The following is a 72,089-nucleotide window of genomic DNA, read 5'->3' on the forward strand; positions in this document are numbered from 1 at the left end:
ATAATACTGCTTGAAACCTTACAGGCCAGAAGGGTGTGGCATGATGTTTTTAAGGCAATGAAGCAGAAGGGCCTTGAACCAAAAATAATTTATCTGGCAAGGTTATCATTTAAACTTGAGGGATGGATTAAACAATTACAAGATAAGCAAAAGCTGAGAAATTTACCCCCCACAAACCATCTCTATGATGTATTTTGGAGGGACTGCTATAGATGGAAGTTTTCCTAAGTTTTAATAGCTGTCACCAGAGGTAATAAAACCACTGTAAAGAAAGTAGAATAGTTAATTACTAATAAAATCCAAAATTAAATCATTTATCCCCAAAGTCAATCAAGGGAAAGACAAAGCGTACAGAATATGAAACCTAATATATAAAGAATGGAGGAGGAAGAAAAAGGAGGAAAAAAAAAGAATCTTTAGATTGTGTTTGTAATAGCATATTAAGTGAGTTAAGTCAGATAGTAAGGAAGTTAACCTTAAACCTTTGGTAACCACAAATCTAAATCCTGCAATGGCAATAAGTACATACCTGTCAACAATCACCCTAAATGTAAATGGTCTGAATCCACCAATCAAAAGACATAGAGTCACTGAATGGATAAAAAAAGAAGACCCATCTATATGCTGCCTACAAGAGACTCACTTTAAACCCAAAGACATACACAGACTAAAAGTGAAGGGATGGAAAAAGATATTTCATACAACTAATAGGGAGAAAGAAGCAGGAGTTGCAGTACTTGTATCAGACAAAATAGACTTCAAAACGAAGAAAGTCACAAGAGACAAAGAAGGACATTACATAATGATACAGGGGTCGAGCCAACAATAAGATATAACCATTATAAATATCTATGCACCTAACACAGAGCATGTACATATGTGAAACAAATACTAACTGAATTAAAAGGGAAAATAGAATGCAAGGCATTCATTCTAGGAGACTTCAACACATGACTCACTTTGAAGGGCAGATCAACCAGACAGAAAATAAGTAAGGACACAGAGGCACTGAACAACACATTAGAACAGACAGACCTAACAGACATCTACAGAACTCTACATCCAAAATCAGCAGAATACACATTCTTCTCAAGGGCACATGGAACATTTTCAAAAATAGATCACATACTAGGCCACAAAAAGAACCTCGGAAAAATAAAAAAAGATTGAAATTGTACCAATCAGTTTCTCAGACCACAAAGGTATGAAATTAGAAATAAATTACGCAAAGAAAATGAAAAATCCCACAAACACATGAAAGCTTCACAACATGCTCCTAAATAATCAGTGGATCAATGACCAAATAAAAACAGAGATCAAGCAATATATGGAGACAAATGACAAAAATAATTCAACACCGCAAAATCTGTGGGATGCAGCAAATGCTAAGAGGAAAATATATAGCAATACAGGCCTACCTCAGGAAAGAAGAGCAATCCCATATAAGCAGTCTAAACTCACAATTAATGAAACTAGGAAAAGAAGTCAAATGATGCCCCAAGATATTAGAAGGAAGGACATAATAATGATTTGAGCATAAATAAATAAAATCAAGAAGAATAAAACAATAATCGATTAAAGCAGGAGCTGGTTATTCAAGCAAATAAACAAAATAGATAAACCACCAGCCAGATTTATCAAGAAAAAAAGAGAGTCTAATCACATAAACAGAACCAGTAATTAGAAAGGAAAAACCACCACAGACAACACAGAAATACAAAGAATTAGTAGAGAATACCATGAAAAATTATATGCTAACAAACTGGATAACATAGAAGAAATGGACAACTTTCTAGAAAAATACAAGCTTCCAAGGCTGACCCAGAAAGAAACAGAAAATCTGAACACACCAATTACCAGCAATAAAATTGAACTGGTAATCAATAAACTACCTAAGAACAAATGCCTAGACCAGATGGCTTCACTGCTGAATTTCATCAAACATTTTGTGACAACATAATACCCATCCTCCTTAAAGTTTTCCAAAGAGTAGAAGAAGAGGGAATACTTCCAAACTCATTCTATGAGGCAAGTATCATTCTAAATACCAAAAGCAGACAAAGACAATGCAAAAAAGGAAATTAGAGACCAATATACCTGATGAACATACATGCAAAAATACTCAACAAAATATTAGCAAACTGAATTCAAAAATACATCAAAAAGCTCATCCATCATGATCAAGTAGGATTTATTAGAGGGAGACAAGGATGGTACAACATTCAAAAATCCATCAACATAATCCAACATATCAACAAAAAGGACAAAAACCACATGTTCATCTCCATAGATTCTGAAAAAGCATTTGACAAAATTCAACATCTATTCATGATAAAAACTCTCAACAAAATGGGTATAGAGGGCAAGTACCTCAACTTAATAAAGGCATATGACAAACCCACAGCCAAATTATACTTAACAGCCAGAAGCTGAAAGCTTTTCCTTTAAGATCAGAAACAAGACAAGGATGGCAACTCTCCGTTCTTCTATTCAACAAAATACTTGTAGGTCCTAGCCATGGCAATCAGACAACACAAAGGAAAAAAAGGCATCCATATTGGCAAGGACGATTAACTGTCCCTGTTAGCACATGATATGATATTGTACATAAAAAACACTAAAGAATCCACTCCAAAACTTCTAAATCTAATATCTGAATTCAACAAAGTTACAGGTTACAAAATTAATATGCATAAATCTGTGGCATTCCTATATACTAACAATGAACTAGCATAAAGAGATATCGGGAAAACAATTTCATTCACAGTTGCATCAAAAAGAATAAAATACCTAGGAATAAACCTAACCAAAGAAGTGAAAGACCTATACTCTGAAAACTACAAGACAATCATGAGAGAAATTAAAGAAGATACCAGTAAATGGAAACACATCCCATGCACATGGATAGGATGAATTAATATTGTCAAAATGGTCATCCTGCCTAAAGCAATCTACAGATTCAATGCAACCCCTATCAAAATACTAACAGCATTCTTCAATGAACTAGAGAAAATCATTCAAAACTTCATATGGACCCACAAAAGACCCCAAATAGTCCAAACATTCCTGAAAAGGAAGAATAAAGCTGGGGGGATTATGCCCCCCAACTTCAAGCTCTAATAAAGCCACAACAATCAAGACAATTTGGTACTGGCACAAGAACAGACCCATAGACCAGTGGAGAAGACTAGAGAGCCTGATATAAACCCAACCATATATTGTCAATTAATATATGATAAAGGAGACATAGACATCCAGTAGAGAAATGACAGCCTCTTCAACAGCTGATGTTGGGAAAACTGGACAGCTACATAAAAGAGACTGAAACTGGATTATTGTTTAACCCCTTACACAAAAGTAAACTCGAAATGGATCAAAGACCTGAATGTAAGTCATGAAACTACAAAACTCTTAGAAGACAACATAGGCAAAAATCTCCTGAATATAAACATGAGCAACTTTCTGAACATATCTCCTCGAGAAAGGGAAACAAAAGCAAAAATGAACTCGTTACTACATCAAACTAAAAAGTTTCTGTACGGCAAAGGACACCCTCAACAGAACAAAAGGGCATCCTACAGTATGGGAGAATATAATTGTAAATGACATATCCTACAATGAGTTAGCATCCAATATATATAAAGTACTCACATGCCTCAACACCCAAAAAGCAAATAACCCAATTAAAAATTGGGTACAGGATATGAAGAGACAATTCTGCAAAGAAGAAATTCAGATTGCCAACAAGCACATGAAAAGATGCTCCACATCACTAATCATCAGGGAAGTGAAAATTAAAATGACAATCAGATATCACCTCACACCAGTAAGGATAGCCAGCATCGAAATGACTAAGAACAACAAATGCTCTCAGGGATGAGGAGAAAGGGAAATACTTCTACACTGCTGGTGGGAATGTAAGCTAGTTCAACCATTGTGGAAAGCAATATGGAGGTTCCTCAAAAAACTAAAAATAGGAATACTATTTAACCTGGGAATCCCACTCCTTAGAATTTACCCAAAGAATACATCTTCTTAGTTTGAAAAAGCCATATGCACCCCTATGTTTATCACAGCACCTTTTATAATAGCCAAGGTACGGAAGCAACCTAAGCGTCTATCAGTAGATGATTGGATGAAGAAGAGGTGGTACATATATACAATGGAATACTATTCAGCCATAAGAAGGAAACAAGTCCTACCATTTGCAACAAGATGGATGGAACTGGAGGATATTATGCTCACTGAAATAAGCCAGGCAGAGAAAGACAAATGCCAAATTATTTCCCTCCTTTGTGCAGTGTAACAACAAAGCAAAACTGAAGAAAAGAAATAGCAGCAGACTCAAGAGACTCCAAGAAGGGACTAGTGGTTACCAAAAGGGAGGGATGTGGGAGGGCTGGTGGGGAGGGAGGGAGAGGGGATTGAGGGGTATTATGTTTAGTAAACATGGTGTGGGGGATCATGGGGAAAACAGTGTAGTACAGAGAAGGCAAATATTGAATCTGTGGCATCTTACTACACTGATGGACAGTGACTGAATTGGGGTATGGGTGAGGACTTGATAATATGGGTAAATGTAGTAACCACATTGTTTTATCATGTGAAACCTTCATAAGAGTGTATATCAATAATATCTTAATAAAAATTTTTTTAAAAAAGATAATACTTCTCTATAGGTTAAAATATGGGGCAATGAGAAGAGTAGTTCGTAAATATATCCCAAGACTGTTAAAATCATTGATTTCAATGTGTTCTTTCCAGTGGATTGTCAATTTAATCATATGAATGATTAATTCAGGAGGGTAATGGTAATAAGAAAGGCCGTATCTAGTCTTTAATATTTCTGAGGTTTAAATGAATTATACTGTACCATTTTTAACTGTGAGGATTTTTTCATAACTGTCCTCCAACCTTACTAAAAATTGAAGGAATTCTCCTGTGTTCCAGATGTTGTACTGATAAAGATTGAATTGCTTCATGATTGGTGGTGCATTATATAAGGTCCACTGAAAATCCCCAAAGCAGAAGCTAAAACTACACTATGCACACTGACCATTTGCCATACTGTGTTCTTGTGCAACAAAACTTAATTTTCTTTCAGAAATTGGAGGCTGCAGTTTTCAATTTGAAAGAAGCAAAAATAACACCACCAACAAATGTCAGAGTAAGTTCACAGAAACAAACAAAAATGTCTAGCAATTCTTTTCTTCTGTGTTCTTTTTAAATATTGCTGTCCGGTTTCCAAAAAATGTTAACTGTGTTGATGTTCTTGGCATATTATACGAACAGTAGACATCTGATCTCCCAGTCATATAGAACTACATCTGCAATAAACTGTTTTATGGTTATGTAAGATTACAGGTCTGCAACATTAAATTATAGTTATGAGTATATTAGCAAAGATTGTGCACTCTATATATAGAACTAACTCTTAAGACTCTTCAGCTTGAATATTACTTCCACAAGCTGAGGCAGGGAAGGAGTGAGTTCCTGTATCATGACAGTAGTTTTAAATTCAGGGATTCATTATTGCCTTCTAGAAGGCACAATACTATGTAGTGGAAAAATTAATAAGTACCCAGTCATCACTGTTCAATATGGTAGAAAATGTACATATTAGAATATAGTAGAATATGGTACAATAAATCTCCAAAAGGTGATAGGAATGAGATGAGGGGTAAATTATATAATTGAGAAACCTGAACCTGGTTTACTTCCACAGAGAACTGCTTTCAGCTTCAAATTTACCACTTTAGAAAAGTTTTATTGGTAAAATTCCTTGGGGTTTATTTTAAAAAAAACAAGAATAGTTAGTAGTAAGCAAGTGGAAGACAACAGATATTCCTAAACTACTTAGAGGTTATTTTTGTGTTGTCACAAACACTAAATGTACTGTGCATTTAGTCAACTCATAAATATTTGTGTGAAGTTAGTCAATTTTAACATATAAATGAATGAATTCTATATAAAAATGATCTATGGCTATACTAGATAATTTGTTGATAATAAACTAAGATTAATGATAGAAAAACTAAACTACATTTTAAAAATTGAAGTACAGTTGATACACAACACTGTTGATTTCAGGTATACAATATAGTGATTCCATATATTATTAAAGGAATAGGTATTTTTCAGGACATTATGATGAGGTGAAGTTTATATACATCACATGTCATATTACAATACAGAAGATATTTTCACTATTTGGATTTTTAAAGCAATAAGGACATCATCTTTCTGCTGAGTTTTAAAGAAAGTGATAGGGAAATACAAGGACAGCAGTCTAGTCCAGGTGGCTCCCTTCTGCTGCTCTTCTCAGCAAAGACAACAGAAACTCCCTTAACTTCCTCCTCCCGTTCACTCCCCGCTCTGACAGGCACTTACTCCCTAAACTCCCTCCCCCTTGACTACTCATTTGCTGTGCACATAGGAATGTTATAGATATGGAAGCAGAAAGATACATATTGCTCCCTTTGCCTTTGTTCGGGACTCAGACTTTTGGGAGATTACTCCCCTCTGAGCCCACTGGTGTGAAATAAAGCCTCAACCCTCCAAGACCTCCTAGTGCCGCTTGGTTCTTCTGTCAGTGATCCAGTCCAGGCTTTCCAGTATTTTCTGTAACAAAAGGACCAAAGTGAAGGTGTCCATAAAACCTATTCTTCTTTCTTCCAATTTGACCAACCAAAGTAGTATTTCAAAGGGTCATAAGCACCAAGCATAGCCCAAACTAAGGAAGGCAACAGTATTCATTACTTCAAGAGTTGTTCCGAAAGAAAGCCATAATGGAATGAGTATAAGACTGTATTTTTCATTTTAAGTAAACCCAAAGAGATCTAATTTTCCCTTATGTGAATTCCAATGAGAGGATTATTTTTAAGATATCAAACTGCTAATAAATTGATGGGAATAAGCACTTTGATCACATTTTCTAAAACTTTAATGGTGCATGAAAAATAACTCCTTTATCTTTAATGACAACCACACTTAATAAATGACAAGAATGAAAGGTATGAGTAAGTTAAGAAGACTTTGAACTCTCAAAAAAAATTTTCAATGGACAATAATTATAGAAGTATCATTTTAAAAACTTCAACTTTCCAAAACAATTTTGAGAAAATAACATCTGTATCAGGAGGCAGGGTTCAACTCAAACATATATATATATATGCACACACAAATGTATACATATGTGTGTATATATATTCACATATACCTATGTACATGTATGTATAGTGTATATATACACCCACACACATATATATATATACATATACATATACATACACACACACATATATATATATATATTTTTAGGGAACTGACTCATGCAATTATAGAGATTGATTAAGCAGTCTCTGCATGGTGGTTTCTGTGTCCAATATTGGAACCCAAAGTAAACAAGTAGTCAGGAGGGGAAGCTCATGAAAAGTCTGGTATCCTACAACCATCCCACCTGACAGGGATGGACAGAAAACCCTGTCCGTTCTTGTTGCCTTTGAATTGGTGATGATGGTGTGCTGCAGAACCAGGGGCCTTTCATCACAGAACTGAACACATATACACCAGGCCAAGGCTTGAGAAAAACTGAAGGAAGATCTTGGGGAAAGAGAGAGCAATTGTAGAGCCAGTTGCTAAATCACACCAAAGAGGTGAATCAGCAGATTATCATGTGTGTGTACTGCAAAATGTCTGTCGTCTCCCTTCTGCCCTCCAATTCTCACCAGAGAAACTCCTTGTAGTCTACCCTACCCAGAAACATAGAAGAAGAGAAAATTCTGAGAAATGTAGTTCAGTTTAGCCAAGTTGGCATTATAAAGACATCACACCATCTGATGTTAAAATATCTCTCTGGGCCAAAAAAGAAACTCCAAAATGTCTGATAATAAATAGTTGAATAACATACTTTGCATCCCAAGACTACCTCGTCATCATTTTTATCTGGTAGTGTAATACTATAGTACCAACTAGAGCTGCGGAGAAACACAAATATTCAAGGACAGAACAATGGATAACCTTGCAATGTTTCTTTTTAAGGTGAAAGCTGTTTACTGGAATGAAAGAAATAATAATAGTTCAGTCATGTCCGTTTGGCAGGGTGTGCCAGTTATCAGTTTATTGCCTCTCAGCTCTCAGTTCAATCTTTAATATCTGCTGTGCTGTAATGAATAAAATTTATTTAGGCATTTCTCCTTTAAAGTGAATATTATGTTGAGCTTTCTCAGTGGAGGCTACTGTGTAGACATTGTAGAATGCAGGAATTCTCTTTCTGGTTATGATGGCTGTATTTCCAGTCAGTGGTATGGGTTGAAGGACATCTGGTGGTGCCCTGCTCCAGCCATTAACCCAGAAGCCAGTCTCTTGGTGGCTCTACAGTCCCAGCCCAATCTGGTAATCAGCCCTCAACGTCTGTCTCAAAACTGATGCTGCCTGCTGCAGGCATTCTGCTCAAACTGGCATCACTGTAACTCCCACTGCTTGTCTGTCCCCAAAGATGTTTGTCTTTTGTGGCCTTTCTCAAGCCACAGTTTTACTAATAATGGACACTGCACTCTACAGTCCTCCTTCTCAACCACATCAGCAACCGCACACATTGTGCCTAGTCTCTACTGATGCATATATCCAACAATCAGTTGAAGTTTGCTCATTCCCTGGAGGGTTGCTTACTGCTTGCCCAGCAAGTACAGACCAGCTGTAGTCCAAATTAGGAAACTTGTCTAACATCCAGTGGACTACAAATACACAATCTCAAATAAGGTCAGAACTCCAGCCTTCAGTAGGATATATTAATCCAAGATTGCCCTCCTTTGGATATACCCCTTAAGCCTTTATGGTATTCTGTAGCATTTTCTTACATTTTATCATTAGTTTTTCATCAAAGCTTAATCATTTGTTATAATAAATCACCTCTGTTTAAGTAACTGTGGTTTCTGTCTCCTGATTGGGCATTGGCTGATACATAGAAAACATTTTATTTGAGAAGGTGAGAACTAAATTGCTTCATAACTTTGAAGAAATGCTAAACACCTTGATAGAATATAAAGGAAGGAATTCACATATCTATAAATGTATAGTCTTTGGCCATTTTGGGAATCACAAATGAAAAAATTATATGCAGCCATGCTCCTAAAATATAATATAGAGAAAAGGAAAACACATTCAAGAATAAGAATAGAAAAACAGCACCAGAAATACAGTGGTATGCATACAATCAATTACAACTATATTCACATACAGAGTGGCTAGAGAGAGTAATGAGAAATAAATGATAATGTAGGCCTTTTCAGGATATAGGCTTTTCCTGTGCAGAATATTTAAAGGTGGAAGTAATATACTTCACAGAAAGGATTTAGGGGTGAATTCTTAGACATTAGCTGAGCTCTTACCAATTAAAACAGGATTTATTTCATTTTACACAACTTTCATATAAAAAATGTAACATACTTGATATTGACAAATATCTTACTAAATTAACATATTTGAATCTGTCACTGTCAAGAGACCAACCTATTTTCTTTTGCCTTAATGCTATGTCAAGAAGTAATGAACTCTAAGACAATGTAGATGGTAGTATTATAAAATTAGTGGATTGATAAAATGAGTCTAGTTTACATACAATTCTGAATACCTTTTCAATTACCTGCCTGAAATGAACAACATTCACAATACTTCAAGAAAGGCATTTACCTAGAAATCTCCCATTTATTCCAGGCTTTCTTCAATATTAGCAACAGGCCTTTTTGCATTTAGCAGAAAAAGCTACTCCTGAGATTAATCAATGTGTGTTTGTGTTAAAATTTAAATCCTTATAGGGGGGACCTGGTATAGGGGAGAGCCTTGTAAACATAATATTCTTCATGTAATTGTGGACTAATGATAACAAAAATAATGAAAGAAAGAAAGAAAGAAAGAAAGAAAGAAAGAAAGAAAGAAAGAAAGAAAGAAAGAAAGAAAGAAAGAAAGAAAGAAAGAAAGAAAGAAAGAAAGAAAGAAAGAAAGAAAGAAAGAAAGAAAGAAAGAAAGAAAGAAAGAAAGAAAGAAAGAAAGAAAGAAAGAAAGAAAGAAAGAAAGAAAGAAAGAAAGAAAAGAAAGAAAGAAAGAAAGAAAAAGAAGAAAGAAAGAAAGGAGGGAAGGAAGGAAGGAAGGAAGGAAGGAAGGAAGGAAGGAAGGAAGGAAGGAAGGAAGGAAGGAAGGAAGAAAGAAAGAAAGAAAGAAAGAAAGAAAGAAAGAAAGAAAGAAAGGGGGATGACTCCCTGATAGGTTAAAACTAACTGTAAATCAACAATTAATGCATGTTTTAAATATCCTTAATTTTGATCATTTAAAGGGTGTCAGATGATCAGCTATGGAAGTACATTTTTCTGATAATATTTCTTTCTCTTAAAAAAAAAATAAAGCAGTTCCTGTGTGGTGACCTCCAATAAGTTCTTCACAATGGTATAAAGGGCATATCAAAGTGTGGGCAAAGGGTCTGTTTGTGTTTATACAGAGGATCAAAGCCTAATTTGGCTACCCAGAAAATGAACTAAGATACAATATGAAGAAGAAGTTCCAACATCAACATACTCTGGAAGAGTCATTCCAGAAGATGATCATCAAAAAACGTCAACAAAGCTCCTGGCACTGTTGCAGTTGTAGCTGCATTCATCCCACTGGTTCCTGGAATTGCCATTGGAATGAAGGGGGAGATATCTAAGCTGGCCTGTGCATATAGTAAAATAACAAATTTGACTGGATCTATACTGTTGGAACTCAACCAAGAATTAGGAGAAGTGCAAGCGGCAGCGCACCAAAATCTTGAGACTACAGACTATCTACTGTTAAAAGAACATATGGGATATGAACAGTTCCCAGGAATGTGTTGTTTTAAATTGTCTGATTTTTCTCAAACTATTCAAATTCAGTTAGACAATATCCATTATATCATAGATAAGTTTTCACAAATGCTTAGGGTGCTTTCTTGGTTTCACTGGAGATGGCTGGTAATTGTAGGTCTGCTTTGGTTATGTAACTGTATTCCTATTATGTTAATGTGTGTGCGCAATTTAATTAGTAGTTTAAAACCTATACATGCTGAAGTTAGTCTACCAGAAGATATGTCAAATAAATAACCAATCTTCCCATGTTTTTTTCCGTCTGCTACTTCTATAGCTTTTCTTCTTCCTTCCTAATTACAACCCTTAAATAGAATTCGTGCCTCATATCGAATTTACCGAGTATCATAATTCTTCCAAGTGATAAAGATACCTCAAGACAAATGCTGGGCATAAAACCCACAGGGCATAAATCTGCAAAGAAGTAAAAAGCTAACCTTTTCAAACAATATTGCTTCTCTCTCACTTACCAACTTTACATTTCCCTGTATGGCCCCGGAAGATGACTGCTTAGCCAGAGACGGGTAAGATTCCTCAAGGGAGGAACAACCTAAGACAGGCACAGTCGCAGGGGGGCCAACAGGTGAGAAATTGGGGATCAACAGAGGTGAGGCTTAGAACCTCATCCCCCCTGTTTTGAGAGAAATCTTCTGCATCCGTGGATGTTTTGTTGCCCTTGTCTAGCTTGGATTAATACTTAGCCTATAGGGACACACCTGATAATCTGCATTTACTTTCTGATAGCACTAAACTATGTTTTCTACCTTTATCTTGCATCTACCTACCACTTCAGCATTTTATTTAAAATAATAATAATAATAATAATAATAATAATAATAATAAGGGAGAAATGTGGGATTCACATATAAATCAAGTATAAAAATCAAACAAATATTCATATCTGACCTGATTGTTTACAGTTCATAATGCGTGATCAAAACCGAAAGTTTCTGTGATGACTACCCTTGTACCGTTCACCATGTAAGAACTTATTCACTATGTAAGAATTTGTTCACCATGTAAGAGCTTGTTCGTTGTGCTTCAGAAGATCGGAGACTGATGAGAATTAGGCTTGGGGTGGATTAATGATTGTGCATTGAGTCCCCTGAACAGAATTTTATTGTTGTTAACTGTTAACAACCATTTGATCAATATATATGAGAGATGCCCTCTCAAAAAAAAATTTAAATCCTTATAGAATAAAAACAGTTTTAGAACATCACAAAAAGTAGTTACTGTTGAAAGGAAACATCCAGTTGTGTTTTCTGATGATCCCATAGTATGAGGTATATCATAGTTAATCACTACCTCAGAAACTTCTAATGTGTACTTCACATACAAGTGAAATCTCTCTCTCTATAAGGGGTATTGTTATTGGACTATCATAATTTGCTCCTTAACAACAGGGATGCTCCATGGGAGTAGATGGAACATAATCATGCACGTAGTTGAACCAAGTACACTATTTTTTCTATGAATGGATTTTCTTATTATCTCAGCATGCACAGCATGGAAATGCATACTATTTTTAGCTCCCCCCATGCATCTTAGCATATTAACATTGAATAATGAACTCAAATTTTTAGGCAAAAATATTTTATTTTTGGTGACCAACTTTTGAAAATACACCATTACATCATTAGAAACATTTCACTTTCCAGTGTTATTTGCATAGATGGTTCTTTTTCACAAATGAATGGTAAAGGAATGGAAATGTGCTTACTTGAGAATTGAGAATCCTGATATGTATTATCCTCATTTTAAAGATAATGATAGAAAGTTTAATAATAACCATATCATTAAAGAGTTAACACTAACATTACATCTCTATTATTTATTAAGACACACAGTCAAAAAGTTACTTATATATATTATATAGGTAGTTGTATATATTACATACCATTGTATCTAGTAATACTTAAATCTGTACCTATACCTATATATAGTTATATGCCTATATCAAATCATAATACATAGTTATATATAATGTCAAAATAAGTTAGAAGTCCACATTTTCTTACATTAATGAGAATGCTGTAGCTAAAATTATGTGCATATTGACCCTTAATTGTGTAAGGCGTAAATCTATCAATTGTCTAAGCTATGATTGCTGGAAGTCATTTTTGTGATTTTAGCACTTTTATTTCAAATTTAATTGCTCTGAAGTATATCCATAACAGAAATAATACAATGGTCAATGAAAATATAACCATAAATACAATGATCAAATCAGAAATAATAAGATATTAAGAGACATCAGAATAGAAGGGTGATCTTTCTTAATATTGGGTAATCTTGATCAAAGGACAAACAAATAATATCATTTGTAAAAGTAAGCTATTAAATGAAAGTGGTTATGTTTTCTCATACCAAGAAAGAACAGTGACTTTTCATTGCTTTACTGTCCACATAAAATTTTTTGTAGTTCAAGTAGGAAGATAAGTCATCTTTATTTGGGAACATATAGAATGCAGAGGCTAGAAAAGATTTTTCGTGATAACTGTCTAACTGAATAATTTCTAAGATATTTAGAGAGTTTTTAGAATTTTTCTTAATCTGCTAATCTAACCCAAACGTCAACCATAATCTATGTGTTAGAGAAAAGCTTAGTACGTTTTGTAATCACAGTCATACTGTGTGTTTGAGGGAAGAAAAGTATGGGTCACTTTTTATTTGACTCATGCCTACTACTCTGGTATCATCTGCTGCTACCCTCCTACCTGTTCACCAGGTTTTAACTTCACTCTCTTTCCTTATTTCCTTGAATACACCAAACCTGCATCAAGATGCCATTCTTAATGTTCTCACCACATACCCACACACCAAATATTAACTATGTGAGGTAACAGATGTGTTAATTACGATGATTGTTATAATCATTTTACAATGCATACATATATCAAACCATGTTTTAAACCTTAAATATATGCAATATTTATTTGTTATTTATACTTCAATTAAGTTGCTGAAAAAGAATATATAACAATTATAAAAATATGTACCTAATAACAGCACCAAAACACATGAAACAAAAGTGACAGAACTGAAGAGAGAAATAAATAATTCAGCAATAATAATTAGAGATCTAAATACTCTTTTAATAATGGGTACAACAGTTAGACAAAAGATCAGTGGGGAAAGAGAAGACCTAAAAAACATTATAAACCAACTAAAAGTATTAGATTTATATAGAACATTCTATCCAACTGCAGCAGAATATTCATCCTAGTCAAGTACACATGGAAAATTCTGAAGGATAGATCATGTTAGGCCAATAGAACAAACTTCAATACATTTGAAAATATTAAAATTATGCAAAGTATGCTCCTAACTACAATGGAATAAAATTAGAAATCTACAACAGCACTTAATTTGAGAAATTCACAAATGTGTGGAAATTAAAAAGTTTCTAAACAACCATGGCTCAAATAAAAATTCACAAAGGAAATTGGAGCATACTTTGATATTAATAAAAACAAAAGTGCAACATAACAAAACTTATGGGATACAGCTAGGGAAGTATTTAGGGAGAATTTTATGATTATAAATATCTATAATTAAAATGAAGAAAAGCTCAAGTCTAAAAGCTACTTTTACCTTAAGAAACTAGAAAAATAGAAAACTCAAAGTAAGGAAAATGAAGAAAACAATAAATCTCAGGGCAGTAACAAATGAAATATAGAATAAAAAACAATAGAGTAAATCAAGGAAACTCAGAAATTATTATTTGGAAAGATCAACAAAATAGACAAACTTTCAGCTAAATTAAACAAGAAAAGCAGACAGAAAATATAAATTACTAAAGTCAATAATGAAAGCAGGAAATTGCTATCAATTTTATTGAAAGAAAATAGCTTTACAATAGGAATGCTGTGAACAATTATATATTAAAAATTTAGATAACATGGATGGAATGGATGAATTTTTACAAATACACAAAGTGCCAGGACTGAATCAAGAAATAATAAATCCAAATATAGAACTATAAGAAACCCTCAAATAGTCATCAAACAACTTACTATAAAAAAAATACTAGACCAGTGGCTTCAATGGTGAATCCTACTAAATGTTAAAGAACACCAATCCACTCCTATGTCTATACCCATGAGAAATTGAAACATATATAAAAAAAGGTTGTACATGGATGTTCAAAAGAACATTATTTTAACAGCTATAAATTGGCAATTCCTCTCAAATGATGAAAAGCTAAATTATGGCATTTCCATGTAATAGAATATTACTCAGCCATGAAAATGGAGTGCTGATGCATGCTACAACATGGATGAACAAGAAAACATACTCAGTGAAAGAAGCCAAACACAAAAAGGCACACATTGTATGATTATATTGATATGAAATGTCCATAACAGGCAAATACAGAGACAGAAGGTTAGTGACTGCTAGGGGCTTGGAGAAAGGGAGGAATGGCAAATGACTACCAAAGGGTCTGTCATTGTGGGGTTATGAAAATGCTCTTGAATTAGTGCTGATGGTTGTACAATTTGTTAATATATTTAAAAAGTTATAAAATTAGAGAGTAACATCACCAAAATGGCAGTAAAGGAGACCCTAGCCTCTCTCTGTCCTCAAAAATCAGCAATTAGACAGACATCCACAAACAAAGATGTTTGGGAGAGTTCTGGAGTCTACTTAAGAAACTGGTAACAAAGTGGAACAAAATATCCTACTATAACTTCATAAAACTGGAAGGAAAACAGCTTTCTTTGGCCTGCATCAACACATTCCCCAAGCTAGCACTGCTTAGCCCCAAGAAGGAAATATTCAGCTAGTAAGAGCTCCCCTCATTGCGGAAGGAACAGTGGGTGACTGATCAGCTTCCTGAGCCTTTTGGGGCACTACACAAAGGTCCCCCATGGTTTCACTCCATCCAGATATCAAAAAAAATGACACATATAGATATGGCTAGGAGCAAGGAAGAAAATCAGGGGCTACCAGCAGCAACCCATAACAGGAGTTATTGTGGTTCCCAGTGACCTGATCTGCAAACAACCCCAGCAGCTTTCACTACTGAAGAAATCTTTGGCTAGACATCTGAGTTCCTCTGTACTGCCTTCCTTCCCCCATTTGACAGAGCCCATGAACAGCGCTGGCAGCCAGCCCAGGCCACTCTACAACTGCATGAGTGCAAGACATCAGCTTATACCACTCTGGTTGAACCAGCCCCCAACACACACAGTGTTTGTGTGTTTGGGCCTGGCTCCTGCCATGTTTTTCCTGCATACTGCTAACCTGATGCCTGTCACCAGCTTCCACTACTCTGTATCTACTGACATGGTGATGGGAAGATTGTGCAATCATGGGAGAGTTTGCTGACAGCCAGGCCTCCACAGCCACTAGTGTGCCTGCAGTTGGGTCAGCCCTTGTTGCCCTCCCTGTCCCCACTACTATGTTTGTGTCTGAAACTGGTCACTGCCACTGCAAAGGCACCTGCAGCTGGCCCCTGCAGTTGAGTGCATGTACTCTACCTGCTCTAGCCACCCCATTGTTTGTCATGAACCCTAGCAGCTAGAACTGTAGGTGCCACTGAGAACCCCAACAGCCCTCATAGCATGACAGACTCCCTGAAGCATGCATGCAGTTGTCAGTATGTGGAACTCAATACCTGAGCCAAAGAAATGTTGCAATGTCCCAGAACCAGTATTGTTGCAAGTCTCCACACTTGGTGCCCTTCACTTCTACAACATGTTCCAGCATGCCCTCAGCTACATGTGAAAGGCTTCTTTTAGTGAAATTAGTCCATAGAGTCTGGAAGAGGTTACTGCTTCTTCAAATATGTAGATATCTGTGCAAGGTTACAGGGATCATGAAGAATCATGGAAACATGATCCCCCAAAGGAATATAATACACCTCCAGTAACCGATTCCAAAGAAATGGAGATCCAGGAATTGCCTAACAAAGATTTCATAATAATTGTTCTAAAGATGATCAGGGTACAACAAGAGAACACAGGTAAACAATTTAATGATATCAGGAAAACCATACAAGAATAAAATTAGAAGTTCAACAAAAGAGATAGAAAATATAAAAAAGAATCAAACAAATTTTGGAGCTGAAGAATACATTGACTGCACTGAAGAATTCAATGAAGAGCTTCAAAAGCAGACTTGACCAAGCAGAACGAAGAATCAATGGGCTTGAAAACTCAGATGAGTAAGTTGAATTTACTCAATTAGAGGAGAAAGAGAAAAAGAATGAATGGAATTAAGAAAGCCTACAGGATTTATGGGTTACCATTAAGAGTAAAAAATGTACATGCCATTGGAGTCTCAAATGGAAAAGAAAGGCAGAAAGGGGTAGAAAACTTATTTAAAGAAATAGTGGCTAAGGACTTCTTAAACCTGTAGAACAAGTGGACATCTAAGTTCATAAAACTAATAAGCATTCCAAAATTTCAATCCAAATGATCTTTTCCTACACATATGCTCTGAAAGCTAACTTGTCTACTTAGACTAATGTGAAAGCATTATTAAAAGAGACAACAAATACTGGTGTGGTTATACTCAATGCAATGGAGTAAAAGGTGGAGTCTACAAGCAATGGATCCAAATAATTCCACTTATCATATATCATATTGTGTTTTAATTCATATTTGAGATTTTAGTGAATTTTGAGGGCAAATAAAAATAATATTACTGTATATATAAAGACAAGGAATGGACATCTTCATTCCTCTTATGTCCACCACCAGTATTGACTGAAAGAGGAAGAATCCAATCTGATTAAGAGAAAACCGTAAAGCAAATCAGTAGACAACAAGAACTGAAAGAGTGCACCCATTCCTGGCTCCAGAATCCCTGAGGCCTAGTCACAGCCCTAGTATTTGATTCCACAAATGGTCTCTGTACCTTATATAAAAATAATTAATTTTCCTTTTTGCTTAAGCTAGCTTCTGTGGGTTTCTGCTATTTTTAGCTAAAAATTCCTAATATATATATAACAAAATTATTCCTTCCCTAACAAAATCATGTATTTGTTCACTGCTTCAGTTAGTTCTATCCCCTTCACAAGGTGTTACCTTCCTGTGGAGCCATTGCATTTACCTTCTTAAACCCCACAATTGTCACTGATCCCACAGGCTGTCACTTAAGGTCTTGCTCTCTTAGTAGCCACTAACTAGGAAATGCAGGTTAAAGAAATCACTACATCTAAAAATTTAATGAGATCATATATATGAAGTATTTAGGATAGTGCTTGGAATGTAGGAGGTTATCAATAGTTATCACATCAAAAATAAAACACAAAAAATAATTCTTTTTTTTATTAAGGTATCATTGATAGACAATCTTATGCTCAGGTTTCACTTGAGCAACATTATGGTTACTAGATTCCCCCCATTATCGTCCCCACCACATACCCCATTAAAGTCACTGTCCATCAGCATAGTAAGATGCTATAGAGTCACTACTTGTCTTCTCTGTGCTGTACTGCCTTCCCTGCGCTCCCCCCACATTATATGTGCTAATCATAATGCCCCTTAATCCCCTTATTCCTCCCTTCCCAACCACCCTCCCCAACACCTTTCCATTTGGTAACTGCTAGTACATTCTTTGGTTCTGTGAGTCTGCTGCTGTTTCGTTCCTTCAGTTTTGCTTCATTGTTATACTCCACAAATGAGTGAAATTATTTGGCACTTGTCTTTCTCCACCTGGATTTTTTCACTGAGCATAATACCCTCTGGCACATCTATGTTGTTGCAAATGGTAGGATTTGTCTTCTTAGAATGGCTGAATAATATTCCATTGTGATATGTACACTTCTTCTTTATCCATTCACCTACTGATGGACACATAAGTTGCTTCAATTTCTTTGCTATTGTAAATAGTGCTGCCATAAACATAGGGGTGCATATGTCTTTTTGAATCTGAGAGCTTGTATTCTTTGGGTAAATTCCCAGGAGTGGGAGTCCCGGGTCAAATGGTATTTCTACTTTTAGTTTTTTGAGGAACCTCCATATTACATTCCACATGGGTTGAACTAATTTACATTCCCACCAGCAGTGTAGGAGGGTTCCCCATTCTCGGCATCCTCCCCAGCAATTGTTGTTGCTTGTCTTTTGGATGTTGGGCATCCTAACCAGTGTGAGGTAATATCTCATTGTGGTTTTAATTTGCATTTCCCTGATGATTAGCGATGTGGAGCATCTTTTCATATACCTGTTGGCCATCTGAATTTCTTCTTTGGAGAAGTGTCTGTTCAGATCCTCTTCCCATTTTTTAATCAGGTTATTTGTTTTTTGGTTGTTGAGGCACATGAGCTCTTTATACATTTTGGATGTCAACCCCTTATCAGATATAACATTTATGAATATATTCTCCCATACTGTAGGATGCCTTTTTGTTTTACTGATGGTGTCCTTTGCTGTATAGAAGCTTTCTGGTTTAATGTTGTCCCACTTGTTCATATTTGCTTTTGTTTCCCTTGCCCGAGGAGATATGTTCATGGAAAAGTTGCTCATGTTTATATTCAAGAGAGTTTTGCCTATGTTTTCTTCTAAAAGTATTATGGTTTCATGACTTACATTCAGGTCTTTGATCGATTTTGAATTTAATTTTGTATATGGAGTTGCACAGTAATCCAGTTTCATTCTCTTACATGTAGTTGTCCAATTTTGCCAAGACCAGTTGTTGAAGAGGCTGTCATTTCCCCATTGCATGTCCAAGGCTCCTTTATCATATATTAGTTTGCCATATATGGTTGGGTTTATATCTGGGATCTCTATTCTATTCCATTAATCTATATCTTTATTCCTGTGCCAGTACCAAATTGTCTTGCTTACTGTGGCTTTATAATAGAGCATGAAGTTGGGGAGCATAATCCCCCCCAATTCATTCTTCCTTCTAAAGATTATTTTGGCTATTTGGGATCTTTTGTGATTCCATATGAATTTTAGAACTATTTGTTCTAGTTCACTGAAGAATGCTGCCAGTATTTTGACAGGGATTGCATTGAATCTGCAGATTGCTTTAGGCAGTATGGCCATTTTGACAATATTAATTATTCCCACCCAATAGAATAGGATGTATTTCCATTTATTAGTGTCTTCTTTAATTTCTCTCAATAGTGTCTTGTAGGTTTCAGGGTATAGGTCTTTCACCTCCTTGGTTAGGTTTATTCCTGGGTATTTTATTCTTTTTGATGCAATTGTGAATGAAGTTGTTTTCCTGATTTCTCTTTCTGCTAGTTCATCATTATTATATAGGAATGCAACAGATTTCTGCATATTAATTTTGTATACCACAACTTTGCTGAATTCAGATATTAGTTCTAGTAGTTTGGGAGTGAATTCTTTAGGGTTTTTTATGTACACTATCATGTCATCTGCAAACTGACAGTTTAACTTGTTCCTTACCAATCTGGATGCCTTTTATTTCTTTGTGTTGCAAGATTGCCGTGGGTAGGACCTCCTTTACTACATTGAATAAAAGTGGGGAGAGTGGACATCCTTATCTTGTTCCTGATATTAGAGAAAAAGCTTTCAGCATTGTTAAGTATTATGTTAGCTGTGGGTTTATCATATATGGCCTTTATTATGTTGAGGTACATGCCCTCTATACCCATTTTTTTGAGAGTTTTTATCATGAATGATTGTTGAATTACATCAAATGCTTTTTCAGCATCTATAGAGATGATCATGTGATTTTTGTCCTTCTTTTGTTGATGTAGTGGATGCTGTGAATGGATTTTCAAACATTGTACCATCCTTGCATCCCTGGAATAAATCCTACTTGATCATATTGGATGACCTTTTTGATGTATTTTTTATTCCTTTTGCTAATATTTTGTTGTGTATTTTTTGCAGATATGTTCATCACAGATATTGGGGTGCAATTTTCTCTGTTGGTGGTGTCTTTGCCTGGTTTTAGTACTAGAGTGATGCTGGCTTCCTAAAATGAGTCTCCCTCCTCTTCTACTTTTCAGAAAACTTTAAGGAGGATGGGTATTAAATATTCTTTAAATATCTGATAAAATTAAGCAGTGAAGCTATTCAGCAATGAAGCTATCTAGTTCAGGAGTTTTGTTCTTAGGTAGTTTTGTGATTACTGATTCAATTTAATTGTTTGTAATTGGTCTGTTCAGATTTTCTGTTTCTTCCTGGGTCAGTCTTGGAAAATTGTATTTTTCTAGAAAGTTCTCCATTTCTTGTAGGTTACCCAATTTGTTAGCATATACTTTTTCATAGTATTATCTAATAATTCTTTGTATTTTTTGGTGTCTGTAGTGATTTTTCCTTTCTCATTTCTGATTCTGTTTTTGTATGTAGATTCTCTTTTTTTCTTGAAAAGTCTGCCTAGAAGTTTATCTGTTTTGCTTATTTTCTCAAAGAACCAGTTCCTGGTTTCATTAATTCATTGTATTGCTTTTTTATTTTCAATTTTATTTATTTCTTCTCTGATCTTTATTATGTCCCTCCTTCTACTGACTTTGGGTCTCATTTGTTCTTTTTTCAGTTTCATTAATTGTGAATTCCGTCTGTTCATTTTGGATTGTTCTTCCTCCTTTAAATAGGCCTGAATTACTATATACTTTCCTCTTAGAACTGCCTTCACTGTGTCTCACAGACTTTGGAGCATTGAGTTTTGTTTTCATTTGTTTCCATATGTTGCTTGATCTCTGTTTTAATTTGGTCGTTGATCCATTGATTATGTAGGAGTATGTTGTTAAGCCTCCTTGTTTTTCTGGGCCTTTTTGTTTTCTTTGCACAATATATTTCTAGTTTTATACCTTTGTGATCTGAGAAGTTGGTTGGTACAACTTCAATCTTTCTGAATTTGCTGAGGCTCTTATAATGGTTATATCCTCTTGTTGGACTCTCTCCTCTTTCATTATATAATGTCCTTCTTTGTCACTTGTTATCTTCTTTGTTTTGAAGTTTATTTTATCTGATAGAAGTATTGCAACTCCTGCTTTTTTCTCCCTATTAGTTGCATGAAATATCTTTTTCCATCCCTTCACTTTTAGTCTGTGTATGTCTTTGGGTTTGAAGTGAGTCTCTTGTAGTTAGCATATAGATGTGCGTTGCTTTTTTATACCTTCTGTAACTCTTTGTCTTTTGATTGGTGCATTCAGTCCATTTACACTTACGGTGATTATTGATTTATATGTACTTATTGCCATTGCAGGCTTTGGATTCGTGGTTACCAAAGGTTCAAGTGCAGCTTCTTTACTATCTAACACTCTAACTTAACTTGCTTATTTCACTATTATAAAGACAATCTATAGATTTTTTTTCCTTCCTTATTTTTCTTCCTCCTCCACTCTTTGTATGTTAGGTTTCATATTCTGTACTCTTTGTGTATCCCTTTATTCCCTGACTGACATTGTGGGAGCTGATTTAATTTTGCATTTGCTTAGTAATTAATTGGTTTACTTCCTTTACTGTGGTTTTATTTTCTCTGGTGACAGCTATTTAGCCTTAGGAGCACTTTTATCTAGAGAACTCTTTTAAAATACACTGTAGAGACCATTTGTGGGATGTAAATTCTCTCAGCTTTTGTTTACTGGAAATTGTTTAATCCCTCTTTCAAATTTAGATGATAATCTTTCTGAGTAAAGTATTCTTGGTTCAAGGCCCTTCTGTTTCATTGCATTAAATATATCATGCCACTCCCTTCTGGCCTGTAAGGTTTCTGCTAAGAAGTCTGATGATAGCCTGATGGGTTTTCCTTTGTAGTTGATCATTTTTCTCTCTCTGGCTGCTTTTAAGTCTCTTTCCTTGTCCTTGATCTTTGCCATTTTAATTATTATATATCTTGGTATTGTCTTCCTTGGGTCCCTTGTGTTGGGAAATCTGTTGACTTCCATGGCCTGAGAGTCTATTTCTTTCTCCAGATAGGGCAAGTTTTCAGCAATTATTTCTTCAAAAACACTTTCTATCCCTTTTTCTCTCTTCTTCTTCTTCTGGTACCCTATAATGTAAAAATAGTTCTGTTTGGATTGGTCATACAGTTCTCTCAATATTATTTCATTCCCAGAGATCCTTTTTTCTGTCTGTGTTTCAGCTTCTTCATATTACTGTTCTCTAATATATATTCCATTTAACATCTCCTTTACCTCATCTAATCTGCTTTTAAATCTCTCCATTGTATGTTTCATTTCAGCTACTGTGTTCTTAAGGCATCTATCTCCCTCCTGAATTCTTCCCTTAGCTCTTGAATATTTTTATGTAGCTCCTTTAGCATGCTTGTGACTTTTACTTTAAATTCTTTTTCAGGAATATTTGTGATTTTGGTTTCACTGAGTCTTCTTTCTGGTGTTTGAGGGGTTTGGGATTGAACAAGGTTCTTCTGCCTTCTCATAATCCTATTGGGTAGTGAGAAATATTAACTTTGTGTAGGAGGCAACTTCTAGTGCCTGGAAACACTGCTATTCAGAGCTGCCCATACCTGGAGTGAATGCAGTGGTCACAGGAGAGCAATGCCAGTGCCTGCTGGAGGACAGAGCTCTTTCCTGCTTCTCAGCTGCTGTGCCTGCTTCCTCTGTCAGGGCCAGTGAGCTAAGTGCAGGGAGCAGCCTCTGTGTTAAGGCCCTAAACTGCCATAGGCAGGGCTGCCCTCCAGCTGTCCTGGAGCAATGGTGTGGGCCTAGGTGAGCAGTCCCAGTGCTTGCTGGGAGGACAGAGCCCTTTCCTGTTCCCCAGCCACAGTGCCTGACTCCACAGTCAGGACCAATGAGCTGCACACAAGGAGCAGCCTCTGCATTAAGCCACTGTAGTTGCAGTAGGTGGGGCTGCCCACTGGCTGGTTTGGAGCAATGGTGGGGGACATCAGGTTTGCACCCAGGTGCCAGCAGGGAGGTAGGAGTGACAGACTGCTTATCATGGTGAGGAATCTCAGAGCTGCATTGGCAGCCAAGGAGATGGATCACCTGGAGCTCTCGGAAGTTCCCAACCTGCTGGGCTGAGTGTGCAGGGAAGATTTTGTCCACCTGTCCTTCTCCTGATTCCTTGCCCATTTAGCAGCCCTCTCACTGTTGGGAAATCTTTCAAAATACACACGTTTCTTTTTCCCATAGCAGCCAGTTGTGGGAACCTGTTCCCATAAGTGGCTGGAATCTCAGTCACTGATTTTGGTTTTCAATTGGTCTAATCTCCAGAGCACCATGAAATGTGGGTTTGTCCTCCTAGAGTACATTTCTAGGGCTGGGTATTTAGAAGTTCTGGGCTTCTACTTCCTCCTTACTCTGGTTCTCCTCCTCCCACCAGTGAGTGGGGGTGGGGGGAGGGCTTGGGTCCTGCTGGGTCACGGCTTTATTACTTTACCCTTTTCCATGAGATCTTCTCTTTTCCAAGATGTAGAGCAGCTGGTGCAATCTTATTCTGGTCAGTCTTTTAGATATAGTTGTATTTGCTGTATTTTCATATTAATATGTGATTTGGGGAGGAGAGTTCTGCCTCACTTCTCATGCTGCCATCTTTTTCCTTCCCCCACAAGAAATAATTCTTACAACTACCATAATCTTTGCCAGTTAGGTCACAGATGATTTCAAGCAATTCAGCAAAGGCAGATTGGAAATTCATATCCAATATTTGATATGGCATTTTTAAATCAGTGAAAATTAAGAAATGAATTATCTATGGTTATTGATAAATAATATATGACAATGTCATTTCATGAGACACACATATGCACACAATAAACCAGATACTCATTTATGAGGAACACAAGGAGCAAAAATTTGAGTCAGGTTATACAAACACACAAGAGTAAGTAACTTGAGAAGTATGCAACTTTTTCCTTATAAGTCTTAAAAACCTCAGAGCTGTCTAAGTTTTAGTTAAATTGATGACATTTTATAATTCTTGATAAAAGATATTATCAGAAAGAATGAAACAGATGCTATCAGTGTAATATGTTTGCCACTGACTGAAAATTAAGCTCCTTTGGAATCTTAATGAATTCTCAGGCTACTATCTTGATGAGAAATACCACAAAGACCCTTAAAAGGAATCACTTATTTCAATAATTATATTTATTGGGGGATAATCTATGTGAATGCACATTGCAGCCTTGTATTTTCATTCATTACGACTACTTGTGTATGAAACCTACTACTTGTAAGTAAATCTCATTAAATTCTGTTTATTTCAACCATTATTGCTGAATAATTTCAGGCAAGCTTAATTATACAAATATCATGATGTAACTATTAGTCTAAGTAGAAATACAAGCAGGGAGTTACCTATACATGTAAAGCAAAATTTAAAAAGTATTCTTTTTTAGCAAAACATTATGTTGGCTCAGAAATATTTCAATGCATCTTTCCTTAGGTGTGGCATTAGCAAAATCAAAGAGAAAATATCATGCTTGCTGGTTTCTGGTGTTTGGTTAAATTCTGCTCCATCCTAGGTCCAAACAGAGTACAAAGACAACATTGTGTGGCTCAGTTCAGGTTACCTGGGCCTGTGGGATGTTTTAAAGGAATGTGTAGTGTAGCTAAGTTCTGTGCTAAATACCAATCATGGGAAAGTGACTAAAACTTTATCCCTTCCTTTAGAAGCTCACATTACACAGCTTTCTGCTACATGTAACCCTGAAAGAACAGTCTTTCTAAATAACTTCAAAGTAGAGTAGGTATAAATTATTTTTGGTTTTCTGTTGTCTATTTCATTAAAAAATGTTGAAATGAAAAATGGGCTGATGGTAACATAATTCCCTATACAGATACCATTCCTAATTACTATGAAGTTTGTCCATTTCTTGATATAAAATTATTGAATCACTGCATTCTAAATTATGAAAATTGACTTTCATGATGTTTCAAAGTGCTGCTTTAAATGATTTCATTTTTACACTCAGCACTGCCTTCTGGAAACATCAAGTATTGAATACCACAGGCAAAAAGTATTGCTATTTACTGGACAGCTACATGCAAGAGAATGAAACTGTGTTACTGATTAACACCATACACAAAAATAAACTATAAATGTATTAAAGGCCTAAATATAAGACATGAAACCATAAACTCTTACAAGAAAACAAAGGCAGGAATCTCTTGAACATCAGCATTAGCAATTTTTCCTGGACACATCTCCCCAGGCAAGGGAAACAAAATAAAAAATGAACAAGTGGGACTTCATCAAACTACAAATCTTCTGTACAACAAAGGACACCATCAACAAAACTAAAAGGCAACCTACAGAATGGAAGAATATATTCATGAGTATTTTATCTGATAAGAGGTTAACATCCAAAATATATAAAGAACTTATACAACTCAGCTCCAAAAAAACAAATAATCCAATTAAAAATAGGCAGAGAACCTTAATAGACATTTTTCCAAAGAAGATATACAGATGACCAACAGGCACATGAGAAGACATCACTAATCATTAGGAAAATGCAAATCAAAACAACAGTGAGATACCACCTCACACCCACAAGCATAGCCACTATCCAAAGACAAGAAATAAGAAGTGTTGGTGAGGATGTGGAGAAAAGGGAACCCTTATACACTGCTGGTGGAAATGTACATTGGTGCACCCTCTACGGAAAGCAGTATGGAGGTTCCTCAGAAAATTGAAAACAGAGATACCTTATTACAGAAACTCCACTCTTAGGAATTTACCTGGATAAAACAAAATCTTGTTTCAAAAAGATTTATGCACTCATATTTATTGCCCCATTATTTACAATAGACATGGGAACAAAGTGTCCATCAATAGATGAATGGATAAAGAAGATGTGGTACATATACACAATGGAATACTATTCAGCCGTAAGGAAGAAACAAATCCTACCATTTGCAACAACATGGATGGAGCTGGAGATTATGCTCAGTGAAATAAGCCAGGCAGAGAAAGACAAATGCCATACGATTTCACTAATATATGGAATCTATAAACAAAACAAAACAAATAAGCAAGACAGAAATAAGCTCACAGCAACTAGGAAGTGACTGCTCATTACTGTGGAGGAGGGATTGGGGTAGGTGGGTGAAATAGGTGAAGAGGATAAAGAAGCACAAATTCCCAATCATAATATAATCATTGTGGGGATGAAAATACAGCATAAAGAATACAGAAAATGATTCTGTAACATCTTTCTATGTTAACAGATAACAATGCTAGTTGGGATGAGCATTTAAAAATGTAAACAACTGTCAAATCTCCATGTTGTATACTTGAAACCAATATAATATTGTACATCAACTATTGTTCAATTAAAAAATAAAAACTGCAGGAAACTTAAACTCAGCTTATTTTTGCTAATGTAGATACAAATAAAAGAAGATATTGAGAGTAACAATAATATTTAGAATATTATAAACTAATAAAGAAGGAAATATTTTTTAAAAGTACTACTATTTTTAGCACAACAAAATTGCCATGTGCAAAGCATTTTGAAAGACATTGTGGGAAAAATAATTAATCAGAATGAAATAGTGAAGTTAAAACATGTGCCTAATTACAACCCAATATAGAAACAAATATGTGCCAAAAAACAAAAAAAATCTTTCAAGGAAATATTTGGAGTGGCAGGTCATTATAAACACATTCACTTACTGACTTATTAAAGCACCTCTAAATTACATTGAAGGAGAACTACATGCATATCAAATAAAAATGTTATTAAATAAATATAGATTAATGTAAATGTCTCTAGCTCATCATGTTAATTCTTCTATTTATTTATTACTTCATTAACATTCACTAACTTTAGCCATCAACTTTTCCCCAAACACTCTGCTAAATGCTGGATCATAGTGATAGGCAGAATATGGCATGAAAAGGAAGACCATATAACTATACTAGGAGGAGGAGGAGAAGAAGTACTTTGTCATTCATAAGAACTTCATTACAAGAAGACAGGCTAACAACTCATTAGCCTGAAGCTGGGAACCACCACACCAACAAACATCAAATGACATGCTCTTTTGGGTAGAGAAGTACAACCTTAATCTCCCACTGAGAATAGCCATGTGGTCAGCAGGAGTGCCCTCTAGCACTTAGACAGATATTGTAAAATGAGACTTCATGCTCTTAGGGTAGGGAATCTTGCAAGTGTCCTGGTGAGACTCAGGAATTGAGTGGCAGTTGTACCTAACTGCAGTAAGGAAGCCAACGTCAACATAGCTCTTAGAAGAGGTTTAAATGACTTCCATTTGAAAGGATTCCTATTGTAGAACCATGCTACTAAAGATTCTCATTTAATGATGTGAATTTTAATTTATTTACTGATATACATATAGTTGTGTCAATGGAGGGACCAAATACACTCTCAGTGATGAGGTGAAAAAAGTGTTGATTTGAAGAGTCAGAAGCTCATGGAGGTTAGTGTAATAGCACTATATGCCTTAAGCTGGGTCTCTGAGCTGTTCACCAAATAATCTTTTAGTGACTTAGACTCGACACATAACTTACTTCATCTCTCTAGATCTAAGTTTCCTGATATGTAATTTGTTCTACTTCAATAGTTTTCACAATTGTTGTCCACATAGTACTGGAGACCAAAGGGGAATTTTAGTCTTTTCAACTCCTAATATTTTTCAATCTAAACAGGTATACATATTCCAGTCCATGTCTGCAATTTCTGATTTTATATTTTCATTGTAATATAATTCACAAACCATAAAACTTAAGCTTCTGAAAGTTGAAATATCAGTGTTCTTTTTCTATTTTTAACCAAATTTTATTATGAAAAATCTTAAATATTTACAAAAGTAGAGTTATTCAATAAACATTCCCTAAACTTATCACACATTAAACAATTATCAGGATTTTACCACATTTATTTATTTTTTTCCAGTTTGAATGAAATAAAATTGACATAGAACATTGTGTAATCCTTAAATATACAATACATTGACTTGGTATAATTATATATTGCAAAATGACTAGTCTCATAGCATTAACTGAAACCTCCATCATGACACATAATTACTATTTCTTTTCAGAAGTGAGAACATTTCAGATGTATTCTCTTACCAACTTTCAAGTTTATAATAGAGTATCATTAACTAAAATAACCATGCTGTGCATTAGATTCCTAGAACTAATGCATAAAACTGGAAGTTTGTATACTTTGACCAACATCTCCTCATTTCCCTCACCCTTCCTCCCCTGCAAACCACTAATCTACTCTTTCTATGAGTTTCTTTTAAAGATTCTACATGTAAATGATATATGGTATTTGCCTTTCTAAGTCTGACTTACCTCTCTTAGCATAATGTCATCAAGATCCACCCGTCACAAATGGCTGGATTTCTTTGTTTCTCATTGCTATATATACAGTTGTGATCAGAAATGATACTTGGTATGATTTCCATTTTAAGTTTTCTAAGGCTTGCATTATGTCCTATCATGTGATCTATTCTGAAGAATGTTCTATGTGCATTTGAGAAGAATATATATTCTGTGGAATGAATATTCTATAACCGTCTGTTAGGTATATTTGGTAAAATGTATGGATTTACTCCAACATTTCTTTGTTGATTTTCTGTCTAGATGATCTTCCATTTCTGAAATAGAAATATTGAATTCCATTACCATTACTGTATTGTCCATTCTCCTTTCAGATATGTTCATACTTGCTTAATGTATTTAAGTCCTCTGCTATTGGGTGTATACATATTTGTGATTGTTGTATCTTCTTAATTAATTGACCTCTGTTAATTTATAATGACTTCCTTTATCTCTTGTTACCATTTTTGACATAAAGTCTATTTTGTCTGATATAAGTATATCTACTTCCACTTTATTTTGGTGTCCTCTTACATGGAATATCTTTTTCCATCCCTTCATTTTGTGCTATGTGTGTCCTTAAAGTTCAAGTAAGTTTCTTTTTGGCAGCAAATAGTAGGGTCTTACATATTTTACCCATCCAGCCACTCTGAGTTTTTTGATTATTGTATTCAGTCCATTACATTTAGTTATTATTGGTATGTAAGGGCTTACTAATGTCATCCTATTCATTGTTTTATTTTTTGTTTATTTTTCACATTTCCATTGTTTCCTCTTCCCTCTGTTTCTGCCTACCTTTGTAAATTGGTAATTTTCTGAGGTGGTATGCTCTGTTTCTCCCTTTATTTTTCTTTAGCAGATCTAATCCAAGTTTTTGCTTTGTGGTTACCAGGAGGCTTGCATAAGACATGTTTCAGACAAGAGTCCATTTTAAGCTTATAGCAAACATAACTTTGATCTACAAAAACTTCCCCCTCTTTCTCCCCCCTTTTTATATTTTATGTCACTATTATATGGTGCATATATTGACAAATTATAGTAACTATAATTATTTTGAGCAGTTTCCTTTTCTCTTTATACTATAGTTAAGTGGCTAACACACCATTCTATTATAAAATTAAAGCGGTCTAAGTCTAACTATATATATATATCTTTGACATTGTATTTACGTTCATATGTTTTCATGTCACTGATTAGTGACTATTTTTCAGTTTGGAGAACTCCTTTCAGTATTTCTTACAAAGCAAATCTAGTGAAGATGAACTCCCTAAGTTTTTGTGTGCTGAGGAAAGTCCATTTCTCCTTCACATTTGAAGACTGACTTAGATGGATAAAGTATACTTTGAAAGTTTTTTCCTTTCAATTTTTTAAATATATTATTCCATTCTCTCTTGGCTGTTAGGGTTTCTGCTGAGAAATCCATGATAGCCTAATGGGGGTCCTTTGTAAGTTACATTCTTTTATTCCACCCTCTGGTTGCTTTAAGAATTTTCTCTTTCTCTTTGATTTTTGAGAGTTTCATTACAGTTTGACCTGGAGAATGATTACATGACATGTCCAAGGTCATCACTACTTAAAGGCAGAGTTAATACCAGAATTCAAGTCCAATTTTTCCCCACAGGGTTAGTCTTATTTGTCTTAGTGAGTGCAAAACATAGAAACACTTTTGTTTATTTTCTTTAGTTTGACAATAACAACAGCAACAACTGCAAACACACATGGTATTTATTGTGGTTCCAGGAACTGTTCTAAATGCTTTACATAAGTTAATTTGTTTAGTTTTCACAGTAACTTTATGAGGTAGATATTATGTCTATTTTACACTGAGACAGAGAATTTTAAAAACTTGCAAAAAGTTACACAGCTGGAGAGAAAGAAGATTAAAGATGGAGGTGTGAGAGGAGAGACAGAAGCTTCCTCCTAAAACTGGATACAATTAGAAAATATAGTGGGCACAACTAATCCTGAGAGAGCAACAGGAAAGAGGATGGCGCCAGACTGCATACACCTGGAGAAAAGAGCAGACCTCACCGAACAGAGTAACATACCAGAGCTGTGGCTACACGGGACCCAAGACCTTCCCCACCCCAGCTCACCAGCGGGAGGAAGAGAAATGGAGCAGGAAGGGAGTGGAAGGCTCGGGACTGCTGAATACCTAGCTCCAGAGATCTGCTCTCGGAGCACAAACCTGCATTTCATGGTGCTTTCATGAGACTCTCATGACTACTGGGATGGAAAGTTAATACAGGCAGAGTTCCTGGGGAGACTGGGATTCTGGCTGCTTGTGGAAAGCAGGGATCCATATCCGGCTGTGCTGGGACAAAAACTTATACCTGTGACCAGCCCACTGGCTCAGGCAGTGGAGACAGGCACAGCAGCCAGGAGGCGGGGAACAACTCTTTCCTCCTGCCAGGCACCAGAACCGCTCCCCTGCGACCCCTGACATAAATTCAGGGGCTGAGCAGCTCTATAATAGAGCTTCTGGACACTAGAGGGTGCCATATACAAACATGAAATGACAAAGGAACCTTGTCCAGAGTAAAATTATTAATACAACTCCCAAGAAAGATTTAAATGATATGAACCTCCTGACTCTGCCTGAAAGGGAGTTCAAAATAAAAATCATCAACATTCTAATGGAGGTATAGAAAGACATCCAAGAACTCAGGAATGAATTCAGGTCGGAGATCCAATCATTGAACAGCACGATGGAGGGTATTAAAAGCAGGTTGGATATGGTGGAGGAGACAATAAATGAAATAGCAACTAGAGAAGAGGAATACAAAGGAGCTGAGGTACAGAGAGAAAAAAGGATCTCTAAAAATGAAAAAATATTGAGAGAACTGTGTGACCAATCCAAGCGGAACAATATTCGCATTATAGGGATACCAGAAGAAGAAGAGAGAGAGAAAGGGATAGAAAGTGTCTTTGAGGAGGTAGTTGCTGAAAACTTCCCCAATCTGGGGAAAGAGATAGTCTCTCAGGTCATGGAGATCCACAGATCTCTCAACACAAGGAACACAAGGAGACAACACCAAGGCACATAGTAATTAAAATGGGAAAGATCAAGGATAAAGACAGACTGTTAAAAGCAGCCAGAGACAGAAATAAGATCACATACAAAGGAAAGCCCATCAGGCTAACATCAGATTTCTCAGCAGAAACCTTACAGGCCAGAAGGGAGTGGCATGATGTATTTAATGCCATGATGCAAAAGGGCCTGGAACCAAGATTACATTATCCAGGAAGATTATCATTTAAATTTGAAGGAGGGATTAAACAATTTCCAGATAAGCAAAAGCTGAGATAATTTACCTCCCACAAACCATGTCTACAGTTTATTTTGGAGGGACTGTTATATATGGAAGTGTTCCTAAGGTTGAATAGCTGTCACCAGAGGTAAAAAAAACCACAGTAAAGAAAGTAGATCAGCTAATTATGAAGCAAATGCAAAATTAAATTAATTATCCCAAAAGTCAATCAAGGGATAGACAAAAAGCACAGAATTTGATACCTAATATATAAAGAAAGAAGGAGGAAGAAAAAGGAGGAGAAATAGAAAAGAGTTCAGAGAACCTTTAGATTGTGTTTTAAAAGCATATTAACTGAGTTAAGTTAGACTGTTAGATAATGAGGATGTTAACCTTGAACCTCGGGTAAACACGAATCTAAAATCCGCAATGGCGATAAGTACATACCTATCGATAATCACCCTAAGTGTAAATGGACTGAATGTACCAATCAAAAGACATGGAGTCACTGAATGGATAAAAAAAACAAGACCCATCTATATGCTGCCTACAAGAGACTCACTTTAAACCCAAAGACATACAAAGACTAAAATTGAAGGGATGGAAAAGGATATTTCATGCAAACAATAGGGAGAAAAAGCAGGAGTTACAGTACTTGTATCAGACAAATTAGACTTCAAAACAAAGAAAGTCACAAGAGTCAAGGAAGGAAAACATATAATTATACAGGGGTCAATCCATCAGGAAGATATAACCATTATAAATATCTATGCACTCAACACAGGAGCACCTACATATGTGAAACAAATACTAACTGAATTAAATGGGGAAATAGAATGCAGTGCATTCATTCTACAAGACTTCAGCACTCCACTCACTCTGAAGGACAGAGCAACCAATAGAATATAAGTAAGGACACAGAAACACTGAACAACACATTAGAACAGATGGATCTAACAGACATCTACATAACTGTACATCCAAAAGCAGCAGCATACACATTCTTCTCAAGGGCACATGGAACATTTCCAAGAATAGATAAATAGGCCACAAAAGGAGCCTCAATAAGTTCAAAAAGATTGAAATTGTACCAACCAGTTTCTCAGACCACAGAGGTATGAAACGAGAAATAAATAACGCAAAAAAAATGAAAAATCCCACAAACACATGGAGGCTTCACAACATGCTCTTAAATAACCAATGGATCAAGGACCAAGAAAAACAGAGATCAAGCAATATATGGTGACAAATGACAACAATAATTCAACAACACAAAATCTGTGGGATGAAGCCAAGACTGTGCTAAGAGGAAAGTATATTACAATGCAGGCCTATATCAGGAAAGAAGAACAATCACATATGAACACTATAAACTCACAATTTATGAAACAAGAAAAAGAACAAATGAGGCCCGAAGTCAGTAGAAGGAGGGACAGAAAGATTTCAGCAGAAATAAAAAGAATCAAGAAGAATAAAACAATAGAAAGAATCAATAAAAGCAAGAGCTGGTTCTTCAAGAAAATAAACAAAATAGATAAATGCCTAGCCAAACTTAAAAGAAAAAATAGAATTGGCACATGTAAACAGAATCAGAAATGAGAATGGAAAAATCACTACGGACACCACAGAAATACAAAGAATTATTAGAGAATACTATGAAAAATTATATGTTAAAAAACTGGATAACCTAGAAGAAATGGACAACTTTCCAGAAAAATGCAACCTTCCAAGACTGACCAAGGAAGAAACAGAAAATCTGAATAGACCGATTGCCTGCAACAAAATTGAACTACTAATCAATAAACTACCTAAGAACAAAACCTCTTGCCAGATGGCTTCACTGGTGAATTTTTTTCAAACAATTAGTGAAGACCTACTACCCATTCTCCTTAAAGTTTTCCAAAAAAAAGAATAGGAGGTAATACTTCCAAACTCATTCTATGAGGCCAGCATCACTCTAATACCAAAACCAGGCAAAGATACCACAAAAAAAGAAAATTACAGACCAATATCCCTGAAAACATAGATTCAAAAATACTTAACAAAATACTAGCAAACTTTATTCAAAAATACATAAAAAGATCATCCATCATCATCAAGTAGGATTTATTTATTCCAGGGATGCAAGGAAGTTACTACATTCTAAAATCCATCATCATCCACTACATCAACAAAAGGAAGGACAAAAACCACATGATCATCTTCATAGATGCTGAAAAAGCATTCAACAAAATTCAACATCCATTCATGATACAAACAGTCAACCAAATAGGTATAGAGAGCAAGTACCTCAACATAATAAAGGCCATATATGATAAACCCACAGCCAACATTATAGTTAACAGCCAGAAGCTGAAAGCTTTTCCTTTAATATCAGGAACAAGACAAGGATGCCCACTTTCCCCACTTCTATTCAACATAGTACTGGAGGTCCCAGCCATGGCAATCAGACAACACAAAGAAATAAAAAGCATCCAGATTGGCAAGGAAGAAGTTAAACTGTCCCTGTTTGCAGATGATATGATATTGTACATAAAAAACCCTAAAGAATCCACTCCAAAACTACTAGATCTAATATCTGAATTCAGCAAAGTTGCAGGATACAAAATTAATACACAGAAATCTGTGGCATTCCTATACACTAACAATGAACTAGTCCAGGGAGAAATCAGGAAAACAATTCCATTCACAGTTGCATCAAAAAGAATAAAATACCTAGGAATAAACCTAACCAAGGAAGTGAAAAACCTATATGCTGAAAACTACAAGACACTCATGAGAGAAATTAAAGAAGATACCAATAAATGGAAACACATCCCGTGCTCATGGATAGGAAGAATTAATATTGTCAAAATGGCCATCCTGCCTAAAACAATCTAGATTAAATGCAATTCCTATCAGAATACCAACAGCATTCTTCCACGTACTAGAGAAAATCGTCCTAAAATTCATATGGAACCACAAAAGACCCCAAGTAGCCAAAGTAATCCTGAAAAGGAAAAATAAAGCAGGGGGAATTATGCTCCCTATCTTCAAGCTCTACTACAAAGCCACAGTAATCAAGACAATTTGGTACCAGCACAAGAACAGATCTATAGACCAATGGAACAGATTAGAGAGCCCTGATATAAACCCAACCATATGTGGTCAATTAATATATGATAAAAGAGCAAAGGACATACAATAGGGAAATGACAGCCTCTTCAACAGCTGGTGTTGGCAAAACTGGGCAGCTACATTCAAGAGAATGAAACTGGATTGTTGTTTAACCCCATACACAAAAGTAAACATGAAATGGATTAAACAGTTGAATGTAAGTCATGAAACCGTAAAACTCTTAGAAGACAACATAGGCAAACATCTCCTGAATATAAGCATGAGCAACTTCTTCCTGAACACATCTCCTCAAGAAAGGGAAACAAAAGCAAAAATGAACTCATGGGACTACATCAAACTTAAAAGTTTCTGTATGGCAAAGGACACCATCAGCAGAACAAAAAGGCATCCTACAATGTGGGAGAATATATTTGTAAATGACAAATCTGAACAGGGGTAAAAATCCAAAATATATAAGGAACTTACACACCTCAACACTCAGAAAGGAAATAACCTGATTAACAAATGGGCAGAGGATATGAAGAGACAGTTCTCCAAAGAAGAAATTTAGATGGCCAGAAGACACATGAAAAGATGATCCACATCACTTATCATCAGGGAAATGCAAATTAAAACCACAATGAGCTATCACCTCACACTGCGAAGGATGACCAGCATCGAAAAAACTAAGAACAATGAATGCTGGCAAGGATGCGGAGAAAGGGGAACCCTCCTTCACTGCTGGTGATAATGTAATCTAGTTCAACCATTATGGAAAGCAATATGGAGGTTCCTCAAAAAACTAAAACTAGAAATACCATTTGACCCGGGTATTGAACTCCTTGGAATTTATGCAAAGAATACAACTTCTCATATTCAAAAAGATATATGCACCCCTATGTTCATTGCAGCACCTTTCACAATAGCCAAGGTATGGAAGCAACCTAAGTGTCTATCAGTAGATGACTGGATGAAGAAAAGGTGGTACATATACACAGTGGAATACTATTCAGCCGTATGAAAGAAACAAATCCTACCATTTGCAACAAGATGGATGGAGCTGGAGGATATTATGCTCACTGAAATAAGCCAGGCAGAGAAAGACAAATGCCAAATTATTTCCCTCCTTTGTGAAGTATAACAACAAAGCAAAACTGGAGGAACAAAATAGCAGCAGACTCAGAGGCTCCAAGAAGGGACTAGTGATTACCAAAAGGGAGGGATGTGGGAGGGTTGGTGGGGAGGGAGGGAGAAGGGGTTTGAGGGGTATTATGTTTAGTACACATAGTGTGGGGGATCACAGGAAGAACAGTGTAGCACAGAGAGGGCACATAGTGAATCTGTGGCATCTTGCTGCACTGATGGACAGTGACTGCATTGGGGTATGGGTGGGGACTTGATAATATGGGTAAATGTAGTAACCACATTGTTTTTTTCATGTGAAACCTTCATAGGAGTGTATATCAATCGTACCTTAATAAAAATTTTAAAAATAAGTAAAATAATAGCTACCATTTATTGAGAGGTCACAAGAATCATTGTACTAGGGGTTTTACACAAATTACATGAAATTGCAGCTCCTGGCTGAAAACCCTTGTATGATTTTTCTGATCCAACCATAGGCAACTAATTACAAAGGTCTTGCCTGACAATCTTCATAGTAGAAAGCTGCCTTGTCAATAAAATACTTGGTATGCAACCAAATGCATTTAGTACCCAGAGTCAGTTGTAGTAAAAAACTTAGGCTCTCCTGGCCAGCCATGTCTGCATTTTTAGCCCTGGTACCTCTATTAAGAGGATACTTTATCTGGGCCTTTGGACAAAGTTTTTATCAGGCTTCTCTGTCAGGACTTCTTTATGGAGAGGAAAGGATAGAGGGAAACTTGAAGACACTTTCTACACTCTGACTCAGTAATCAGTACTTCCACAATTCTGTATCTTTGTCTTATCCTTACCCCAGGGCCTGGTTCTATAAAATGGCAGTATCCTTTATTTGGGGTTTCCTTTGCTGTAGAACAATTCCTCACATTGGTGCTGATCCACCTCATCCTAGAACAGCAGTGTTCCATTTGGAAAAATGAAACACTAGGGGAGTCTGCACTTTCTTTTAGTCTCTTGCTTTTACTATTGCAGAAAGTGATTAAAGCCTTGATTGTTATTTTCATTTGGTTTGTTTTCTTAACCAGCTACTCCAGAACTTGTCAGCTTAACTCTCTTTAGCTCAGTTCAGCTCCTGACATATAATTTAACCTTCTTAAAACCATGAGTTATATGCTATTACTATACACATCCATGGGAATATTGGAGTTCAGAAAAGTTAACATAACTTGCTTAAGTTCACACAGGTAATAAATTGTAGAGCCAATATACAAACCTAAATCTGACTAACAAGGCTAGCACTCGTGATGAACACACTCACCAATGTGAGTGAAGAAACCATGTTAATCAGACTTAGGTTAACTTTGATGGATGGGGTTATGGTGTGACAAACAATAAGAGTTCAAAGGATATTACTGTACACTGTTTCTCAATTAGGTTAATTGAATTAGCATGAAGTCTCACTAGATCGAAGTTGCGAAGTATTTTTTAGAATAGTTGAGACGCTCCTTACCTAATTCTGGAGACAATTGAAATTCCAAGTAGATGAGCATCAGGGGTACCAGGCTTATAGGAGTTGTCAATGATTAAGGCAAGATAGGAGAGTTTGAACATCATTGTGTAGACTGCCTTGTCAGTGAAAAACCTAAAAAAAAAGTAGCATTGTAGTATCTTGGAAACCATCCTAGTATTATCTTTCCCACAACAAAATGTAATGGCTATTCTAAGTGTAATTTGATATAGCAACTCATAATTTATTATTTTTCTCTTTGCTGATGTAACAAATTACTACAAACTTAGTGACTTCAAAAACATATTTATAATGTTATAGTATTGTAGGTTAGAAGTCTAACATGGGTCTCAGTGGGTTAAAATCAGTCTTCACAGGGCTGTGTTCTTTTCTGGAGACTCAAGGGAAAAATCTGTTTCCTTTTTTTTTTCCAACTTCTAGTGACTCCTTATTTTCTTTGGCTCATGGCCTCTTCCTCTGTCTTCAAAACCAGCAGCATCAGGCTGATTCCTTATGTTGTCATTTCTCTGGTTTTCTCTTCTGTTCTTACATCTCACTCTAAATCAACTTCCTGGATGATCTCAACATCCAAGGGTGATCTATAAATGTAGCTGAGACATTTCCATTTGGATTTTCAAGACTAAGAACTACAATCAGGTTAGAGAAGAGTAATAAGACACAATTCCTTTCCTTGGAGAGTCTACAAGCTACTGGATACTTCTGTGAGAAGCAGTGTAGCACAGAGGCCCTCTTGTGTCTTTAGCTTACTGACAATAGATCTTGGAAATTGTCACCTTCCATTATCCAGTAAGCCAATTCTATATAATAAATTTTTTTCTCTCTTTTCTTTTCTTTTCTTTTCTTTTCTTTCCTTTTCTTTTCTTTTCTTTCTTTCTTTCTTTCTTTCTTTCTTTCTTTCTTTCTTTCTTTCTTTCTTTCTTTCTTTCTTTTTCTTTTCTTTCTTTCTTTCTCTTTCTTTCTTTCCTTTCTTTCTTTCCTTTCTTTCTTTCTTTTCTTTCTTTCTTTCTTTCTCTTTCTCTCTCTCTCTCTCTCTCTCTCTCTCTCTCTTTCTTTTCTTTCTTTCCTTCCTTCCTTCCTTCCTTCTTTCCTTCTTTCTTTCTTTCTTTCTTTCTTTCTTTCTTTCTTTCTTTCTTTCTTTCTTTCTTTCTTTCTTTCTTTCTTTCTTTCTTTCTTTTTTTTCTTTCTTTCTTTCTTTCTCTCTCCCTCTCTCTCTATAGATAGATGATAGATAGATAGATAGATAGATAGATAGATAGATAGATAGATAGATAGATACATATAGATATAGGTCAATTGATCTATCTATCTTATAGTTTCTGTTTCTTTGGAGAATCCCAATACAGATTTTGTTACCAAGAGTGGCTCTTGTGAAACAGAATTTTCAGGATGAATTTTCTTAATTGGTTCCAAGTTTCTGGAATTAATTATATAATCTGACTAGATTTGAAGATGGTAATTACTCCAGCAGTAAAGAGAGAGCATTGATAACCCATAGTATGAGCTGGCAATAGAGATATGCAAACTATCTGCATTGGGTACTCATATTCAACCACTTATGAGAAGAAAGGAGTTGGGTGACTGTGTATATGATACTTTTAAATAATTTTTGCCAACTAACAAATATATAGCTTAACAATCATACACACACACACACACACACACACAAACATATGAAATTGGCTGGTTGCTTTCTAATGTTGCTGAATAAAGTGGTACAGAGAAAAAGAGTTCAGAGATTTGAATTCCCAGCTAAGGCACTGCATAAATTACCTGAAAGCATTTATGTATGCCCTGAAAGAGATGCTTATCTCCTGTAGACACAGAGCTGAGATTACTGAAAACCAAACCCAGAGTCTCATCTTGTAACTGTCTAAACCACAATGCAATGGAATTACCAGCCTCCAAGAGTATCTACTTTTAAAGTGACCACAGGTTGGGCAAGAATGGGATCCTGAAAGTTGGAGTGGGGATGTGTGGGAAGAACTTAATGAAATGGTACATTAAATCCCTGGATTGATTAGTCTTCTTTGCCAGTGGAAGGGGCTTCTTCACTCCCACCTGAGGACATTAACCCTGCATGGCCTGAGGAAATTGTAATGGACTCCGCTGACTTAATTGTCATGCAAGATAATGCTGAATTTCCTCAGAATCTACCTTCACTACCCACTTTTGCTTCTAGACCTACACTTAGGCTCAAATCCCAGCAGGCCCCTAAAGGTGAAGTACAAAGTATAACCTATGAGAAAGTGCATTACAATCCAGACAAACTACTTGAGTTTTCTAATTTATACAGACAGAAATCTGTGTAACATATAGGAGAATGGATATTAAGATTATGGTTAATGGTAAAAATAACAGAAAGTTGAATCAGGACAAATTTATTGATATGGACTCACTAAGTAGACATTCTGCATTTAATGTTGCAACTAGAAGAGTTAGAAAGGACTCTAACAGTTTGGTTGTCTGGATAAAACATGGACCAAAAGGTGGCCCATAGTGAGCAAGTTGGAAATGCTGGATTTGCCCTGGTTTAATGCACAGGCTTAGGGAGATTGGAGAGTTATAGTGAATTTGTCATTTAAAACCTACTCACCTACCCTGGAAGGCTGATGAGACATACTTTCCACTATGACTGTGAGAAATCAATTTGTGAGTAGAGCCCCAGCATCTCTGAAAAGTTCTATGATTGCTTTTCTTGGTAAGCCAGACCTTACAGAGAGAACTGTGGTCACTTAATTGGGACACCTGAATGAAATGAGAATAATAGGATCTTGAGGTGGATCCTACTGGGATCCCCACCAGTGGCACTCAACCATCAAAGGCAAGATCAGCATTATTATTATAATGGACAGCAGAGTCAAAGCAGCAACCAGAGTAGTCTAACTTATGCAGACCTATGGCATTGGTTAGTTGATTGTGTGTCTCTAGAAGTGATATAGATAAGAAGAGTAGCAATTTCTTACTTGATCTAAACTAGCAGACAAGTTCTAGGTCAAGTGGCTGAACCTAAGGTGAATCATAGAAAGAGTCATGGCCCCTCATACTTGAGGCAGTTTTTATGCCCAGAACCCCTTGAATGAAGGAGAGGCTAGGTCTCCTTGCAGAAGGGCTACTTAGTACATTACCAAAAACTTATATTGTTAATGTTTTCCCCTCACTTCCTCAAAGGGAACTATGGCCTTTTATCACAGTAACTGCACTGGGGTAAAAGAAATAATCAAAATGTTTGGAACTACTGGATCATGCCTCTGAGCTAACTCTAATTCCAGGAGATCTAGAAGGTTACTGTGATCCATCTATCAGGGCAGAAGTTTAAGGACGCCTGGCAATCAATTCCATTTTAACTGGGGTCAGCCTCACAGACAACCCAGTTAGTCCCCAAATTCATCCTGTGGCTACTACCCCAGTTGCAGAATGCATAATTGGAATAGGTATATTCACTAGGTACAGAAATCCCACACTAGTTGCCTGACCTGTGGAGTGAAGGCTATTCAGGAAAATCTCAGTGAAAGCCAATAAAATAGCCTGTACCTAGGAAGATAGTAAACTGAAAACAATTCTGCATTTCTGGAGGTACTGCAGCATTAGTGCCATGATTAAAAACTTGAAAGATGCCAAGGTAGTGACCATATCCCCATTCAAGTAGCCTATTTGGTCTGTGTAGAAGACAGATGGATCTTGAAGAATGATGGTAGATTAACATAAATTTAATTGAGTAGTGAGTCCAATTACAGCTTATGTATCAATTTCATTGCTTGAGTAGCTTAATACATCTCCTGGTATTCAGCTATTGATCTATCAAATGCCTTTTTCTCCATCCTTGTTCATAAGGCCCATTAGAAATAGTTTGCCTTCAGCTGGCAAGGCCAATAATACACCTTCATTGTCCTACCTCAGAGCCATATCAACTCTCCAGCCTTACATCACAATTTAGTTTGCAGGGATCTTGATAGTCTTCATTCTACAAGACATCACACTGGCCCATTAGATTGATTATATTATGTTGACTGGACTGAGTGAGCAAGAAGCAGCAAGTACTGAAGACTTATTAGGAAGAAATTAACATGTAAGAGGTTGGGTAATAAATCTGACAAATGTCCAGGGGACTTCTACTTCAGTAAAATTTCTAGGATTCCAGTGGTATGGGGTTGTTGACATGTTCCTTTAAGGTGAAGGGTATGTTCTTGTGTGTCTGGCCACACTACAAGGAGAAAAGAGGCACAGCACCTACTGGGACCATTTGAAATTTGGAGGCAACAGATACTTAATTTGCATGAGCTATTCCTGCTTATTTACTGACGTAGTCCAGCCGCACTGAGTTGAGCAGGTCCTGAAGTGCGGAAGGGGTTTGAAGAAAACAAAGACAGAAAGAACTGGGAGGGCTGACGCTCCTGCACATCGCCAGCCAAACTTTCTTAGAGTCCAGAGTATATATACAGCAAAGAGGCACACTATCCCAGGAAATAGCATTATCCAATAAACAATCAAGCACACTATTGACGTCAGCGGTAGCTGGGCAAAGGTAGGCACAGCAGGGCTCCTTCAGTTGCTGCTGGAATGCGTGAAGAGGATGTTATTTGTTCTCCATTCCCGCCACATCAGCAAGTGGGGGAAGGGGCATAGCCTGGCTCCCAACATCTCCCCCTTTTTTATTTTATAATATGAAGACAGTGCCTGTCTTAGGTGCCCCAAGGCAGCGACTCTGATCTTACCCATCATTGGTACTCCCACTCTAATGTGGAAGCCCTGTCTTAGGTTGCCAGAGGCTCCAGGGTGCTTACCCATCATTAGCTATCCTGTCTTTCTTCGATAGTACCATATGGGGGGTGTTGTTTCAGGTGAAACATATGAATTTCCGAACCCAGCTTTAAGAGGGATTTTAACCCGAGCTTGATAATACAAGGTATTAATAATATCATTATAAGAAGACATAGCAGAGCAGTCACAATGGATAACAGAAAATGGGGCAAGTCTCCCAACTTGCCGAAGGGAGATGCTGAGTGCTTGAGGGTGTCTAGGATATCTTGAGCGGTTTGAACAAAATCAAACCGCAATTCTGCATTTTGCATGTCAAGTATCTCCTTATGTAGGTTTAGAAAATCTTTGGTGAAGTTATCAGTAAGCCATATGCCCTGTAGGTGATTCTTTACCGTTTCCCAACTATACTTAGATTCATTATACTCTTTAGATGTGACACAAATTTCATTATAAGCTGCATGACATTTCAATTGGTGCCTTAATTTTAGGCCCTGAACCTCTTTGCCCAAATACATGGCCATGTCATACAGGGCATTAAGCTTATGATTTATTTTCTCATCAATATTTCCTTGATCATTAAGAGCCTGAGTTGCATTTTGGGTCAAACTATTGACATAGGTTGCAGTTTGTACATTCTCAGTTAATGCTACAGCTGCTACAGTAGAAGATACAATAAAGGAAATTAAAGATAACCCTACAATAATGAGGCCCACAGCTCTTTTGGGACGGTCTAGAGCTTTCTTCAATTCTATCAACACCTGCAGGCCCTTATCATCATACCAAGGTCCCGTGTGGTTCACGGGAATCAAAAGGAAAGGGGGTTGCTTAAGTAAAAGAACCATGGTATTGTTAGACACAGAAGAGATGCAGCTAGTAAGACTGCAATTTTTACAGGCAATGTGAAACATATTTTACTGATAATTCATATTAATAGAAATAGACTCTACCAACAGTGCATGGGGGGGGCAACACAAGCCGCCACATGTGTGTCATTGTTTACATTAACACTTGTACTGTACTATTATCCCAATCTAATCCTCCTATAGCCACCCCTATTTTCCACCAAGAGGTTTGAGGGTACCCATCTGGAGTGTACCAAAGTACCATAGAGAGTCCTCTGTATTGCAGGGCCGGCGTCTTTGAATTTGGTCCTAAAGACCAGTCCACAATGTAAAGTTCTTTAGTGATGTTCATCTGCTGTGGCCATTCACCACCTGTGCCCGCAAGTGAAGGGGAGCCCTTGCACTTTGTCCAAGGTAGTGGCAATGTGTCATTTTTAAGTGAAGATGAAGATGTAAGCACACTGCACACAGGGTGGTCAGAAGGCAAGGTGCCGTTGCTCCTATTGCTAGGTGTTCCGATGGGCCTACCAAAACGTCAGAATCATTGGAGTAAATCTGTACCTTGGGAGACTTCCAACTGACTGGATGGAGCAGAGGAGGGTGAGGAACATATGCCCAATATATGCGCTGAACTACTTGCTCCACTGCTTGCTCTTCAGCTGGGGTCCTCCAAAGCTGGAGCAGGATCAGGAGGAATATGGTCTGCATGATGCACCAGCCTTTCTGGCAACCCCTTTGGGCCCTCAGCATCCTGTGGAAAGACACAAACGTGTCCTCACCCCCAAAGAAGGACGGGATCTGGACCTTGCCATGCCCCGGTCAGAGGATCTTTCCATTGCACCTGTGCGAGGGGCAGACAACCGCCAGAGCACCAAAAGCGCTCTGCGGAATTGCATCCCATAAGGTCTAGAGTTAAAAAATTTAAACTATAGAGTACATGGGATAAATAATTCAAAGGTATAATGGGGTATAAATCCCCCTTCTTAATTTTATTGAGCTGGGCTTTCAAAGTGCCATGGGCTCTTTCAAAAATGCCTTGGCCCTGGGGATTATAGGGGATGCCTGTCTTGTGGGCAATACCCCATTGTGCACAAAATGTGCGAAAACGGCTACTGGTATAGCCAGATCCATTGTCCATTTTAATCAGCTTGGGAATGCCCATAACAGCAAAGCAACAGGGGCAATGGCGAATAACTTGTGAAGTGGATTCTCCAGAGAGAGCGGTAGCATGCAAGTAACCTGAATAGGTGTCAATGGTAACATGAACATATTTTAATTTTCCAAATTCAGGAATGTGCGTGACATCCATCTGCCACAGGTGATTTGGCAGGCACTGTTAGCGTTCTCATAGGCCAACTGTGTGACTAAGGTGGTACTAGCCTCTGATTCTCCAAATGTTCTCCCTGCTGTCTTCAATAGGCGAGCTACAGATTCTTGAAATGGCTCATCAGTCCCTTGCCTGATTTTAGAGACCTCCTCTGTTCTACTAGTATTTTCTGGGAGAGCCTTCCATGCTCTTCTAGCTGCCACATTTGTTTGAGCATATACTGCTAACTGAAAGACCAACTGTTGATCTACCGCAGCATATTGGCCCTCTCCTGCCAACATGTCAAAAACAATGGGTATTTGCTGAGCAGCGTTAATCCTAGCTGTTTTCTGACAATTCTCATAAAATTCTGATTTCCATAACAGATAATCTCCCCCCGTAAGACATGCATGTGCTAAGGACTTCCAATCTCCCGCGGGCAAAGCCTCTGTAGTCATAGCTTCTAAGATGGTTAATGTAAACGGAGCAGTGGGGCCATATTTATTGCAGGCCTCTTTCAGCTCTTTCAACTGTTTGAAAGGAAATGGCACATGTTGTCTGAATACCTCTCCGTTGTCACCTGGCTGTTCTAACACTGGAAAGACAAAAAATTCTTGTGTGTCCTCTCCCTGATCTTGAGCTTGTAGTACTGCATCAAGAGGAGTAACTTTCCGCTGTCTCTTCTGCATATTAACTGGGAGTACACGAGGCTTTTCCTCCTTAGACTCTATGGGCTGTTTTTCTTTCTGTTCTAAACCCTTCTCTGTCTTTTGCTCCACTGTTTTCTCTTTAGTTTGTTCTGAGGATATAGGCTGAACAGGATCAAAACCTGCCCTTTCAAGGGGAGCTGTTTCAGCCTTACTCACAGGGGAGTCTCTTCTCTTGGGGTGCGGCCGTCCCATCTTTTGCTGCGCTTCTAAGGCTAAAGTAAGCCGCTCCAGGGTGCCCTGAATTGCATTCCACCACTCTTCGAAAGGTATTCTGGATGGGTCTGTGGCGACTGTCCGCGTTGCTGTGAGCAGGGATGGATAAACTTTCTTGCTAGAGCCTATGGAGGCCATCTCTATTGTTTGTATCTCCTTATCACAAAGTTGAACTAAAGCTTCCTCCACTAGAGGGCTCTGTTCCTCTTCCATCTCCTCGTCCGAGCTGCTGTCTGGTTCATGATAAGATGGCTCCCGCCCTTCCGGTGCTTCTAATGGCGGAGCAGACGTGGAGATGGCTGGAGAAGCAAGATTGCTTTCATTTTCCTTAGTGGCTTGACCCATACCAAGGACATGCTCTTTCACATTTTCTACCTTAAATCCTTCATGCCTAAGATCTAAAGAATCTCTAATCAAGGTCCACAGTCCAAAAGTATCTACTGGAACCTTCTTTGGTCCGTAGGCAGAATAATAAGTTTGTAATCCCTCTCCTACCTTATTCCATAAATCTATGTCTACTGTCCCTTCTCCTGGAAACCATGGGCAGACTTCCTTAATAAAGTCTAAAAATCTTTCTAATTGGGGCTTCCCTACTATAATTCCCCTAATAGCCAATAATTTCTTCAACCCGCAGATATAAAGCTGTTTGCTTCCTGCATGTCCCATATTGGACTCCCAGAAAAATCACTTACCACATCCACGTTGCTTGTGTGCCTCTTCTCTCACGCGTCTTCTCTAGTTACCCTGGCCAGGGCTTTCTCTTCTTGACATGGTGGCCCTCACCTTCTCCCTCTCCTTCAGGTCCCTGTTCGGGCGCCACTTGACACTGTCTGGCTGCGCCAAGTCGAGCAGGTCCTGAAGTGCAGAAGGGGAGTGAAGAAATCAAAGAAAGACAGAAAGAACTGGGGGTGCTGACGCTCCTGTGCATCACCAGACAAGCTTTATTAGAGTCCAGAGTATTTATACAGCAAAGAGGCACACTATCCCAGGAAATAGCATTATCCAATAAACAATCAAGCACACTAATGACGTCAGCGGTAGCCGGGCAAAGGTAGGCACAGCAGGGCTCGTTCAGTTGCTCCTGGAATGCGTGAACAGGATGTTCTTTGTTCTCCATTCCCACCACATCAGCAAGTGGGGGAAGGGGCATAGCCTGGCTCCCAACAATTTACCACAGGACCTAAAAAGCTACTAGTTTTGAATGAAGCCCAGAACAAGAGAATGCCTATTCCTGCTCATTTACCACAGGACCTAAAAAGCTACTAGTTTTGAATGAAGCCCAGAACAAGAGAATGCTCTGCAACAGACTCAGGCTGCTGTGCAAGCTGCTCTCCTACTTGGGCCTTATGGTCCAGCTGATCAAATGGGACTTGAAGTGACTGTGGCAGACAAAGATACCATTTTGAGCCTTTGACAGACCCCTATAGGTGAATCACAGTTTCAACCCTTAACGTTTTGGAGTAAAGCCTTGACATCCTCGGTGGGCAGCTACTCAAGTTTTGAGAAACATCTCTTGACCTGCTACTGGGTTTTAGATAACTAAGTGCTTAACTGTGGGCCACCCACCAAGTTGCCATGTGACCTGAGGAAGCCATCATGAACTAAATGTTATCTGACCCACCAAGTCATAACGTTGAGTGTGCACACCAGTGCTCCATCATCAAATGGAAGTGGTATATATATATGACTGGGCTTGAGTAAACCCTGAAAGCAGAAGTAAGTTACATGAAATGCCTAAATGCCCATGGACTCAACTCCTGTTACATTGCTTTTTTTCTCCCAGCCTGTGCCTAAGGCCTCATGGGGAGTTCCCTATGATCAACTGAAAGAGGACACTTTAGCCTGGTTATAGATGACTGTGAAATGCAGGCACCACCTGAAAGTGGGCAGCTAAAGAGCTACAGCCACTTTGAGGGACATCCTTGATGACAGTGGTGAAGGGAAATCCTTCTGAAAAGTGAGCAAAACTTCAAGCAGTGCACCTGATTATTCACTCTGATTGGAAGAAGAAATGGCCATTCAGGACAATATAAACTAATTCATAGGCTGTGATTAATGGTTTGGCTGGATGATCAGGGACTTGGAAAGAACATGACTGGGAAACTGGTTATAAGGCAACTTGGAAAAGGGGTATGTGGATAGACCTCTCTGAAAGGGCAAAAACATGAAGATTTTTTTTCCCATGTGAATGCTCACCAAAAGGTAGACCCAGCAGAAGAGGATATTAATAATCAATTGGATAGCATGACCCTTTCTGTGGACCAGTCAGCCTCTTTCTACAACTACCCTTGTCACCTCCTAATGGGTTCATGAACAAAGTGGCCATGGTGGCAGTGATTGACATTGCACATGGGCTCAGCAACACGGACTCCTGCTAATCACACTGACCTCACTACAGTCATTACCAAATGCTCAGTCTTCCAGAAGCTGAGAGCAACACTGAAGCCTCAATAGGGAACCATTTCCTGGGGGTAGTCAGGCAGCTACTTGGTGGCAGATTAAATGCATTGGATCACTTCCATTAGGAAAAGGGTGGTTTTTTTCTTATTACAATAGATACTCTTGATTTGGATTTGTCTTCCCTGTATAGAATGCTTCTGCCCAAACTATCACCTGTCAACTTACAAGAGTGCTTTATATCATCATGCTTCTGATCATGGAGCTCACTTCACAGCAAAAGAATTGTGGTCATGGGCCCTTGTCCGTGGACTTTACTGGCCTTTCATATTCCAGTATTATAAAGCAGTTGGCTTGATTAAATGGTGGAGTGACCTTTGAAAGACTTGATTACAGCACCAGCTTGGGCAAGGTTCTCCAGAAGCCAGTATATGCTCTGAATCTGAAGCCAATATATGGTACTGTTTCTCCCATATAAGGATTTCCTGGTCCAGAAATCAAGGAATGAAAATGGGAGTGGCACCACTTTTATTACCCCTATTAACTTCAGCAAAATCTTTGCTACCTATTTCTATAATTTTATGTTCTGCTAGCCTAGAGTTCCTAGCTTCAAAGGGAGGAAGGCTTTCACCAGGAGACACAACAATGATCCCACTGAATTGGAAGTCAATACTGCTGCCCAACCACATGTCTCCAAATCAGCAAGGAAAGAAGGAAGTTATGGTGTTGACTGGGTGATTGATCCTGACTTCCAAGGAAGAACTGGACTATTGCTCTACATGGAGGTAAGGAAAAGTACATCTAGAATACAGAAGATCCCTTAGGGCATCTCTTAGTTTTGCTACATCCTTTTATTAAAGTCAATGGAAAACTAGAACAATCAAGCATGACTATTAAGGGCCCAGACTCCTCAGGAATGAAGGTTTGGGTCACCTTACCAGGTGAAGAACTCAGACTGGCTGGGGTGCCTGATAAAGGGAAAAGGAACTCAGGATGTGAAAGATGGTAGCTATAAATACCAGTTATAACCATGGTACATGGTGACCATTTAAAGAAATGAAAATTGCAATTGTCATTAGTGTTTACCCCTAATTTTATTATTTTGTTATGAATATATTTGCATGCATATGTAAAGTGTATATATATATATACATAAATACATATATACATGCATATATATATATATATATACTTTGTTTCCTCTCATATTTTCTTATGATGAAATATGAAATGCTTTGATTTTATATCATGGTATGTAAATATGGTTAATTTTGCATCATAATATTTTAGTTAAGGGATATGAAGGAGAAGAGTAATCACTCAAGGATTTTACTTCCTCTTGCAGAGAAGGAGTTAATGAGCCTTTGGTTGTATTCAGTATAGTTATATCATGTTAAGTGGAATTATGACCTTGCTTTGTCTTTATTTGGAGATTAAGTATGGTTTAACGAAATGTGTATGGGCTCCAAATTGACAGAGTATGGACATTTAGTGATTAATTTTATGTATCACCTTGATTCGACTACCCCTCACATGTTAGGAGGTAAATATTTCTTCCAAAATCCCTTAAGCTGAGATGGTTTTTTTTCCCCTTGCCTTCAGACTCAAACTGAAGCACTGACTCTTGGGTTTTGAACATGATGGTATCCAGACTAGAACACATCACTAAATCTCCTGGTTCTCAGGCCTTAGAACTCAGAGTGGAATTATTATACTATCAACTCTCCTGTGTCTCTAGCTTGCTGACTACAGTTCTTGGGAATTGTTATCCTCCATAATACTATAAGCCAATTCCTTAAATTGAAAATTGAATCATATATATAACATGTATGCATATATAGATAGATATATCACATATGTATATGGCATATTTTTTTCTAGAGAACACTGACCAGCATACCTTCAAAGGATTGTGTAAAGATTAAATAAAACAATGCTTGTAAAATATTTAGAATATCATTATAATTACTATCTAGTGTGAGTATCTTTTAGCTGCATAGCATTTTCATTTTCACTAGCATACAGGTTTAAAGTGTAATTAAGAGGTCTGGAACCACCTCCAAATACCTGTTCCAAATACTTTTCGAGACCCATAATTCTCTCAAAGATTCACTTAACTTTCTTTGCAAATATAAAGATAAGATAAAAACTCTCTTTACTCTTTGTGAGTGTATGCTACACACAATATGCTCTATGCTTTACAAAAATGAAGACATCCTTTCTGATAATTTATGCTATTTCTTCTTATTTTAATGGCTATATTTTATTATCTAAACACATATATAAACCACATGATTTAATCTTCATTTCACAGAGTTTAAATGAAGACTCCCCGTACCAGCCATTGAAAATAGAGATAAAGACTTGCATTAGTTAAAAAAAAAAAATACTGTGGAATATCCCTCCTTTCTAAACTGGAGACCAGACAAAAAGCACCCAGTTTTCTTTCATGATTGTCATATGCAAGTTCTTTAAAATCTGCAGTTTTCTCATCTGCCTTTTCAAATTACAGATTAATTGATTCATAAGATTTGTTAAACTACTTGGAAATTTGAAATACTTTCTGTTGCAGTTATAAAACTAGAAGCTTCATAATTTAATAAAGGGACAAATTTGAGGCAAAAGGAACTAAATGCTCAATCATGAACCATTAGTTTTGTTTTAAAACCAGAGGTGCTTCCATGACTTGGCTATTGTGTTTAATGCTTCAATGAACATATGAATGCAGTTATCTCTTCAAGATCCTGACTTCAATTACCAGGGATATGTACCCAGAAGCAAGATTGCTTCTGCAAATTGAACAAAATTAAAATTCAACTACAGAATGGGAGGAAATATTTGCAAACCACATATCTCATAAGGGGCTAATATATAAAATACTTAGGAAAGTCCTATAAAGAACAAAACAAACAAAAATAAATTTGAAAATGGGCAAAGGAACTGAATAAATGTTTTTGCAATGAGATCATAAAAATGGCAAACAGGCATATAAAAAGTTGCTCAATATCACTAATTATTAAGGAAATGCTAATCCAAACCACAATGAATACAGTTTTAGAAGCAGGTAATTCTTCACCTATATTCTTTCACATTACTTTTCTGCATGTTCCTCTCCCCTTTTTTTATAGACAGCTCCACTATCCGAAATGAAAAACACCATTTAAAACACAAGGTCTGCCCAACACATATTGTCCTTTTAGTTATTATGAAATATCACCAATCTGTATATTTTAATGATTAAATTATTAATTTCCTAAAATATAAGCCATTTTTCAAAACTTAAATTTTGTATGAACTTAACTTACAATTCATGTTGTAAAAAAATACAATAACCAAATTCCTATTTTCTAAAATACTTGAAGAATAGGTATTTGGCATCTTAGGACATGTAGATAAATAATGTATTATAGTAGCTTAATCTATTATATACAAATCATTTATTAACTACTGTCTGCTGCTTTTTTTGCAAATATAACATTGGCATTTTGTGGAAAAACTGGAGATTTTTCATAAGTATTTTATTGTTAATAAAATTAGAATGTCTCATACTACCTAGGATAAAAATTATTAAATTCTTACATCTTCCCAATAACACTTTCAATCACTCAATAATATGACCTCATCATAACACCTAACATGATTTGATAGGTAAAATTCACAAGGACATCAACCTAGCAGGTGGCTCCCCTCTGTCTCGCCCCCTCCTCAACCCAAACAAACAAAAAAAAACACTCCTTTCCTTATGACGCCATGCTGCCCAGCGCTGGGTTCCAAGGTTCGCTCCGTAAACTCCCTCCCCCTTGCCTGCTCACTTGCTGTGCATGTAGGAATGTTACAGATAAGGAAGCAGAAAGGTATAAATTGCTCCCTTTTCCTTTGTTCGGGGCTCAGACTTTTTGGAAGATTACTCCCCTCTGAGACTGCCGGTGTGAAATAAATCCTCAACACTCCAAGTCCTTTGAGTGCCGCTTGTTTTTTTCTGTCGGTGATCCAGTCCAGGCTTCTTTTCAGTATTTTCCATAACATTTAGTTCCCTGACCGGGAAACCCAACTGTGCTGGACCTTTGTTGCCACCGGTTTGGGGCAACGGCGGGGCGGTGATGGAACAGGAGATCGCAACGGAGAAGGCGCTCGCTGCCTGACCTTTCGGCAGTCTCCCACCTGGTCGCCCTGGGCCAGCCCTGCTCCGCTGTTCCCACCAGACTCAAGGAGGCTTGGCATGTGAGGGCCTGGTTCTGATGTTGAATCTGAATGGCCCCGGGGCACCTGACCCAGACAGTCCCACACATTGGGGTTGAAAGGGAGCCTGATCACCTCCCAGGAGGCTTATTAGAAGTCTCACAGGTAGACATTCCCAGGGGGGGAATGTTTAAACTCTGGTCTTCCTGGGTGTGTGTGTGTGTGTGTGTGAGAGTGAGAGTGCAGGGCAGCTTAAGTCATTCAGTCTGCACTGAATCTGTGATTCCACGGGCCTGCGCTACAGAATCTGCATGGGCCCTCATCCACTTTCACGGTCAGCCATCAGGACATATCTGTGATTCAGCTTCGGCTTACCTGGCCTGGGACTTATACAGGTGCACCTTAGCCAAGTCTGGCCAAAGTCTCCACGAGGAGCACGAACGGATGGGCATCTGACTGGTCTCCTCTCTCGAGGAGGCACCCCTCCCTTGTCTGTTGTTGTGGCTCTGTCCATGGATACATCATGGGGTCAGGGCATAGTAAACCCACAGTCCCCGAAACTATGATCAAGAATTTCAGAAAGAGATTTTCAGAAAACAACAGAGTGAAATTAACTCCTGGCAAGTTGAAAACCCTGTGTGAATCTGCATTGTCAACCTGTAGTTTAGGGTGGCCTCCAGAAGGAACCCTAGATGTCCCAACAATCTGCTGAGCCTGGCGGGTCATCCCTAGAGATCCAGGTCATTCTAATCAGTTCCCATACTTTAACTCCCAGTTAGAAACTGCCCAGACTCTTCCCCATTGGGTGCAATTCGCTTGCAACAGACAGGGACAGAGTAGGGTATTAGTTGCGTCAACAAAGAAGCCTGCAAAGAAACAACAGAAGCCTGAGCTTCCGCACATTTTTACTGGTGACCCAGAAGAAGAGCTAATATTGTCGCTGCTTTATGTGCCTCCAAGGCTGTCAGCACACAGCCCCTGGTCCCTGATACCCCGCCACCGTCAGCCTCTCTGCCAACTCCAGAACCAGGGAACCCACTTCCCCCCAGACCAGCAGCCTGACTGCACCCTCAGCTGGGAGCAGATGCCCTTCAGATGCCAGCACAAGGGATGCAGGGCCTGAAAGACGTAATAAGTATGAAACCATCCAGCCCATGTTTCACTATCAACCCTTCTCCAGAACTAAAACCCCATCAGAAAAGCCATAAGCCCTGTTGATCTTATGCCATTCCTCTTCCAAATCAATCAGCCAACTTAAAAAAACTGTCAGCAGCTTCTCAGTATCCTGTTCATAATAGAAGAGAAGAGGCAGCTAGGGTCCTTGGTCAGGGTGCATAGGCTGAAATTGCTGTCCCCAAGGAGCACCCCAAGAGGGACTTCACCACCCCTGAGAGACAGCACCAGATCCACTGATATCAGGATGCCCTCCTCCAGGAGATCAAAGCTGGGTCCAAAAAGCTTATGAACATAACTAAAGTTTTTTCAGTCACTCAACAAACAGAAGAGTCTCCTGGAGACTATTATGAGAGACTGTGTGAAACTTATCGCATCTACACCCCTTTCAACTCTGAGTCACCAAGGATCCAGCAGATAGTAAACACCACATTCGTAGCCCAACCTACCACAGACATCAGATGAAAGCTCCAAAAGCTTGAGTGCTTCACTGAGATGACTGAAATTGCCAAAAAAAAAATATATATATATATATAAACAGAGAAGCTCAAGCTGACAGAGAGGCATAAAGAAAAATAAAGAAAAGGGCAAGTCTCCTGGCAGCTGCTCTGAAAGAGACAGATGGACAGAAGGCAGAGAGAAGCCAACCACCTAGAGGGGGGAAGCCTAGGATCCCCCTAGCCAGAGACCAGTGTGCGTACTGTAAAAAAAAAAAGTGGGGGGAAGTCATTAGAAAGATGAATGCCCCAAACGAGGCAAAGCCCCAAAGCCCAGTTGCTGGCAGGAAGAGCCCCGTGAGGAAAGGCTGGTTAGCCTGGCAGGAACAGACTCAGACTGACAAGGACTGGGTACTCTTGCACTCGGCCCCTGTGAGCCCATGGTCAGAATGACAGTGAAAGGTCAAAACATGACCGTTATAGTTAACACAGGGGGATAACACTCTGTGGTCACCCTCCCTGTAGCCCCCTTCAGTGAAAATGACTGCAACTATTCTCGGTGAAGGAGTATCTCACCGAGACCCTGCTTACCCAGGACAACTCAGGAGACATGGGCCCATGCAAGAGATTTTTTTATCTGAAAGAGAGAGTGGCTGCCCCAGAGAGAGAGAGAGCAGCGGGACAGAGAGACAGAGAGAGAGAGAGCAAGCAGCAGCATGGTGCAGAGAGTTGTGACTTTTTTGTGGTAGATCCCCTTGGCCTGTTGCCTTGGGGAGGGTCGGGATGTTTAGAGATAAGGTGGGGCAGGCCAAGGCATGATTCTCACCGGCTTATGTGCCTGAGACCATGGAGTAAATGGAAGATAAATTACTATATTCTTACACTTGGAGCCACAAAGACAGCAGCAGTATCCCCTCTCACAAGAGGTGAGAGCAGGCATCCAGGAATGCCTGATCAGACTCAGAGAGGCAGGCATTCTAATCGAGTGTCAGTCACCCTGGAACACTCTGCTTCTGCCAGTCAAAAGGCCAGGAGGAGGGCACCAGCCTGTTCAAGACCTGTGAGCCATTAATAGTGTGACTGTTTCTTTACACCCAGTGGTCCCAAACCTGCATAACGTCCTCAGCCAGATCCCAGAGTCTGCCAAAAATTTCACTTGCACAGACATAAAGACACCTTTCTCTGTCTCTGGCTGGCCCCCCAAGTCAGCTCTTATTTGTCTTTGAATGGACTGAACTGGATACAGGGTGGCAGTTGCAGTTAACATGGGTGCAGCTTCCACAAGAGTTCAAGAACTCACCCACTCTCTTTAGAGAGGCATTGGCTGCAGACTTTGCCAGTTTTCCAAGAGATGCCACATGCTGAGCCCTCCTGCAGTACGTAGACGACATCCTCTTTGCCAGTGACACCCAGGAAAATTGTGCAAAAGGCCCAAAGTCCCTTCTGCAACTCCTGTCAGACTCAGGATACCGAGCCTCATAGAAAAAGGGCACAAATCTGCAACAGCAAGTCCGGTACTCAGGCTTCCTCCTCACCAAGGGAGAAAGGGCGCCAAGGCCAGAGAAGAAAAAGGTCGTTAACTCCTTGCCCCAGCCTAAGATGAGGGGGGCATGCGTAAGTTCCTAGGGGCTGCCAGGTTCTGCAAAAATCTGGATTCCCAGATTCTCAGCAATGGCAAGGCCCCTCTGCAACCTCCTGGGGGGCCAGACTGAAAGCCCCTGTCTGGAAAAAAGAGGCAAGAGTCACCTTCCTGTATATAAAAACTGCTGCAGAGCAGGCACCAGCCCTAGGCCTGCCAGATATGAAAAGGCCCTTCAAACTCTTCCCTACATAATAAAGGTAGCAATTCTGCATTGCAAAGAACATCAAAAAGAAAACAACCCTACAGCACAGGGAAATGGGATGGCAGATGAAGCTGCCAAAGCAGCAGCCAGTAAGGATGCAGGGAGAGCTCCTTCCTGACTGTGACCCTAATACCCTGGTAGAGGCCCATCCACCCAGGTACACTGAAAAGGAGAAAGACTGGATCCACTTTAACTGACAACGGATTGTGGATGTTGCCAGACAGACGTATCTTTGTCCCAACTGCAACCAGGAGGCAACTAGTCAGCAAATACCACCAGCTCACCCACCTGAGAAAAACTGCACTCGAGGCCCTCCTCAAAAAGCAATACTACATCAGCCAGTTGCCAGCGCTATGCCAAGCAGTCAGTAGACAGTGTGTATCTTGTGCCAGAAATAATACTCGGTCTGCACCATGACTCCCACCTGGTGTCCAAAGAATGGGAGTTTCCCCCTTTGAAGACTTTGAGATAGACTTCACGGATGTTCAGCCAAGCAGGGGACTCAGATACCTCCTAGTAATAGTGTGTACCTACTCTGACTGGGTCGAAGCCCTCCCAACCAGGACAGAATGGAGCCGGGAGGTAGCCAAAGTCCTCCTGAGAGAAATTGTGCCCTGGTTTGGCCTACCATCCACAATCCACAGTGACAATGAGTCTGCCTTTGTAGCAGATGTAGTGCAAATGTTAACTAAATTCTTCAGTATTACCTAGAAAACTCACACTGCATACAGGCCACAGAGTTCAGGGAAAGTAGAGTGAATGAAGCGCACCCTCAAAAGAACCCCAGTACATTCCTTCCAGGCTAGGGACTCAGTCTGAGTTAAAGATTGGAAAAAAGACCCCCTCAAACCTCAGTAGACTGGCCCCCACATTATTGTTCTAACTTTCCTACTGCCCTCAAGGTTGCCGGCATCACTCCAAGAGTCCTTCATTCCTGAGTAAAAAGAGCTTGTTATCCTGACAAGGAAGCACATAAGCAGGAAGCCCAGCCAGATCTCCAGATTCTCTCTGCCTCCGCATCCAAGGATTGCCCTCAGACTAATAGACACATGCGAGCCATAGATCCTGGCTCTTGTCGGAGTGGTGTCTTTCATTCTGGGCATTGGACTCTGTGCTGTTGCACCCCTGGACTGGACTATTCCTCAAAAACGTTGCCCTTTCTATTATCTATTGGGTAATCATTAAGTTGTTTTACTGTGCTTACCTGTCTCTCCTAGCTGGACCCAAGTCTCAGCCTGCATTTCCAAAGTACCTCTCTGTAATGTTTAATTGTACAAAAGTTATAAAGTGCATAGTGGGCTAAAGGGAGCTACCTCCTTTTCCCCAGTGAGATTTCCTAGGCAGAACAAGCTGCCCCCTTACTGATCCCTGCTCTAGTCGGGCTCAGTAGAGCTGGATCAGCTGCAGTAGACACAGCAGCTCTAATAAAGAGACTTAGGCCTCGATGCCCTAACAGAGGAAGCTGATCAACAAGATTTAGAGCAGCTTGAAACCACCATGATTCAGCTGCAAGATCAGATTGATTCCCTGGCTAAAGTGTTACAAAATTGTAGAAGACTGGACCTCCTGTTCATGTCACAGGGAAGCTTATGTATAGCCCTTAAAGAAGATTGTTGTTTTTGTGCAAATAAGTCTGGCATAGTTAAGAGTTATCTAGCCAAAGTAAAAGAAAACATCCAGCATAGGAATAAAATGTTATGAAATAAAAAGTATTAGTTCCAGGGATGGTTTGAATAGAATCCATGGCTTACAACTCTTCTAACTGGCCTTGCTGGGCCAGTGATTCTGCTGTTCCTTAAACTATTAGTGGAACCCTGTATATTTAACTGGCTCATTAACTTTATCGAGGAATGCGTTTCCTCCATACAGCTCATGTATACGTGGAGCCACTATGACCCTGTCATAAGCCAAGGAGATGATGCCCCCTAAAATGAAGTGTTTGAAGGGGTGTCAGAGGGGGGAATGATAGGGAAAATTCACAAGGACAGCAACCTAGTGGGTGGCTCCACTCTGTCTCACACCCCTCCCTCTTCAACATAAACAACACTACAAGGACAGTAATTTACGAGGTGGCTCCCCTCTGCCTTGAACCCCTCCTCAACCCAAACAAAAAAAAACACTCCCTTGGTTTTCCCATGCTGCCTAGCACCGGGTCCCAAGGTTCTCTCCCTAAACTCCCTCCCCCTTGCCGGCTTGCTTGCTGTGCGTGCAGGAATGTTACAGATAAGGAAGCAGAATGGTATAAACTGCTCCCTTTTCCTTTGTTCGGGGCTCAGACTTTTTGGAAGATTACTCCCCTCTGAGCCGGCCGTGTGAAATAAAGCCTCAGCACTCCAAGACCTCCGAGTGCCGCTTGATTTTTTTCTGTCGGTGATCCAGTCCAGGCTTTTTTTCATTATTTTCCATAACAGAGCTTGTCTTAATCAATATTAAAGGAAAGAAGATGAAGTTGACATAATCTGATTTAGAAACTATATTTTAGTCCTAAAATTTTAAATAGATAGTTATAGGATTCTTATTCAGAAATTTACAGTAAATTTAAAGGTAGTATCACTATACCTGGTCAGGATGAAAAGTGATCACAAAAGCATGTTAAGTAGAGTAACCAAAGTATATTATATTTTATTTGGAAAAAAATGTTTGTGTTTGTTACTGTCATGGAGGAAGAATTTCCCTCTACCCTTCAAGGTTTTTCTAGGTAGGTTAGAATCAAACTGATATGAGATAGATTAACAGGAGAAAATAAGGTTTTATTATGTACATACAGAGGCCCGATAAAGACATTAAGACCCAAAGAATGACCAAGGCAGGCAGTTTTCATACATTTCAGACATTTGTCTCTGGTGATGAGTATGACTTCTACCCTCCAGGTGCAGAGAGGGTACCTTTTACACATGAGATTTATTTCCTGGTTCTGGGGGATGGTGGGGGGCAGATGAGGGTCAAATTATTCCTCTTGCCCTGGCTGTTTTTTCAGTTGCTTTAATTTAAAGTAATAAATATACTATGCGGATCTGCCCTGGGCCCCACATTATATTTACTCATTATGTTTTTGCAAAACCACATGATTAAAAGTAATTTTTGCATAGATAAAGTCCTCTTTAATATTGGTATAAGTAATAGCTTTCTAACTATGACTCAAGATCCAGAAGCACAAAAAGGAAAGGTAGATAAATCTGACTACACAAAAAAAAGTTCATGGGAGAAAATGCCTTAAACAAAGTTTACAGACAGAAGATAAACAGGGTAAAAATATCAGTAACATATACTACTGATAAAGAGCTTTTATTGCTGATGAAGAAAGCTTAAAATTGAAGAGATAAAGAAATAAAATCCTGATGGAAAAATGGGAGAAAGCATAAGCAAGTAATTTCCTCACACACATAAATAAACTATAAAAATAGACTTGAAACATATAAAAAAAGCTCAAAATCAGTAGAAATCAGTGAAATAAAAATTAATATTGACACAACATCAAACTTATCAGACTGGCAAAATTAAAAAGTTGAAAACATTCTGTTGGCAGGTTTGTATGGAAACAAGCACTTTCTTATATTGCTACTGGGAATGTAAATTGGACATTTGGCTGAAGAAATTTCTAAGCAAGGTGTTGTAGGAGCAGCCTGGTTTCTTGTAAATGTTTAGAGTAAAATGTGAGAAGACAGAAATGACATAAAGATGGATTGGCTAATCAATAGAAAAACAAAACATAAATTTAGAAAAATCTAAGCCTATCCATATTGAAAGGAACAATAAAACTTGCTTGGGGGAGAGTGCCAAAGATATGGCTAATTTTGATTAGGAGATTGTTGTGAATCAATTATCTTATCAGAAAGTAGGAACTATTAAGACAATGGGGAAATTGGCTGGCCATGTAAACAGAAGTTGCGACCTATTGTCTAAGACAAAGGAAGAATGATACAGAAGGCACTTCAAAGATCTTTGGGGATATCCCTCCCAACACAGGCCTAGAGTACAAGGGTCTTCTGGGCATAATGATTTTAAAGTAGCAGTCACCCTAACCTGGCCTGTTTCACACCATAAGTTCTGCTCCTCACATTCAGGTGCCATGCTTCTCAGTCACCCCAGGCATAATGCAGGCTAAGGTGGCCTCCTGTCTGGAAGGCACAGGCAGTAAACCTTGGCAACATCAGAATTCTTTGCAGGCACACAGAGTACAACAGCCATGGAGACATGGCTGTCTCCACCTATATTTCAAAGGATGATCTGGAGATCCAGGGGACCCAGGAAGAGAACCTCCACAGGGTCAGGGTGACAGCAGAGAGCCCTGGCTAGGATAGTGCCTACCAGAGCCATAGGGTCTATATGTCCTATGTAACCCCAACTGGGAGAGTTACAGGCATAGGATTCCAACCCATGAGAATTGCAGTGTGGGCTATATCCAGCAAAGCTATGGGAGATCTTCAACCCAGCATGTCTAGAAGACATGACCTTTGCCCCATTGAGCCTTAAAATTTTGGACTTCTCTGGGATCTGTTACCCTTTCTTCTTTCTTCCTTTTTAAATAGGAATGTCTATCCAAGGCCTGTCCCATTATTATATTTTGAGAGCACATAACCTGTTCGATTTCACAGGTTTACAGCTAGAGTGCTTTGCATTAGGATGAATTATATATATTGAACCTCACCCATTATCTGCCTTAGATAGTATTTAGCTGAGGCTTTGAACTCAGAGATTTCAGTTGATGCTAGAATTACTTAGGAATCTGGGGATTATTGGGAAGGAATGGATATATTTTGTATGCAAGAAGGACATAAATTTTGGTGAGCCAGGGGTGGAGTGTTATGTTATGAATGTTTGGGTTCCCTCATAATTCATAAGTTGAAACTTAGCCCCAAGGTGATGCTATTAGGAGGTTGGGCTTTGAGGAGTTGGTTTGGTCATAAGGGCAGAACCCTCATGAGTAGGATTAGTGCCTTTATAAATGAGGCTCCAGAGAGATCACTTGTTCCTTTCATCACATGAGGAAGTAGGGAGAAGGTGCCCTGATCTAACACTTCTGATAGAGGTATAGGTTAACAATTTTTAGGTCTTTTTTTGTTGTTATCATTAATCTACAATTACATGAAGAACATTATGTTTACTAGGCTCCCCCCTTCACCAAGTCCCCCCCACAAACCCTATTACAGTCACTGTCCATAAGTGTAGTAAGATGCTGTAGAAACACTATTTGTCTTCTCTGTGTTGTACAGCCCTCCCCATCTCCCCCGCACATCATACATGCTAATCGTAATGCCCTCTTTCTTTTAGCTCACCCTTATCCCTCCCTTCCCACCCATCCTCCCCAGTCCCTTTCCCTTTGGTAACTGTTAGTCCATTCTTGGGTTCTGTGATTCTGCTGCTGTTTTGTTCCTTCAGTTTTTCTTTGTTCTTATACTCCACATATGAGTGAAATCATTTAGTACTTGTCTTTTTCCGCCTGACTTATTTCACTGAGCATAATACCCTCTAGCTCCATCCATGTTGTTGCAAATGGTAGGATTTGTTTGCTTCTTATAGCTGAATAATATTCCATTGTGTATATGTACCACATCATCTTTATCCATTCATCTACTGATGGACACTTAGGTTGCTTCCATTTCTTGGCTATTGTAAAAAGTGCTGCGATAAACACAGGGTTGCATCTGTCTTTTTCAAACTGGACTGCTGTATGCTTAGGTTAAATTCCTAGAAGTGAAATTTCTGGGTCAAATGGTATTTCTATTTTGAGCTTTTTGAGGAACCTCCATACAGCTTTCCACAATGGTTGAACTAATTTCCATTCCCACCAGCAGTGTAGGAGGGTTCCCCTTTCTCCACAACCTTGCCAACGTTTAGGTTAACAATTTTGATTATTACTAATAATAGATAATAAGGGATGAGCTTATTTTTTTATTATTGAAGTACAGTTGGTATACAATATTGTCTTGGTTTCAGCTGTACAACATAGTGATTATAAAATTATATACATAGTGAAATGTTCCCCAAAATAAGTAGAGCTACCATCTGTCACCATATAAAGTTGTTATAATATACAAAAGTTGTTATTGACTATTTTCCCATGCTGTACTTTTCATCCCTGTGAGTTATTTTTTTATAGTTGGAAAATTGTAACTCTTTATCTCCTTTACCAATTTTGCCTGTCCCCCCGCCTATGGCAACCATCAGTTTTTTCTCTATATTTCTGACTCTATTAGTGTTTTATTTGTTTGAATGTTTTATTTGTTTAAATTCCACATATAAGTGAATTCATATGGTATTAATCTTTCTTTCACTTATTTCACTTAGCACAATTCCCTCTAGGCCCATCCATTTTATGTCTGAAGTTAGTGTCTTGTAGACAGCATATAAATATATATATATATTTTAAATCATTCTGTCATCCTATATCTTTTGTTTGGAGCATATAGTCCATTTGCTTTTAGAGTAATCATTTAAGTATGTCTTTATTGCCATTTTGTTATTTTCTCATTGGTCTTGTTCTCCAATTCTTCTGGATCCCATATTCATTATTAAAAATATATACTGAGAAGTGACTAGTGGTTACCATGGAGGAAGGGTTGGGGTGGGTGGGTGAAATAGGTGAAGGGGATAAAGAGGCACATAATCTCAGTCATAATGTAAATTAGTCACAGGGATGAAAGTATAACATAGAGAATATAGCCAATATTACTATATCTTTCTATGTTGACTGGTAGTTGTTACACTAACTCGGCAGAGCATTTAATAATGCAAATAACAGTTGAATCACTATGTTGTATGCTTGAAACAGAGAGAATATTCTATGTCAACTATACCTCAGTAAAAATATATAAAAATACTAAAAAGTACTAACCACCAAATTCATATACCAATACTTAAAAAATTACTTTCCTATATGAAGAAGGAAAAGAAAAATTAGGTAAGAGAAAGAATGGATGCAAAGGAAAGGGAGCAATTATGCTTATTACATTTTAAATTAAGGTATTATTGATATACACTGCTATGAAGGTTTCACATGGAAAAGCAATGTGTTTACTACAGTTACACATATTATAAAGTCCCCACCCATACCCCATTGCAGTCACTGTCCATCAGTGTACTAAGATGTCACAGATTCACTATTTTCCTTCTCTGTGCTACACTGTCTTCCCCATAACCCCCACACCATGTGCACTAGACATAATACTCCTCATTTCTCTTCTCCCACCTTCCCCACCTGCAGTCCCACACCCCTCCCCTTTGGTAACCACTAGTCCCTTATTGGAGTCTGTGAATCTGCTGCTGTTTTGTACATTCAGTTTTGTTTCATTGTTATACTCCACAAATGAGGGAAATCATTTGGCGTTTGTCTTTATCCACCTGGCTTATTTCAATGAGCATGATATCTGCCAGCTCCATCCATCTTGTTGAAATGGTAGGATTTGTTTCTTTCTTATGTCTGAATAGTATTCCATTGTGTATATGTACCACTTCTTCTTTATCCATTCATCTACTGATGGACACTTAGGTTGCTTCCATATCTTGACTATTGTAACTAGTGCTATGATAAACATAGGGGTGCATATGTCTTTTTGAAACTGAGAAGTTGTAAAGTTGTATTCTTTGGGTAAATTCCAAGGAGTGCAATTCCAAGGTCAAATGGTATTTCTTTTTTTAGATTTTTGAGGAACCTCCATATTGCTTTCTACAATGGTTGAACTAGCTTACATTCCCACCAGCAGTGTAGGTGGGTTCCCCTTTCTCTGCATCCTCACCAGCATTTGTTGTTCTTAGTCTTTTCGATGCTGGTCATCCTAACTGGTGTGAGGTGATATCTCGTTGTGGTTTTAATTTGGATTTCCCTGATGATTAGTAATGTGGAACATCTTTTCACATGCCTGTTGCCACCTGAATTTATTCTCTGGAGAATTGTCTCTTCTTATCCTTCACCCATTTCTTAATCAAGTTATTTGCTTTTTGGATGTTGAAGAGTGTGAGGTCTTCATATATTTTGGATAGTAACCCCTTGTCAGATTTGTCATTTATGAATATATTCTCCCATACTGTAGGATGCCTTTTGTTCTGTTTATGGTGTCCTTTGCTATGCAGAAGCTTTTTAGTTTGATGTAGTCCCATGTGTTCATTTTTGCTTTTCTTTCCCTTGCTCGAGGAGATGCGTTCAGGAAGAAGTTGCCCATGTTTATATTCAGGAGATCTTTGCCTATGTTTTTGTCTTAAGAATTTTTTGGTTTCATGACTTACATTCAGTCTTTGATCCATTTTGAGTTTACTTTTGGGTATGAGGTTAAACAATAATCCAGTTCATTCCCTTGCATGTAACTGTACAGTTTTGCCAACACCAGTTGTTGAAGAGGCTGTCATTTCCCCATTGTATGTCCATAGCTCCTTTATCATATATTAATTGACCTTATATGGTTGGGTTTATATCTGGGCTCTCTAGTCTGTTCCATTGGTCTATGGTTGTTTTGTTGTGCCAGTACCAAATTGTCTTGATTACCAACTTCAAGAGCTTGAAGTTGGGGAGCATAATGCCCCTAGCTTTTTTCTTCCTTCTCAGGATTGCTTTGGGTATTCAGGTTTTTTTGTAGTTCCATATGAATTTTAGAATGATTTGCTCCAGTTCATTGAGGAATGCTGTTGAGATTTTAATAGGAATTGTATTTAATCTGCAGATTGTTTTAGGCAGAATGGCCATTTTGACAATATTAATTCTTCTTATCCATGAGCAGGGGATGTGTTTCCATTATGTGTATCTTCTCTAATTTCTCTCATGAGTGTCTTGTAGTTTTCAAATATAAGTCTTTCACTTCCTTGGCTAGGTTTATTCCTAGGTATTTTATTTTTTTTGATGCAATTGTGAATGTAATTGTTTTTCTGATTTCTCTTTCTGCTAGTTCATCATTAGTGTATAGCAATGTAACAGATTTCTTTGTATTAATTTTCTATCCTGCGGCTTTGCTGAATTCAGATATTAGGTCTCATAGTTTTGGAGTGGCTTTTTTAGGGTTTTTTTATGTACAATACCATGTCATCTGCAAAGAGGGCCAGGTTAACTACTTCCTTGCCAATCTGAATGCCTTTTAATTTCTTTGTGTTGTCTGATTGCTGTGGCTAGGATATCCAGTACTATGTTGAATAAAAGTGGGGAGCTTGGGGATCCTTGCCTTGTTCTCCATCTTAAAGGAAAAACTATCAGCTACTCACTAAGTATAATGTTGGCTGTGGGTTTGTCATATATATCCTTTATTATGTTGAGGTACTTTCCCTCTATACCCATTTTGTTGAGAGTTTTTATCATGAATGGATGTTGACTTTTGTGGAATGTTTTTTCAGCATCTATGGAGATGATCATGTGGGTTTTGTCCTTTTTGTTGATGTGGTGGGTGATGTTGATAGATTTTCTAATATTGTATCATCCTTGCCTCCCTGGAATAAATCATGGTTAGTCACAATGGATGATCCTTTTGATATATTTTTGGATTTGCTTTGCTAATATTTTGTTGAGCATTTTTGCATGTATGTTCATAAGAGATATTGTTCTGTAATTTTCTTCTTTATGGTGTCTTTGCCTGGTTTTGGTATTAGAGTTATGCAGGCACCATAGCATGAGTTTGGAAGAATTCCCTCTTCCACTTTTTGGAAAACGTTAAGAAGGATGGGAATTAGGTCTTCAATAAATGTTTGATAAAATTCAGCAGTGAAGCCATGATCTTGTGAAAGCGTTTTGTTCTTAGGTAGTTTTTTGATTACCAATTCAATTTCATTGATGGTAATTGGTCTGTTAAGATTTTCTGTTTCTTTCTAGGTCAGCCTTGGAAGGTTGTATTTTTTTAGAAAGCTGTCAATTTCTTCTAGGTTATCCAGTTTGTTAGCATATAATTTTTCATAGTATTCTCTAATAATTATTTGTATTTCTGTGTTGTCCATAGTGATTTTTCCTTTCTCATTTTCAATTCTGTTTATGTGTGTACACTGTCTTTTTTCCTGATAAGTCTGGTGAGGGGTTTATCTATTTTGTTTATTTTCTGGAAGAACCAGCTCTTGCTTTCATTGATTCTTTCTACTGTTTTATTCTTCTCAATTTTATTTATTTCTCCTCTAATCTTTATTATGTCCCTCTCCCTCCTTCTACTAACTTTGTGCATCATTTGTTCTTCTTTTCCTAGTTTTAATTGTGAGTTTATACTGTTCATATGGGATTTTTTTTTTCCTGAGGTAGGCCTGTATTGCTAAGTGTTTCTCTCTTATCACAGCCTTCTCTATGTCTCACAGATTTGGTGGTGTTGAATTTTTGTTATTTCTCTCCATATATTGCTTGATCTCTGTTTTTACTTGGCCACTTATCTATTGATTATTGAGGAGCATGTTGTTAAGTCTCCATATGTTTGTTTCCTTTTTCATTTTCTTTGCATAATTTATTTCTAGTTTCATAACTTCATGGCCTGTGAAGCTGGATGGTATAATTTCAATCCTTTTTAATTTACTGAGGTTCTTTCATGGCCTAGTATATGATCTATTGTTGAAAATGTTCCATGTCCACTTGAGAAAAATGTGTAACCTGTTGCATTTGGGTGGAGTGTTCTGTACATGTCTTTTAGGTCCTTATGTTCTAATGTGTTGTTCAGTGCCTCTGTGTCCTTATTTTCTGTCTGGTTGATCTGTCCTTTGGTGTGAGTAGAGTGTTGAAGTCTCCTAGAATGAATGCATTGAATTGTATTTCCCCTTTTAATTCTGTTAATATTTGTTTCACATATGTAGGTGCTCCTTTGTTGGGTGCATAGATATTTAAAATGGTTCTATCTTCTTGTTGGACTGACCCCTTTACCATTATGCAATGTCTTTCTTTGTCCCTTGTGACTTTCTTTGTTTTGAAGTCTATTTTGTCTGATACAAGTACTGCAACTCCTTCTTTTTTCTCCCTATTAGTTGCATGAAATATCTTTTTACTTCCCTTCACTTTTAGTCTGTGTATGTCTTTGGGTTTAAAGTGAATCTCTTGTAAGCAGCATATACATGGGTCTTGCTTTTTTATCCATTCAGTGACTCTATGCCTTTTGATTGGTGCATTCAGTCCATTTACATTTAGGGTGATTATTGAAAGGTATGTACTTACTGCTATTGCAGGCTTTAGATTTGTGGTTACAAAACATTCAAGGTTAACTTCCTTACTATCTAAGAGTCTAACTTAACTCAGTTAACATGCTATTACAAACACAATCTAAAGGTTCTTTTACTCTCCTCCTTTTTCTTCCTCCTCCATTCTTTGTATATTGGGTATCTTATTCTGTAGTCTTTGTCTATCCCTTGACCTACTTTGGGGGTAGTTGATTTAATTTTGCATTTGCTTAGTAATTAGCTGTTCTACTTTCTTTAGTGTGGTTTTATTACCTCTGGTGACAGCTATTAAACCTTAGGAACACTTTCATCTATTGCAGTCCCTCCAAAATGCACTGTAGAGATGGTTTGTAAATTCTCACAGCTCTTGCTTATCTCGAAATTGTTTAATCCCTCCTTCAAATTTAAATGATAATATTGCTATTTTCAGTATTCTTGGTTCAAGGTCCTTCTGCTTCATTGCATTAAATATATCATGCCACTGCCTTCTGGCATGCAGGGTATCTGCTGAGAAGTCTAATGATAGCCTGATGGGCTTTCTTTGTATGTGATCTTATTTCCCCTTCTGTCAGCTTTTAATAGTCTGTTCTTATCCTTGATATTTGCCATGTTAATTATTATATGTCTTGGTGTTGTCTTCTGTGGGTCCCTTGTGTTGGGAGGTCTGTGCACCTCCATGTCCTGAGAGACTACCTCCTTCCCCAGATTTGGGAAGTTTTCAGCAATTACCTCCTTAAAGACACTTCTATCCCTTTTTCTCTCTCTTCTTCTGGTACCCCTTTAGTATGAATATTTTTCCACTTGGATTGGTCACACAGTTCGATCAATATTCTTTCCTTCTTAGAGATCCTTTCCTCTCTCTGTGCCACAGCTTCATTGTATTCCTCTTCTCTGATTTCTAATTCATTTATTGGCTCCTCCACAATATCAAGTCTGGTTTTAAAACCTTGCATTTTATGTTCCATTTCTGGTACTGTGTTCTGTAATGATTGGATCTCTGACTGGAATTCATTTCTGCATTTTTGAATATTTTTCTGTCCCTCAATGTGCAAGTTTATAATTTTTTTTTATTTATTTTTATTTTTTATTATTGAAGGGTAGTTGACAACAGTATTGCATTACATTAGTTTCAGGTGTACAACACAGTGATTCAATATTTATATACATGATAATTCTAGGTACCAGGTATCACCATACCAGGTTGTTACAATATTTTGACTATATTCCTTATGCTATACATTACATCCCGGTTACTTATTTATTTTACAATTGGAAGTGTGTTTATATATATATATATATATGTATATATATATTTTGTGAGGGCTTCTCTCATATTTATTGATCAAATAGTTGTTAACCACAATAAATTTCTGTATAGGGGGGTCAATACTCAATGCACAATCATTAATCCACCCCAAGCCTAATTTTCGTCAGTCTCCAATCTTCTGATGCATAACGAACAAATTCTTACATGGAGCACAAATTCTTACATAGTGAATAAGTTACATGGTGAACAGTGCAAGGGCAGTCATCACAGAAGCTTTCAGTTTTGTTCATGCATTATGAACTATACACAGTCAGTTCAAATATGAATACTCATTTGATTTTTATATTTGATTTATATGTGGATACCACCTTTCTTTCTTTATTATTATTATTTTTAATAAAATGCTGAAGTAGGTAGATACGAGATAAAGGTAGAAAACAGAGTTTAGTGTTGTAAGAGAGCAAATGTAGATGATCAGGTGTGTGCCTGTAGACTATGTGTTAATCCAAGCTAAACGGGGGCAATAAACATCCATGTATGCAGAAGATTTCTCTCAGAACATGAGGGGGGAGGTTCTAAGCCTCACCTCTGCTGCTCCCCATTTTCTCACCACATGGCCCCCTGCGACTGTGCCTGTCTTAGGTTGTTCCTCCCTTGAGGAAACTTACCCATCTCTGGCTAACCAGTCATCTTCCGGGGCCTTACAGGGAAATGTTAATTTGGTAAGTGAGAGAGAAGCCTTATTGTTTGAAAAGGTTAGCTTTTTACTTCTTGGCATATTTATGCCCTGTGGCTTCTATGCCCAGCATTTGTCTTGAGGTGTCTTTACCACTTGGAAGAATTATGATACTCGGTAAAATCGACATGTGGCACAAGTTCTATTTAAAGGTTGTGATTAGGTAGGAAGAAGAAAAGCTATAGAAGTAGCAGGCAGAGGAAAACCTGGGAAGATTGATTATTTCTTTGACATATCTTCTTGTAGAGTAACTTCAGCATGGATAGGTTTTAAACTACTAATTAAATTGTGCACACACATTAACATAATAGGAATATAGTTACCTAACCAAAGCATACCTGTAATTACCAGCCATCTCCAGTGAAACCAAGAAAACCAGTTAGGCACCTTAGGCATTTGTGAAAACTTATCTATGATATGGTGGATATTGTCCGACTGAACTTAAACAGTCTGAGAGAATTCAGATAAACTAGAACAACCCATTCCTGGGGACTGTTCATATCCCATATGTTCTTTTAACGATAAATAGTCTGTGGTTGTAAGACTTTGGAGCGCTACAATTTGCACTTCTCATAATTCTTGGTTGAGTTCCAACAGTATAGATCCAGTCCAATTTTTGTTTTACTGTATGCACAGGCCAGCTTAGATATCTCCTTCATCATTCCCATGGCAAGTCCAGGAACTGGTGGGATGAGTGCATCTACACCTGTGACAGTGCGTGGATCTTTGTTGGAGATTTTTTTTTTTTTTTGCTGATCATCTTCTGTCATGAGTCTTCCCGAGAGTGCTGATGTTGGAAGTTCTTTTTCATATCGTATCTTAGTTCATTTTTGGGGTAGCCAAATTAGGCTTTGATCCTCTGTATAAACACAAACAGACCCTTTGCCTACACTTTTATATTCCCTTTATATCATTGTGTAGAACTCATTAGAGGTCACCACATAGGAACTGCTTTTTTTTTTTTTTTAATCATTAATCTACACTTACATGACGAATACTTTGTTTACTAGGCTCTCCCCTATACCAGGTCCCCCCTATATACTCCTTTACAGTCACTGTCCATCAGCGTAGCAAACTGTTGTAGAATCACTACTTGCCTTCTGTGTTGTACAGCCCTCCCTTTTCTCCTACCCCCCATGCATGTTAATCTTAATACCCCACTACTTCTCCCCCCCTTATCCCTCCCTACCCACCCATCCTCCCCAGTCCCTTTCCCTTTGGTACCTGTTAGTCCATTCTTGAGTTCTGTGATTCTGTTGCTGTTTTGTTCCTTCAGTTTTTCCTTTGTTCTTATATTCCACAGATGAGTGAAATCATTTGGTATTTCTCTTTCTCTGCTTGGCTTATTTCACTGAGCATAATACCCTCCAGCTCCATCCATGTTGCTGCAAATGGTTGGATTTGCCCTTTTCTTATGGCTGAGTAGTATTCCATTGTGTATATGTACCACATCTTCTTTATCCATTCATCTATCGATGGACATTTAGGTTGCTTCCAATTCTTGGCTATTGTAAATAGTGCTGCGATAAACATAGGGGTACACTGGTCTTTCTCCTACTTGATTGCTGCATTCTTAGGGTAAATTCCTAGGAGTGCAATTCCTGGGTCAAGTGGTATGTCTGTTTTGAGCATTTTGATGTACCTCCATACTGCTTTCCACAATGGTTGAACAAGTTTACATTCCCACCAGCAGTGTAGGAGGGTTCCCCTTTCTCCACAGCCTCGCCAACATTTGTTGTTGTTTGTCTTTTGGATGGCAGCCATCCTTACTGGTGTGAGGTGATACCTCATTGTAGTTTTAATTTGCATTTCTCTGATAATTAGCGATGTGGAGCATCTTTTCATGTGTCTGTTGGCCATCTGTATTTCTTTTTTGGAGAACCGTCTGTTCAGTTCCTTTGCCCATTTTTTAATTGGGTTATTTGTTTTTTGTTTGTTGAGGCATGTGAGCTCTTTATATATTCTGGACGTCAAGCCTTTATCGGATGTGTCATTTTCAAATATATTCTCCCATACTGTAGGGTTCTTTTTGTTCTATTGATGGTGTCTTTTGCTGTACAGAAGCTTTTCAGCTTAATATAGTCCCACTTGTTCATTTTTGCTGTTGTTTTCCTTGCCCGGGGAGATATGTTCAAGAAGAGGTCACTCATGTTTATGTCTAAGAGTTTCGTGCCTATGTTTTCTTCCAAGAGTTTAATGGTTTCGTGACTTACATTCAGGTCTTTGATCCATTTTGAGTTTACTTTTGTATATGGGGTTAGACAATGGTCCAGTTTCATTCTCCTACATGTAGCAGTCCAGTTTTGCCAGCACCACCTGTTGAAGAGACTGTCATTTCGCCATTGTATGTCCATGGCTCCTTTATCAAATATTAATTGACCATATATGTCTGGGTTAATGTCTGGAATGTCTAGTCTGTTCCTTTGGTCTGTGGCTCTGTTCTTGTGCCAGTACCAAATTGTCTTGATAACTATGGCTTTATAATAGAGCTTGAAGTTGAGGAGTGAGATTCCCCCTACTTTATTCTTCTTTCTCAGGATTGCTTTGGCTATTCGGGGTCTTTGGTGGTTCCATATGAACTTTTGAATTATTTGTTCCAGTTCATTGAAGAATGTTGCTGGTAGTTTCATAGGGATTGCATCAAATCTGTATATTGCTTTGGGCAGGATGGCCATTTTGACGATATTAATTCTTCCTAGCCATGAGCATGGGATGCGTTTCCATCTGTTAGTGTCCAATTTAATTTCTTTTAAGAGTGACTTGTAGTTTTCAGAATATAAGTCTTTCACTTCTTTGGTTAGGTTTATTCCTAGGTATTTTATTTTTTTTGATGCTATTGTGAATGGAGTTGTTTTCCTGATTTCTCTTTCTGTTGGTTCATTGTTGGTATATAGGAAAGCCACAGATTTCTGTGTGTTGATTTTGTATCCTGCAACTTTGCTGTATTCCGATATCAGTTCTAGTATTTCTGAGGTGGAGTCTTTAGGGTTTTTTATGTACAGTATCATGTCATCTGTAAATAGTGACAGTTTGACTTCTTCTTTGCCAATCTGGATTCCTTGTATTTTTTTGTTTTG

At 38.0% G+C, this 72,089-nt stretch overlaps 1 pseudogene; it reads left to right on the top strand.

The window, feature by feature from the left end:
* Positions 1-41,279: 41,279 nt before the first annotated feature.
* Positions 41,280-52,421, top strand: LOC130681792 (uncharacterized; annotated as a pseudogene).
* Positions 52,422-72,089: the final 19,668 nt, after the last annotated feature.

This window comes from Manis pentadactyla, chromosome X, assembly GCF_030020395.1.
Source record: "Manis pentadactyla isolate mManPen7 chromosome X, mManPen7.hap1, whole genome shotgun sequence".
NCBI lineage: Eukaryota > Metazoa > Chordata > Mammalia > Pholidota > Manidae > Manis > Manis pentadactyla.